The 72,089-nt window shown below is 34.6% G+C and overlaps 1 protein-coding gene across 1 annotated transcript; it reads left to right on the forward strand.

Moving 5' to 3' along the window:
• Window positions 1-9,603: 9,603 nt before the first annotated feature.
• Window positions 9,604-56,132, forward strand: SFXN1 (sideroflexin 1). Its single transcript, XM_003756845.4, has 12 exons — window positions 9,604-9,698; window positions 27,366-27,442; window positions 28,113-28,280; window positions 28,867-29,037; window positions 30,002-30,100; window positions 38,511-38,586; window positions 39,951-40,036; window positions 41,036-41,163; window positions 44,951-45,000; window positions 52,087-52,136; window positions 52,486-52,533; window positions 53,846-56,132. Exons 3-12 carry the CDS (start codon window positions 28,117-28,119, stop codon window positions 53,940-53,942), a joined length of 969 nt encoding a protein of 322 aa, XP_003756893.1. The 5' UTR covers window positions 9,604-9,698; window positions 27,366-27,442; window positions 28,113-28,116; the 3' UTR covers window positions 53,943-56,132.
• The last annotated feature ends 15,957 nt before the right edge of the window (window positions 56,133-72,089 follow it).

Here is a 72,089-nt window from a genome sequence, read left to right on the forward strand (position 1 = left end):
TGTTTCAAAGCATCCAGCAGCCAATATGAGGTTCCCATGAAATATATATATATATATACATATGGCTAACAAGGTAGAGTCCCAGGCAGGGAGGTGGAGTCCAAACTCTGGTGATCAGGAATCTCAAATAAGGGATCATCAATCCCGTTCTGATAATAAATTCTTGATAATTTAGGAGGAGTTAGGAGCCAGGAAATCTGAACTCCCTCTTATCTTGAGTTTATACATTTACAATTTATAACCTTAGTGTAATCAGCCCTAAGTTATATCAGTCCTAATGATCAGGACAGGGCAGGGTTGCAACCAGGGGGATTGAAGGGATTGAGGCAGAACAATTCAAGGAACTGAGGCAGAACAATTTGAGGAAACTGAGGCAGAACAGTTCAGGGAAACTGAGGTAGGACAATAAAAGGGAACTGTAGCACAACATAAAAACATTTCTCCTATGACATCTCTCCTTCCCCCCCCCCCCAAAAAAAAATAAAGAAAAACCTTTCTCTCAGATCTAAAGCTCATATTTCATTTTAGGGGCTATAATACTTAAGGTCCTGCTTTCATAAAGGGCATGAAGGCCTGAGGCATCTTTTTTGTATACATCTCAGCAAGAACATTTCAGTACAGAAACTAGGCTAGTATCTTCTTATGAAAGGGCAAAACTAAGTCTAGAACCAGCTATCAGCCAATTTAAATGGAACTCCCACAAAGAATAGCTATTTTAAATTGCTTTGGTATCAGAACAATGGGTCAAGATGAAAGGGGAGAATCTGGAGAAAATTGAAAAGATTTCTACAAAGAGAAAGGAAATGTTGGAAAATAGAATTTATATAATCAATAACTGTGAGGACCCAGTATTTTAAAATCAGCCAAGGTCAGGAAGTCAGGATAAGGGAAAATCCTTGATCTTTTATTCTTTACAGAGGTAAAGGGGAATGGCCATACAAAGTGAGAGCAATCACAACATGAATCGGTCCAGCAGTGCCTCTGGCTCTCACACTCCACCCACCAAATCCTCTGCACAATCTCCTATACAACACATCAAATTTGCACAGAGAGTGGGCAGGACCATTCTTTCTCCAAGCATATATTAATAGAGTATTGTCCAATTGCTAATTAGCTTCAAGTGCTCAGGACCTCTGTGCAACTCAAGAGCTTCAGCCTATTGGAAATAACTTTATAGGAACTAGAATTTGTTAGCCTCCAAAAGATGTCTTCTCAGCTATCCTACTGCACTGGTTCTTGTTCTGTATCAGATAAATAATAATTAATATTAATGATTTTATTTATTATAATCATGTTCAACTCTCTGACTTGTTCTGACAAGTAGGATAAAATATAACAAATATATACATCAGCAGAAAAGCAGGCAGTCAGAATTAGGGTTCACAGGTAGACAGTCTATTGTCTTGGCAATCCCCCAAAATAAATAAACATTTAAAAAATATGACAAAGGGTTCCAGTAAAATATGTATATCCACTATGGAAAAAGTCACTAAAACACAAATACAAATCACAGAACATTTTAAAGTATCTTATATCTATTTTGAAGATCAGAAAACTAAAGCTCAGAGAGAAGAAATAAGTTGTAATCACTATTAGTGTTTGAGTTAGAACAGGCAACCAGGTTAATTAGCTTATATTTCTGTGGGGCTGTAAAGACTATTCGATCCATAAGTGTTTATCAAGCACTTACTTTATGCCAGACACTATGCAAAGCATTGGGGGTAAGAAGAAAGGCAAAAATAGTCCTTGCCCTCAAAGAGCATATATTCTGATATGGGAGACAACCTGTAAATAACTAGATACATACAAGCTATATACAGGAGATAGAAATCTCAATGAAAATATCAGAAGGGAAAGATTAGCAGCTGACAAGTTTGGAAAGGGCTATAGAATGGATAGTTGAGCTGAATTTTAGAGAAAGCCAAGGAAACCAAGATAAGAAGGTGAACGGGTAGATAGTTTCTCAGTCATGTAAAGTCATGTCTCGTCAGTGTAAAGATATGGAGAAAGGATATTGATAGGGGTGTGAAACTGTGTTCTGTTTTGATCTGTAAAATTAAAACACTGAAATTCTGTCCCCTTGGTACCTGGCCTCCCAGATGCCATAGAGTCTGAGAGAGAACATATCTCCCCCGACAAGTTAAACATTGTTATTCAATTGGAAATCTTGGTCAAAAGCACTTCATTGATCATTTAGGTACCACTTATTCAGGAAATTCCAGATACTTGAAAAAGATCTCGGTCTGATAGCTCAAACTGCCCCCAGCCCTCCCTCCCTCAAGATCTGCTCATAAAATAGGTTTCTGTTCACTCACTTCTTTGCAAAATGTCCAAAGTGGCATGCTGACTTCTCATCCAACAATAAAGTTCCATTTTTGCCACTTAATATTTTGGGTTCATGAATTCTTTCACAAAGGACCTGTGCCTCCAATCAAAAGGGGATTTCTACAATTCTCTGACTGCCACTAGAACCCCATCAAAATGAAGTGACATATTCAAGACACCATAAGTAAATTTAGGTATAGTCGGATCATAAGATGTATGGAGAGGAATTTGTCAAATATAAAAATCCCAAAAGACCCATGATGAAGCATACTATGTGCCTCCAGAGAAAAAACCGATACTGATAAGTTATTTTGGCCTATGCTCAGGAGACAGACTAAGGCTGCATAAATAGATATGGGAATCATCAATATGTATAAATAATAACTGAGTACACATGGTAGAGGTTGGGATCATACAATGGAACAATATAGAAAGAAAACTGGAGCTGGTAGGTGATAGGTAGATAGTGACCTGGAATCAGGAAGATATCTTCCTGAGTTCAAATCTGGTCTCAAATACATATTACTGTGAGCCTGAGCAAATCATCTCTGTTTGCTTAAGTTTCTTCATCTGTAAAATGAGCTAGAGAAGAAAATGGCAAATCAGCTCAGTATCTTTCCCACAAAAATCTCAATTGGGATCAGAAGAGTTGGACATAAATGAAAAAATGACTGAATAACCACAAAATGAAAGGAGAAGAGGGCCCAGGACTGGGCCCTCTTTGTCATTCACATGGATATAAGGCAGATAAAGAATCAGAAAAGCCTTAGGAATGACTGTACACCTCAAAGGAAAAACAAGGGTTTAAAGTACTTCCCTTCAAATAACCTTGCAAAGTAGGTTTTATGCATGAGGAAGCTAGTCCAAAGTACAAAGGTGACTTCCACATATTTGCACAGCTATAAGTTTCACAGCTAGCAAAGACCTGACCATAAGATCAATTCCCTTTCTACTACCCTGTAGCAAAGAACTACAGAACCCCTTATATCACTGTCTTCCTGTGCAAAATCAGAGTAGATTAATGCTCAATAACTGGGATGAGAAAGATACAATAGCAGATCTGCTATTGAAAGTTTAGCTTCTTCTTCCATAAAATGAAAAGGTTGTATCACATAATTTTTAAGGCCTTGTTTAATACTGAGATCCCACTGGCATCTCCCAATGTAATTCCACCCTGAATTATACTTCAATATTTATAGTGGAAACTTTTGAAAATTTTGTGTGACATAGTATGAAGTAAAAAGAAGTTTTCTAAAATGTACAAAAGCTAGCTGAATTTAATTATGACTGTTAAACTCAGAGCAGATAATATCTCATTATATAAGTCAACAAGATCTTTGACTTTTTATTGTATTCAGAAATGCACTTGATTCTAGCAGACCTAAGCTTTGGATTTTTTTTTTCAATCAAAAACTCTTTGAATTCTATGTGCCAACACAAGTACTTTGCCACATTTGTTAGAATGAGATTAGCAGGCAATTTGTTCTCTGGCTTGCCTGCTCCTGTTAAATGGAAAAGCAAAAAAATCAGATTAAAAAAATGACACTGGAAACTGAATTCCAGGATCATGTTTTTTCCCTTTATTTGAAATTGTTAAAAGAGCATAATGTCTATGTTTTTAAAGTCTTCTCTTCTTCCCTCTGCCTTCTTTTTTTCTATTTAAAAAATTACTATTTTTAGTCAGGAACATATATTTAAAAATATCAGTAAGCATCATATGCAATGGGGAAAAATTGGAACCTTTCCCAGTAAGATCTGGAGTGAAGCAAGGTTGCCCACTATCACCATTATTATTCAATATTGTATTAGAAACACTAGCCTCGGCAATAAGAGTCGAGAAAGAGATTAAAGGAATTAGAGTAGGCAATGAGGAAACCAAACTATCACTCTTTGCAGATGATATGATGGTATACTTAGAGAACCCCAGAGATTCTACTAAAAAGCTATTAGAAATAATTCATAACTTTAGCAAAGTTGCAGGATATAAAATAAATCCCCATAAATCCTCAGCATTTTTATACATCACCAACAAAATCCAACAGCAAGAGATACAAAGAGAAATTCCATTCAAAATAACTGTCGACAGCATAAAATATTTGGGAATCTATCTACCAAAGGAAAGTCAGGAATTATATGAGCAAAATTACAAAAAACTTTCCACACAAATAAAGTCAGACTTAAATAATTGGAAAAATATTAAGTGCTCTTGGATAGGCCGAGCAAATATAATAAAGATGACAATACTCCCTAAACTAATCTATTTATTTAGTGCTATACCAATCAGACTTCCAAGAAAATATTTTAATGATCTAGAAAAAATAACAACAAAATTCATATGGAATAATAAAAGGTCGAGAATCTCAAGGGAATTAATGAAAAAAAAAATCAAATGAAGGTGGCCTAGCTGTACCTGATCTAAAACTATATTATAAAGCAGCAGTCACCAAAACCATTTGGTATTGGCTAAGAAATAGATTAGTTGATCAGTGGAACAGGTTAGGTTCACAAGACAGAATAGTCAACTATAGCAATCTAGTGTTTGACAAACCCAAAGATCCTAACTTTTGGGATAAGAATTCATTATTTGACAAAAACTGCTGGGATAACTGGAAATTAGTATGGCAGAAATTAGGCATGGACCCACACTTAACACCGTATACCAAGATAAGATCAAAATGGGTCCATGATTTAGGCATAAAGAACGAGATTATAAATAAATTAGAGGAACATAGGATAGTTTATCTCTCAGACCTGTGGAGGAGGAAGAAATTTGTGACCAAAGATGAACTAGAGACCATTATTGATCACAAAATAGAAAATTTTGATTACATCAAATTAAAAAGCTTTTGTACAAACAAAACTAATGCAAACAAGATTAGAAGGGAAGCAACAAACTGGGAAAACATCTTCACAGTTAAAGGTTCTGATAAAGGCCTCATTTCCAAAATATATAGAGAATTGACTCTAATTTATAAGAAACCAAGCCATTCTCCAATTGATAAATGGTCAAAGGATATGAACAGACAATTTTCAGATGATGAAATTGAAACTATTACCACTCATATGAAAGAGTGTTCCAAATCACTATTAATCAGAGAAATGCAAATTAAGACAACTCTGAGATACCACTACACACCTGTCAGATTGGCTAAGATGACAGGAAAAAATAATGATGAATGTTGGAGGGGATGCGGGAAAACTGGGACACTGATGCATTGTTGGTGGAGTTGTGAACGAATCCAACCATTCTGGAGAGCAATCTGGAATTATGCCCAAAAAGTTATCAAACTGTGCATACCCTTTGACCCAGCAGTGCTACTACTGGGCTTATACCCCAAGGAGATACTAAAGAAGGGAAAGGGACCTGTATGTGCCAAAATGTTTGTGGCAGCCCTGTTTGTAGTGGCTAGAAACTGGAAAATGAATGGATGCCCATCAATTGGAGAATGGTTGGGTAAATTGTGGTATATGAATGTTATGGAATATTATTGTTCTGTAAGAAATGACCAGCAGGATGAATACAGAGAGGCTTGGAGAGACTTACATGAACTGATGCTAAGTGAAATGAGCAGAACCAGGAGATCATTATATACTTCAACAACGATACTGTATGAAGATGTATTCTGATGGAAGTGGATTTCTTTGACAAAGAGACCTAATTCAGTTTCAATTGATCAATGATGGACAGAAGCAGCTACACCCAAAGAAAGAACACTGGGAAATGAATGTAAACTGTTTGCATTTTTGTTTTTCTTCCCAGGTTATTTTTACCTTCTGAATCCAATTCTCCCTGTGCAACAAGAGAACTGTTTGGTTCTGCACACATATATTGTATCTAGGATATACTGTGACATATTCAACATATATAGGACTGCTTGCCATCTAGGGGAGGGGGTGGAGGGAGAGAGGGGAAAAATCGGAACAGAAGTGAGTGCAAGGGATAATGTTGTAAAAAATTATCCTGGCATGGGTTCTGTCAATAAAAAGTTATTATAATAAAAAAATGACTATTTTTAAAATTTCTTTTTTCTTCTCCTTTTCCTTTGTCAACTGGCCTTCCTCTTGCTTTTCTTTCCCTTTTTATTATATCTTTTTATTTACAAAACATATGCATAGATAATTTTTTTCAACATTGACCCTTGCAAAACCTTCTGTTCCAGATTTTCCCCTCCTTCCCCTCACCTCCTCATCTAGATTGGCCTTCCTCTTTCTTCCCAACCTCTGTTCCCTTTTGCTTTTTCTTTCTTTTCAGATTATACATTTATTGTCAGGTCTACAAGAATATGTGACACACAGTATGTAGGCATTTAATAAATACTTATGTATAAAATCGAACTGCTCATTTCCAATGAAATGAAAGAAAATGAAATGTGTGTTCTGTGGACGATGTGGATGATGAAAATACCAGATGATGGTAGAGACCAAAATGTTAGGGTTCAGTTATGTGAAGAATTTAATAATATTCATTCTCTTTGGTAAAAGATTTATTAAGGGGAATAGGTTACAGATAAAATGAAGTGATAAACAGCAGAAATGATAAATGTGAAATAGAGTTGGGAGTGATGAGGTTTAGATTTGGGGTACCCAAATGAAAATGAGGTCTAATGACAGGTTGGGGGTACAGGGAATCAGATGGAGCTCCCCTGCAACCCATTTGGATTGAGCGCAAGGATAGGGAGTTACATGAGGTTTAGTGGCTGCACAAGCAGTTCTCTGTAAAGGAATTTACACACCCAAAAACCTGGATTGATAAAAGAGGTTTATTATGGGGATTGGAAGTAAGGTTAGGTAAAGAGAAGAGGGCACCGGAAACAATATTCCAGTGGGCAGAGGCTCCTTGGAAATTGTTAGATATAATAAATGATTATATCTATCATATAGATCTATATTCTATTCTATATATATATATATATATATAGGATAGATTAATTATTATCATCTAATTATAATTAGGTGAATTATAGACTCCCAGTGGAAAGGGAGTACCCCATAAGGTTGTGACATGTCCTTAGTTGAAAGGCTAAATCCTGAAAGAAACTTAAAATAGTTCCTTAGCTATAAGTAAGAGAAGTGAAGTTAAGAAGCATAGTGGTGTTAGGGGAGATACTATGTGGCATGGTGGAGGGGTAAAGAGAAAGACACCATGCAGCAGAGTACCATTTTATAGGGAAAATTTAATCTCAGGGACATGCCTGGGATTTTTGACAGGACATGCAAAGTAAGACTGCTCAAGCCCCCTATTGTGGATGGGTCTCAGTGGTTTGACAGAACTTGGATTTCAGTCTCTATGACCTTTTCAGAGGGTGGAACCATGAAGCTAAACTGATATCTATCAGTGCCTTATCTCTGCCTCAGGAATCGGTCCTTTAGTTTCCCTCTGTCCAACACTACATTCAATACCTCAACAAGAAGGCTAACTCTGACATTTCCATATGCAACCTTCCCTTCATCCAGTCCTTAAACCCCTTACCCCCAAATTCTTGGAGTTTCCGCTGTGTTTTGTAGATAGGGCTGATTCAATTTAGAAAAAAAAAAAAATAGGCTTTATTCAAATGTGCTCCAGTTGAACTATAACTCTGCTTCGTCACCCAAGGAAGTACATTATTCTGTTATCTAGGGCAATATACAGTGATACCTCACACCTATGGTTTTAAGTTTTACCAAAAGGCTTCCTCACAACTCTTTGAATTTAGTAATAAAAATATTAATCAAACCTAGAGCTCTTAGTAGGGCAGAGTGATAGGGTCTCTCATAGAGAGGACAAATATACTCAAGTACAGAAAATTTGTCCCTTAGTAGGAAAATAGTTAATAAAATGGATAAAATGCTGGACCCTGGATCAGAAAGACCAGTTTTCCTGAATTCAAATCTGGCTTCAGAAACTACCTAAGTGTGATTCTGGGAAAGTCACTTAACCCTGTTTACCTCAGTTTCCTCATCTGTCAAATGAACTGGAGAATTACTTCAGTAACTTTGCCAAGAAAACCCCAAACCCCAAAGAGCCAAAACTCTAGTGTAGTAGAGACTTTAGTGAAAACTACTCAACAACAAAGGGAAATTGAACTGGCTAATGAGGAAGCTTGCAAGACTTTAAGGAAGATCATAGTTGAATTTGGTAGTAAGGAAAGAGTGGAGCTATGACTAGAGGAGGCTGATGGTGTGGGAAGGAGAAATATTCAGCTGTCTCACGAGATTTCTAGGACAGAGTCACATGCAGAAGTCATACGTCAGGGGACTGACTAGCTGAAAGATTGGACAAAGATTTGATACTAGCACAGACCTAGACACACTTTTTTTTTTTTTTAAACAGAATCTCTAGCAACATGTCTCACACAGAAATATGGCATTTGTGCTTCTGGGCTGCCTAATATTGGAAACTCACAATTAGCCCCGAGTGAATCGAAGGTTGGAGAGGAACTTTTGGGGAAGGAGGCAGAGGTGATTAAGCCTTGTGGAGGGAGAACCGACGGAGATACTTCTATTAGTGTAGTATGCTTCCTCTTCAAACTTTCCCTTAGAAATTGGATTTGAGGACCAAATAGAAAACGTGTGTGTCCAATTTCTCAGAAAAGGAGCTTTTTAGGGTTCCAGGACCTTCAGGAAACATGTCAATCGAGAAGTATTTATTAAGTCCCTACTATTCAGGCACTGTTCTAAGAGCCGGTTCAAATGCCCTGGGTAGAGAAGTGCTTTTCCAAGTCAACAAGATGGATATCTTAAAGATGTCTTCTAGATCATTATATACGATCTTCTAAGTCAAAGTTTCTTAAAACTGTGAATCCTTATACCGTAAGGGGTTATGATTAATTATCATGAAATGTTTGGTTTATTTATCTATTTTATATATCTATATATCAGGGTCAGGTAAAGATTCTCCAGAGAAAAGGGGTCACAAATTGAAAGAGTTTAAGCCTTGCTCCGTTAGGCTGCATACAATCACAAAAAGAAGGGGGACTCTTCCCTTTTACTGCATTCCTAATGGAGGGAAGGTAAATTTGAACTCCGGTTCTCCAGAAACCCTACTATTAAAGCACTGTTCTCCTGAGCCTAATTCTCAGTTCTTTACTTATCACCTAAGAGCCCAGGGAAATTTTTCTTAACTTTTTTCGGCCCCGAATTCTACCTCACCGAAAACCGGGTTGAGTTGGACTGGAAAACCTCTCTAACCAACAGCGGTGGTTCCTTGCTAGGACTCGGGCGTGGGCTCAGGAGCTGGGCTGCGCAGGCGCAAGCGGGCGGGAGGAGACCGGGGGCGGGAGATGGGGGTGGGGGTGGAGGGGTGGGACTGACTGGCGGGCTTGAAGCCGTGGGGCTGGCAGGAACTTCTCTTCCGGGAGCAGCGGAATCGCTTGTAGAGGCTGCAGGAGCTAGCGGTGAGTTGGGCCGAGGCGGGCAGAGCCAGCGAGAGGAGGGTGGAGGGAGGCACCAGCGGCCTGGAGCATTCTATGGCTAGTCCAAGATCCGGGAGCGGGGTCGGCCACCCGCTTGCCATTCCACCCCCAAATACCTTGGACAGACCCCACGGATGACTCGTAGACCTGGCGTGGGGCTGGAGGGCACAGCTCCTGTAGAGGAGCTCCTCCTTCCATCGGCATACCTAGGTCATCCACCCCATCCCCCTTTCTGGCTCCGACAAGTCCTTTGCTGGACTCTTGGGACTCAGGGAATAGCAGAACGGAGTCTGTCTCCAAATGGACATCCAAGATGGCGGCCGCCCAGGGGACCCCGTGCGACCGCCCGAAGGGGATAGCGGGAGTCGTTGCTAGGTGATGGACCTTGGGGAGGAAAGTCCTCTGAGATCCTGATCGCCTTTGCTTAGAAATCGTGTTCCAACCCATCAATTTACATTTGAAATTGAAGTCTGAAGAAGTCTTGTGATTTCAATTTGACCAACTTTTATTAAGTGTCTACTATGTGACATGCAAATGTGACTTTGCTAGGTCACCCTGTTATAAAAGGGCAGAATTCAGATTGGAACCCAGGTACTCCACCCTCTCCGCCAGGCTGAGGTTCTAACGCTTGAGGGATGAGATCCAGTATTAGCTAAGACCTTTAAACACAGTCTTTTTTTTTGTTTGTTTGTTTGTTTTTTTTTAGTAAAGTGAGGATACTGTTATTTGTAGTACTGATCTGCCACAGTTGTTGTGGAAAAGTACTTTTTTAACCTTATTTATTATTATATATGTATATATATATATATATCGTTTAGCAGAAATTTATGTATTGCCTATTTATTATGTTTGGGGCAGAGTGCAAAAGGAGAATAAAGGATAAATAAGGAACATCTTTTGCCCAAAAGATGGGAATTTTGTGTTTTAATATTTTGATGTGTTTTTCGATATAATTGTCTTCCTTTGTAATTCTATGTATTTTATATATTTACAAATATTCTAACAAGGGGGACAAAAGAAAAAAAGGGAACATGAGATAATTTTTAAAGATGAAAAATCTGCCCTAAAGGAATTTAAAACTCAGAAATCTTAAAATGTTAGATCTGGAAGATGCAACCAAGATGCAACCACCTTATTTTAAAGAAACTGAAGCCCAGAGAAACTTGGTCAGTTACACAGCAAATTTATTGTAGAGCCTAGAATAGAAACTCAGGTATCCTGATACAGGACTGAGAGCTCTTCTACTGTACCTCCTTGCTCCTAAGTAGCTAGCTGGATGCACAGGAATAAATTATTCAATATCTCTGGGCCTCAGTTTCTCCAGATATAAAATGAGGACTCTGGTCTCCTTCAGGTTCTGACATTCAATAATTATATTGTGCATTTGTGAGTTCTCTAAAAATTCAAAGGCATAATGATCCCTGGGCTGGTATAGCTGGAGAAGGCCTTATAAAGCCTATGTAGATCAATAAAAGGATAGGAAATTTTAGGACATCCTTTATTTGTGTTACCCTTTATAGGTATTGTGAAATACCTATATATATATATTATAGTACAGGTTTTGTGAAATGCAGGTTTTGAAATGTGTCAGCTGGGACCTCTTACCTTAATCTTTACAAGAACTAAGTGATCTCAATGGTCCCTTCTAGCCCTAAAATCCCTTGATCCTACTTTAGTCTTGTGGAAGCTAGAAGACTGGCTAGGAGAATTTTTGTTTCTGAAAGGCCTAAAACTTAATTACCATTTGAAAGAATACACTTAACCTCACACTAAGTCTGATGCTTCAGGTTATAAGATAATATCTTTGTTCTTGTATTGAAACGTCAATAATAATGACCTAATTTTGAATAAAATCAGCTTAATCCCAACATTTTAAAGTAGTTGGAATGTTGAATCAGCTCCTGTCATAGTGTATGGGATAAATGAATGATTTTCGAGCTTTTTTTTTTTTTTACAGCTGTATATTTTTTATAATTTTTTTCAGTAGAACTATTGTTAAACAGCTACAGTAGGCAATATTAATATTGGTATTATAGTAGCAACATATTGAAACAAAAGTAACTTCAAAAAAATCTACAAAACTCCATTGATACTAGGGAACTATAAGATGCCCTTCCTGACTTGACACAAAGTAACAAAATGCATAGCAATAGAGTTTAAATACACTGAGGTTAAACAAATCCTTTTCTCCAACGTTTTAAATTGAGTTGATTTCTCCCTTCATACCATTTTATACCTTTTTATTGTAGTGTTAGGCCTTATGCTAGGTTCAGAGAACTTGAAATCTTGCAGATTGGTGGGAAGGTCTTATATATAAATAAGTATGATATGAGTGAAAATAAGGAAAAATCAAAGGAAAGATACAGATAAACTTGTAGGAGAAATTTGAGAGGATAGGAACATTCCCCTAGAGAGGGGAAGGTGATAGAAATTTTTGTGAAAAAAGAAAGGGGAAAGACTTCATCCAAAAAAAAAAAAAAAAGATGTTCCATAAGATTTTTGCAAGGGTAATTGTTGAAAACAATCTTGGTGTATATTTTGAAAATAAAAACTATTCTCAAAAAAAAAGAAAGAAAGAAAGAAAGAAAGAAAGAACTTATTTAATGGGGAGTGGTGATCCAGGCTGGGGAGGTGGAGTGAGTGAAGGAAGAGGTGAGGTGCAGTGAAGGGAGGGAGGCTGAATACCAGTTTTTATCAGATATTTAGAGTGCTAAATAGAATAATTCAGAAAGGAAATGTGGGATAATACATAGAGAGTTGCCACAGTATCAGGAAGAACTGGATTCAAATCTCCCCTTTTTATATACTGGTTATACAGTTCTAGTAAGTCACTTTCCATTGTAATGCCATAGATCATAATTTCTTAAATTGTAGGTTGCATCCCTATATGAGATCATGTGAATGTGGAGGTATTTTTATTCTCAGTACCTACCATTTAGTAAGCAGTTGAGTTTGCAGTAATATAAAGTTGGACGATTATTCAGTTCAGATAATGCAAAGATAAAGTAGAGAATGAATATACAAAATGGAGGAATATTAATTATAAGACCAATACTACTATTGTATAGAAGACTTGAACTTGGATGTACATAAGATCATAGATCTCAGACTAAAAGGAACTTTAAAATTCATCAAGCCGTTACCCCTTGTTTTATAGATGAGAAAGCTGAGGCCCAGGGAAATTATTGCCCTATGTGACACAGAAAGTGAACAAGCTAGTTTTTGAACCTTGTTCATCTGACTTCCAAGTCCAGAATATTCCCTGTACCAAAGTTTCAATGAAAAGGAATTGAAGAGTTGAGAGTCCTATCTTATCAAGTGACTAGAGGGCTCAGGAGAGTGTCAAAAGAGACTCTTTCATATTTTCATTCTTTGCTATCAATCAGCATGCTCTTTTCTGAGGCTCATTTTATCCTAGTATAACATTCAATACAGATAGGAATGTTAGTTCTTTAGCAATCTTCTGATCATTCTTCTTTTCTCAAATAATTCAGTAGTTGGATTCAGCACTGGCTTTATACTTGGGAATTCAATGTAAATGTAGGTGTTTTTCAAACACTAGTTCCTCAATTTATTTAGCTGTCACCCCCGATTTCTTGTCTCCATTTTAGGATGGTCATACATATATATGATCATGCCATCACCTCTTAAGTATTCCATTTTCTTTTCTCATTAAATTTCGAGTTTGAGATTCTCTCTTACCCATCCATCACCTACTGAAAAGGTAAATAATATGATAATAATGTTAATTATACAACTGAAATCATACAAAACATTTTCATGTTAGTCATGTTGTTTAAAAAAACCCAAAAAATAAAGTGAGAAAATTATGCATCAGTGGGCACTCACAGTTTATTATTTCTTTCTCTGGAAGCTGATAGCATTCTTTCAGCATGAGACCTTTGGTACTATCTTGGATCACTATATCAATCAGAGTAACCAATTCCTTCACAGTTGATCATCATTACAACATTGCCATTACTGTGCACAATGGTCTCCTGGGTTCTAATCACATTGTATCATTTATATAGTTCTTGATATGTTGGGGTTTTTTTCCTCTGAAAATTACCACCTCATCATTTCTCATAGCACAATAGTACTCCAAAATCATGTGCTACAACTTGTTCAGTCATTCCCCAATTGATGAATGTCCTTTGATTTCTAATTCTTTGCCACCAAAAAAAAAAAAAAAAGTTGCTATAAATATTTTATACATAAAAGTACTTTCCTTTTCCTTTGATCTCTTTGGGGTATAAACCTAATAGTGGGATTGATGGTTTAAGGATATGCACAGTTTGATATTACACAGTTGTTTCTAAAAGGGTTCAACAAGTTCATTCCTCCATCATCATTCATTAATGAACCTATTTTCCTTCATTCTCTCCATATTTCCAATAGGTATGAGGTATTATCTCAGAATTGTTTTCATTTGCCTTTTTTAATTAATAATGATTTAAAGCATGTACTACCATATGATTATAGTTTTGATTTCTTCTGAAAAGGCCTGTTTGTATCATTTGGCCATTTAATCATTGGCTCTTACATTTTATAAATTTGATTCAGTTCTATATATGTTTAAGAAATGAAGTCTTTATGAGAGAAACTTGCTGTGATTTTTTTTGACACTATTTCATTGTCTATTGTACTTTTTAAGATAAATGCAGTTTCCCTGTTTATCTTTTTCAGATAAGTTTAAATTTGCTTTTGCTTTGTCTGAGCTCAGTTGCTACCCTTGCCTATTTCACTTCAGCTGAAGCAAACTAAACTGATCCAGCTCTTCATTTCAACTTGTTCAGTTGAACAGAAAGTTCATTTTTCTGTCCCAGATGTGTTTCTTGTAAACAACATATTGTTGGATTCTGGTTTATAATTCAGTCTTCCATTTTATGAGCTAATTCACATTTACAATTATGATAATTATATTTCCCTCTATTTCATTTCCCTCTTTTTTACCCTTCTCTCTCTCTCTCTCTCTCTTAATCCTTTCCATCCTCAAAAATCTCTTTTGCTTCCTCAAATCTTCCCTTCCTGTTTTTACTTCTTCCCTCCTCCTCTCAATTCCATATTTTATTCCCTTTTCTTCCTATTGGGTAAGACAAATTTCTGTGCCCAATTGAATGTGTATATGTGTTCTTCCCTTTTTGAACCAATTCTGATGAGTTAGATTCAAATATTGCCCTCCACACTACCCTCCATTTTTTTCTTTATAAAAGCTCTTCCTTATATAACTAACTTTATGTGAGAAAAAGTTTCCACCTTCTACCTCTTCCTTCACCATTATCCCAGTGCATCCTTCTTTCTCGCCTCTACATTCTTTTTTTTTTTTTTGAGATCATCCCAACATAATTAACTCACACTCATGCCCTCTGTCTGTCTATATAGGCTCTTCCCAACTGCCTAATGATGATAAAGTTCTTAGGATCATTTTCCCATATAAGAATGTAAACAGTTTAACTTTACTGCATTCCTAATGATTGTTTTTTTCTTGTTTACCTTTCTGTGCTTTTCCTGAGATTTCTTTTTTTTTCTATTCTTTCAACTTTGTTTTATTAAAATTTATTAATCTCATTGAGATATTGTCCAATTTTAATTTTTAAGGAGTTATTTTCTTTAGTGAATTTTTGTGCCTCTCTTTTCATAGTTTTCTTGCAACATTCTCATATATTTTCCCAATTTTTCTTCTATTCTTTCTTTAACTTTTCCAGGAATTCTTGCTGTTTTTCAATCCAATTAGCATTTTTCTTTGAGGCTTTGCTTATAGCTTGTTTACACATTGTTTTCTACTTCTAAGCTCATGTCTTTCTTTTCTCTGTCACCATGATACCTTTTTATGATGTTCTTTTTTTTCATTGTTTGCTTAGTTTTCCAGCCTATTTCTTAAGTGAACTTTATGTTAAAGTTGGCCTCAGTTTACCTCTGAGTAATGCACTGTTCCAAGCAAGCTCCGGGGTTTTTTGTGCTGCTGTTTTCAGAACTGTTCTGAGGATCTGTTAAGTTTTCAGTGCTTCCAAGGTGATGTGATGTGATGTGGGGAGACATATGGTCACTGCTCTCTGGTAATGCTCATTACCAAGGAAGGACTCCTGCTATTCTGCAGATAACTAGTACTGATGCTCCTTTTGGCCTTGGAACTTTAACCAAGTCCCATACTCTTCTGCATCTGCAAGTGCTGGCATTCCTCTTGGCCCTAAAACTATGACTGGGACCCCTGCTTGCTTGTGCTACTGACCTCTATCCTGAAACTATGACTAAAAAATGCTTAAATGCTATTGAGTTGTTAATCAGCTCCAGCCTCAGGTCCCCTGTAATCTCTTTCCAGTTAGTTGCTGAACCTGCTCATCTGTTCTGGGCTGAGAGCACTCCTGGTGCCATGCTCTGGGCTTGTGTCTAACTTGGTAGGTAGGTAACAGACCTCTCCTCTGGACCTCCTAAGTTGTCTTAAGTTGCAAAAATGTCTTCCTTTCATCTTTTATTAACTCTGCCACTTCAAAAATTTACTTGAAATTATTTTACAGTTGTTTAGAGAGGAATGCTAGCAGAGTTCAACTGGGTCCCAGCCTTTACTCCACTATCTTGGCTCGCAGTGTTTCATTTTCATGAAAAATGGAACAAAGCAAGCAAACAGCAACCACAAACACAAACTCTGGAATTGCTTTGTCTGATTAAACCGTTTCTATCATTTTAATCCTCAAAACCTTCCACTCCTCAGTTCTTACTCAAGCTCTCTCTTGCTCTGCCTTATGTTTTCTCCTCCCATTCTGTCCTTTACTTGGCTATTTTAATATTTTGCTATCTTTTATTCTTGAACTTCAAGAGAATTATCTGTCCTATTTCTCTCCTGAATTTGCCAAACTGAGCTTTGGGTAAATCTTAGCATTTGCTTCTCCCATTCTGTGTTACTAAATAGAACTTATCTCATGTAAGCCCTCATTATATGGGGGTCCTTTTCTGTGTAAGTGGGTCTGAGTCCTATAATCCACAGTGGCTATTGTACTTTCCTTTGACTTTCTACCCTTCTATTCTCCCCAAATAAGAGCTACTCATTTTAACTTCTGTTCATCTTCTAAATAATTGACATACTTTCCCATTCTTTTTCTTTAATTCATTCTCTGAAGAGGGAATATTGTCAACCCTTGTACTTGTACACTTGATCCCTTTCCCTCTTATCTTCTCCGCAGATAGTCCTATCCCCATAACACTTTCGTTAATATTCAGTCTTTCCCAATCTATTAATTTCTTCCAGGCCACCTGCAAGGGGTCCCAAGTCTTCCCTCAGTAGATCCTATTGTTATGCCACAGTTCTCTTTTATTGTCTTGACTCAGTTTCCCTAATTTTCCTGATTCAGTCCTGCCTGCTTCTCAGTTCTGAAAAACCTCCCCTCTCTCTTTATCAGAATATTTGATAGAAGATCAGAATGTCTCTCCCCATTCCAAGGTATTAGAATGTCAGATACTGTCTTATCAAGATGCCTCTCCCCCACCTCCAGTGGCTCACTCTACAGGGTCAGTCCCCTTGCTCTCACCACCCTGACTCCACCCCTGCCTCAGTCTGAGGCAGGTATATATTTGTCATTGAGAACTCTGATTGTTTGCTGGATTCTTGGAGACAATAGTATTATCAGCCCTGGGATCAAACATGGATCCATTTGATCCTGGTATCCTCTCCATTTAATAAATTATTAAATACTCTCTAATCTCTGTCTTGCTCAGTTTCTCCAGCATTACACTATCATCTTTGAATGCACTTAGCTATTATGTCTCTCCTTATCATCTAAACTTCATGAAAAAAGCTTCTTTCATCATAGCCTTCACTTTCCTCTCACTTTCTCTCACTTTCTTCTAGACCTTCCACAGACTTTGGACCTCATTGCCCTACCATCACCAAAGATCTCTTAATTGCAAAAACTAATTATCTTTTCTTAAGTCTTATCTCTTCCTTATCTGTAGAATTTCATCCTTTCTGTATTTTCATGCCCCTGTATTCTCATTGGTTTTCCTGTTTGATAATCCTTTGCTGGATTATCATCTTGAATATATCCTCTAATAATGGTTGTTCACAAGGTTCTATACTGAACCTCATTATATTCTCCTTACTTTCTGTCTTGGGAATCTCATTCATTCATTCACATGGGCTCCTATCCTGATGGTTACCAGAGTTATCTATAAAATCCTTTAGCTCCTTATCACTAACTACCTTGGGGACATTTTGAAATGGATATTGTGAGCATCTAAAATTCAACATGTCCAAAGCTTTTTGCATTTTTTGTATTATATTTTCCCCTTGAACTGCCCCTCAAAAACCCTTAGGAATTTCCCTAATTTTTTTTATTACAAGGATAGCACGACCATGTTTTCAGTGCCCATGTTAAAACTGTGCTGTCATTTTCAACTCCTCACTTTTATTCATCCCACATATCCACTAGTTTACTATATTTTGGTATTTCAGCGTCTGTTTTTCCCTTTGGGTCCCCAGATACTTAATAAATAATTGTTGCTTGGTTTAACAATTAAAAGTTTTGAGTCAGAGTGACTAGAAAAATTAAGGGATTTAATTCAGAATATATTAACTTTAAGATGCCATCAGGATCTCAAAATACTGGAGATTGTAGGCAATTGAAAAATAAGGGACTGGAGTTCTAAGGAAAGCTTGAAGAAGGTAGGTTTGAAGGTATGTTGAGAGCTAGCAATCTGTTTTAAACTATTTTAAGATTTAAAAATGCATACCATTTTAATGTGGAAAAATTATAGTTAGTTATCTCAGATAAAATACATTTTACTTTTCAACTATTCAGTGCAGGATCCATTTAATGTTTTCACTAACATGTATATATTTAACCCTGTGTGATTATAAAATGCTCTTTAGTTAGTTATCTTTTCTATCAATATATTCTATCTAACCTATGGTAGATTTACTGAATCATAGGAATCTAGGATCTCGGTGTTGAAAGGGATTTAAGAGATCATTTAGCCCAATCTCTTTATTTTTCAGAAAAGGAGCCTGAATACTATGGAGAAAAAGCAAATTGTCCAAGATTACAGAACTTTTTTTTAATGATGGATTGTATATGTTATCTTAGTTATGATAGCAAAGATAAGTTTAAAATTGAACAAGTTTATGAACATGAGTTGGTAAACTTAAGAGAATGTTTTCCAATTTGTAATAAAATTATTGAGGCAGCATGTCATAGCAAATAAGGAACTGACCTTAGAACCTAAGTTTAAGGGACTATTAAATTAATTGACCATGGGGTTCTGGATAAATCACTTAAATCCTCCAGGAACCTCTCTAAGACTAAATTGCAGAGAAAATTCCAGTCTGCTAAGGGAGAGGAATTTCTTCATGGCGAGCTCCCTTACTGATGAAAGCATAGATATAGGTTTTTTTAAATTAGTTTGTATTTAAAAATATAATTTCTTAGCACTTAATACAAATACCACTTAAAACATTTTACAAAGGTATAATTGTCAGTGAAACTTTTAACAGGAAAATAGGTTAATTTTCACCATAATTACATTGTGTTTCCATTGAGGAAGTACTTTTCAGTTGGCATTACTGAAGAGTTCAAATGTCTGTTTACCTATTTCACAGAATCAAAGAATGTTAGAACTGGAATGGACCTTAAAGATCATCTGGTTCAACTCTGTCACTTTACAGATGAGGAAACTGAGATCTAAAGAGTTGTAGGGACTTGCTCAAGGTCACAGAGCTAGTAAGTGGCAGAATTCTAAGTCAGTTATTTCTTTTATTCCCTATTATGCCATTCCTCTACCAAAAAATGCCCTAAAGATAATGACAGTGATAATTCTCCACATAGGGAACTTCAAAATGAGTTGGTACCTTTACCTCTTTGAACTTTCTAAACCTTTGGAACAGTGGGCAGAAAAAGGACTAAGTTAAAAATTTTCTCAGGCTTTTCATACATAAGTCATTTATGAAAAGTACTAAACATTAACCTGATTCACAACATCTTAAACTAGAAGATAGTACTTAAACTATAGGATATTTTAGATGTAAAGGACTATAGAGCATAGAATATTAGAATTGGAAGAGATTTAAAGACCTAGAATTTAAAAGTTTGAAGATACTTAAGAAACAGTTTAAGTCCAGACCATTCATTTTATGGAAAAATTTTTCTCAGCGAGGGGAAAAGACTTTTTGGGTCAAATTCTAGTCTTTGTCATTGCTAAGAATTGAAAATCTAAGGTTCTTACTAAATGCAGTGTTCTTTCCATTATAGCAGTTAAAGTTAGATTTGTAGTTTTTAAAGGAGTTCTTTTTCTTTGAGTTGGAATGTTTTAAACACTCCAATAAAAATATTATAATTTAACACCATCCTTGAAGTTCATAAAATAGAAGCTTTTTGTATTTCAATGAACAAGCATTTATTAATTGTCCAGGATATGCTAAGTAGGGTATAAAATGATGGAGATACAAAAACAAAAGGAAAACAAGCTCTGGGTCTCAATAATGAAAATTACTTGAATAGTGTTTAGGATCATTTAAGATCACTCTTTAAGAGAGATGAGTGTCAAAGTTATATACTAGCTTTTACTTAAATTTTTATCGTCAGTCTGAAGTTCTGCATTTTATGTTAATTTAAGAGGCAGATGTTAAACCTAAGTTGAGGGGAAAAAATCAGTGATCTTGACATGAACATTGTCTTGCCTGAATGAGTACTGAATGAACCAGAGGTCATGCATGTGCTGTTGTTTTTGTTGCTAATATTAGAGCTGGAAAGAAATCTTAAAACATAGTGTCAGTACTAGAAGGAGACTTAGAAATCATCTAATACAAAATTTCTGTTTGCCAAATAGAATGATGCTGCTGCTAACATTGATGTGATTGGTATTGGCAGTGACAATTGATTTTCAGTGCTTAAAATACAGCCCGGCATCTTCTAGTTATCCCTACCTAACTTAAAGTATTTATATAGAAAGTGTTTTGCAAAATTTTAAGCTCTTTATAAATATGAGCTGTTATTCCTTTAGCATGTGTGTAAAACAGCTAGTAGAGAATAAGGGCATTGAATAAAACTAAGGGAATTAAGCTCATGACTTTGGCACCTGATAGATTTTGGTGGGGGTCATTATCTTAAGCCATTTTTGTGTCTCCCTCACAGTGCTGTGCAAAGGGTAGATTCACAGAGAAGGAACTTTACACAGAGAAGGAACTTTAATAGTTGGTAAATGAATGTAGGTAAAATTCTAATTTCTTCTAGTTCTATATTAAATATAAAACATCTCTTTCATTAGTCCACTTGTTTCAAAAAATTTAGTAAATAGAAATTTTGCATACCATATTTGAATTGTAAATTTCAAATGAATGAGGTCTGATATAGCAATTTTTTTATCCATTGAAATAATCAGTATAATGTTACAGAGCTCTTAACTTATCAAAACTTTCAAATATATGATGCTAATGTAGTTTAAAAGTATTTTCTTTGCCTTTTGTGTAGGATATTTTCCCAAATAGGAATAAGCCTGATTGTAATGGGCTGAGGCTTGAGTTGATGCACTGAGGTCCCAAGCACGTGAGGCTAAATAGTAATTGGACTATACTCTATTAATATATATGCTTGGATAAAGAATAGCCCCGCCCACTCTCTGTGCAAGTCCTGATGTGTTGTAAAGGAAATGACGATTTTGGTGGGTGGAGGCAGAGAGATAGGAAGAAAGGCTGGGAGAGATTGGGCCTGGGTTCTATTCTCTTAGCTGCTGGTCCTGTGGCTGCTGGTCTAGCTAGCTTCTTGACTCAGCTGCACACATTGCTGTTGCCCATTCTCTTCCACCTCTGATCTTTCTTCACTGAGAATAAAGATTGACGATTTTCCCCTAACCTGAATTCCTGACTCTGGCTGATTTTAAAATATGTGGTCTTCACACTTGATCATTTAAATTTGTTAAATTGTTCCCTTAGATGCCTATACCAATATTGTCTCATTTTGGCTTGAAATCTTATCAAAATTTGTTCATATTTTCATCTGTTTGATTATTTTGGGGAGAATCTACATTAAAAATATTGCCTGTTTCCAAATTTTTGTGACTTTTTTTTTTTTTTTTTTTTTTTTTTTGAAAAAGCCACTTAGCAAGTCTGTTAAGAGCTAACTTTCTCCTATTTGATAGTTGGAAATAATTGCACCTTTATGTCAGACTCCAATTCCAGTGAATACCAAGAATGTGACTCTGAACTGAATATCTGAGACCAGGCTGAAGATATGCTTTGCAATTTTCATTTATTAATCTGAGAGCCAGGGTTTATATCCTTTTTAAACTAGCATTTTATTAACACCAGCTAGATCCAGGTGATGCCATATACATTCCAGGTTTAATGCATAAATCATTCTTTGACTTTTCAATTTCCACCTTAACTAATAATACTAAAGTACTTATCAAAACCAAAGTAACTAGCATAATTGTGAAGCTAATCAGTACCAATGGTAGTAAATAATTGTGATGTTAATCAATACCAAAGTATTTATGGAAACAAGTTTTAAATAGCAGAAATTATCATACTTGTTTACATATTTACCCTTTTGGGGATGTTCTGAGTTTTGTAAGAATGGAATTTTACATGTTTTCATCTTTAGGGAAAAAATTTGCAAATACTTTTCTCCTTAATCCCTTCATAGTGTTCAGGGGTGAGAGATAAGATACCCTTTCAGCCATGGGGTTCCCTGTTTGTCCTGTCTACAAGTGAGTTTTTTTGACAAAAAGCGGGGAGGGGAGATCGTTATTTTCACTGAGGAATTATTTTCCTCAATGGGTTGCTTCCTGATTAGGAATTTGCAAAAGTTTGGATTTAGAATCTTAACTTTTTTCTAGCTTTCTATTGTTTGGGGCTAGGGAGCTATTAGATGCTAATTTTCAAATCAGTAAAGGGTAGTGATTGTTTTCCAAACCAAAGTGATTCCCAGATTATTTGGAGATGGGAGATTCCCTTGGGAACGTGGTTGGAGGGTGGGTTTCATTTTTAGGAATTTCCCCAGACTGTGGCCAGAGTGGCCCACACTCCACAAAGATCTGGGAACACAGTTCTATTACATCAATAGTATTTAAAATGTTTTAGACTTAATATTCTTTTAATTTGATTTTCTAAAAAGTATATCTATACATTCTTTAAGATGTAATAAAATTGTCTCTTAATCTTCCTTCTTTCCAAACTCAGAATCTTAGTTCTTTTTTATTCAAGTTCAAGTTTATTTAGTTCAAGTCATTAAACTTTTTCTATTCACAACTCCTTTTCACCTGAGAAATTTTATGTGACCCCAGGTATGTAGGTATATAAAATAAGCATATAAATTAACATTTACAGATAATAAATCATAACATTACAGTCCTCACATTCTGTTACATGACCCCATATAGGGCATGACCCACAGTTTAAGAAGCCTTAATTCAGTTTATGAAGCCTTAATTCAGTTTATGAAGTATCCAGGACCCTTGTATGCTTTATCAACTTTCTATTTTCTAACTTTGGTCACTTTATTGTTTAAATATATTCAATAGACAATGGAGATCTGAGAGAAATGAGGAGACAGGAATATACTGTGAGAGTTTTGCTGCTTATAAATGATTTGGTTAATGCAATCACTAAAGTTTGAAATTAAAGGCTAAAGTTATTTTGAACAATCTGTGTACTGTATTTCACTTATTTGTTCTCCTCTTCATAATTATAGAAAAGCATTTGCTTTTATTTTGATTAATTCACATTCTCCAGAACTTAGAGCCCAGTTTTCCCCTCAAATTAAGTACTCTTTGGAAATAAAAAGGAGAGCTTAACTTTTTCACTTAATTAATGCATCTTAATTCACAGTAATAATACTGTTCTTAACATACTAATAGGGAAATTTTTAAGTACCAGAAGCAATAACAGTGTTTACTAGATTGGAGGAATACTGTTTAAAATAAATTCCTTGGCTTTCGCCTGGACCTTGTTTTAATTTGTTTCATTCGGGATTGAAGTTAAGGGTTAAGAGTTGAGGTTAAAACATACTTGTAACTTGAAAAATAAAAAATAATACATTGTCAAAAATATGCTTCCTGGCTTGTCTTTGTATTTTTGTTACAAGACAGTCCCTAGCATATAGGAGGTGTTTGCTTGTTAAATTGAATCTTTTCTAGAGAGTGTGAATTAATCTTAATTAAAAGCAAATGATTTTCTATAATAATAGCTACTACAGTTTACTGAAGAGGGAGGGAGAAAGCAATATCCAACAGTTAGACCTGTACTTCAGGAAGCTTAATTTGACTACTGAATAGAAAAAAGATGGACTGGAGTGGGGAGAGACTTGTCAGGGATATCAATCAACAGTATTGCAATAGCCCAGGTGTAAGTTAGTGAGGGACTGCACTGGTGGGATGGCAGTGTCAAAAGAGAGAAGGAAAACTATGTGGTGTTGTAAAGGTAGATTTGACAGGACTTGGCAACAGATTAAATTTGGAAAGAGGGAGTGAAAAAGAAAGTGATAAGTTAAGGATAATATTTAGGATAGGAGCCTGGTAACCAGGGGAATGGTGCTATCCTTTATAGAAAACATAGGAAGAGGAAAGGATTTAGAAGGGAAGCTAATGAGTTACGTTTTAAACATGTGGCACTGAAAATATCTTTAGCACATTACATAAATAAGCCGTTGAAAATGGGAGGCTGCAAGTCAGGAAAGAGTTGAATAGGAAGTTTTTAGAATCATCATGTTGGAGGTGATATATGAGTCCAAAGGAGTTGAGGTGACCATTGCAAGTAGTAGAAAAGAAGAGAGCTTAGGACAGAATTTTGAATGACATCTATAATTAGCTTCCATGACCTGGATAAATATCCAGTTAAGGAGATAGAGAAGGAATGGTCAGACAGATAAGAGGAGAATCAAGTGTGAGAAAACTTATTGAGCAATGGGTATCAAGGAGAACAAGGATGATCAACAATGTCAGAGGCTACAAAGAGATCTAGAAGAATGAGGTTTGAGAAAAGGTTGTTAAATTTGGCAATTAAGATATCATTGGCAATTTTGTAGAAAGCAATTTCAATTGAATAATGAAGACAGACTAGTTAAGAGAATGAGAAAAAAAGAATTATAACAATATAGCTAGTGAGGATGGATGGATCAAATTGGGATGTTTTTTGAAGGTAGAGAAGACGTTCATTTTTGTCAATAGAGAGTCTGAAGAATAGTGAGAAAATAGAAATTATAAAGAGGGACAATCTGCTGGAGAAGTCAATATGGATGAGGTCACTTGTGCATATAGAGGTATTTGCCTGGGCAATTAAAAGGGCTACCTTTTTATGTAAAACAAGGATAAAGGAGAAATAATAGTGGACAGTTTCTGATTGGTGAAAGATGAGGAATATAGGATAAGCGAATAGATAAGCAAAGATGGGAGTGAAGGGGGTCTCTGAGTGAATGGCCACATATTTTTGAGTGAAATATACAAAGCTCGCAGCTGAAAGAATGGCTAGAAGGGAAACTGGGAGATTTGAGGAAGGATAGAAGGGCTTGGAAAAATCACCATGTTTAGTCAGATGGTGAATCAGTTAGAGAGTTGTAAAAGGCCTCACTCTAGCAAGGGTCCACTTTGAAACCATGTAATAAAAATTTTAGCTGACGTAGCCAGCATGAGTTTTGTGATTTCTTCCAGTTTTGTTTAGCACCATATGAATTGTAGCAAAGATTGCAGATAGTGAGTAATCCAAGACTAGGGATCGACAGGGCAAAATCAGTTATCCAGTGACAGAAAACTCAGTGTTTGCTAAACTGGCTCACTAAAGGGTCAGTATGAGGAAGGAAGAAAAGAGAGTAGTGCAAAGAATGAGGCCTGGGAATGAATTGAGAGACAAAAGGGTTAACAGTTATAGTATAGATGAAAAAAGGGTTGAGAGTGCAAGAGATAGAGTAGAGGTGGAATAACATTTTGCAGTAAAGAAATTTCAGAGATCTTGAATAGAAGTGGAATACTTAGAGTGATGGCAATATCAATGGCAAAATGATAGGATCATGGATATGACTATCTTAGTTTTGGTTGGGGAATAGGTCTTTGGAAATGAGGAAGTTAAGGAACTGGGAGGTAAGAAAGAGTATCATCATCCTTCCCTCTTTCCCTCTATATACTTGTGTGCATACATACAAACATACATGTATGCATTGAGATTTCCTTGTAGGTAGAGAAGGAGAGATTGAATCAAGCACTGAATTCATTGAGGAAATTGGAAGTGTGTCCTGGAGATCTGTAAATAAAAGCAACTAGCATTTTGATTGGGTGGAAGATATGTACTGAATGAATGTTAGTGAAGGAGAGTTTACTAAATGATGGTGGGAGAGGAAGAACATCATTGTAGCTGTAGGCACTAAAGAGTATTAAAAATGTGCCACCTTGACCAGGGAGTGAAAGTGAAGTCTGTACTCTAGAGGATACAGGGAAGCAAGTCTTAGTGAATAAAAGACGATGGAAGAAGTAAGAAAGAAAAAGGTTTAAGGTAAAGCAGATCTGTTACTACGAAGCAGATATTCTAAGGAACATTTTAGAAAAGGTGGGTAATCTTGCATTGAGATGTTATTGGAGGATATGAAATGGGATGAGAGTAAAGGAGATTGTTAATCTTTTGAAGTATGAATTTAGTTCATACTGAATAGTATAATAGTAACTTAGGGTATGTCTAGTGTTTAGGTTAGAAGTGTGTATAACTAAGGTAGAAAGGGTGGTTGTACTAAGGAATACAATGGAAAGGTTGGTGCAAGATGGCTATGTACTATAAAATAAAGGTCAAATTTATCATATATGTGTGTATATGTATACATATTATATTATGTACATATATATTTCCCAGTGCCTCGTTAGTAAAATACTTAAAGCTCATTTTTTTTTCAGTAGAAATAAAAGATTTTGGAATGGTAAGAGTTAGGATATAGGCAAAGGGATTTTTTTCCCCTTTATGTACATTCCTACTATGGCTACTCAAGAGTATCATTAGTCTCACCTTTACAATCCCCAAATGGAATATAATTGATAAGTATTGGCAGAGGTGAAGATACTAGTATAGAACATCTATAATAAGTGAAAAACAACACCTACTTTGGAATAGCTGTGCTTTTCTATTTTTCCTTTTTGTATCTCTTGCACTTAAACGAAACTGCTGGTTATTCCTCTTCCATTATATACCAGAATGAAGCAAAAGCTTATATTAAACCCAAATCTATACTTTGAGCTTAAATCCAAGATTTGTTGAATGATTTGTCAGTGGACAATTTTCTGTTGAATTAACTACCAGATGCCATTTAAAACTTTTTTGCTGCCTGTTTTACATTGTAAGCTTCTATGAGGCCATAACTTTGTCTTATTTGCTTTTAGAGAACCCAGCATTGTACATAACATCATGTATCAAGTTCATTAAAATACTAGAAGGAAAAGTGCTTTTGGAGGTCAAACATCAGTGACTTAGAAAAATCCTAGAGTTAACCACACTACATAGTGGTTTAAGTGGCTTGTCATGATTCCTACAAGCATGGTACTCTCTCCACTATGCCATATTATTTGCACACAAGGACATTTATTTGATGATGATTTATGACAGATTTGGAACACATGCATATATTTTATTCTGAAGTGAAACACTACTATATCTTTTCTGTTTGTTTTTTGTTTGTTTGTGTTTTGTAATAGAACGTGGGAAGACAAAGTAAAGCACTACACAGTGTTTTCAAGAATTTTGTGAATTCCTTGACTTAGCACATTGATCTGTAAGTCTTCAAGATCTTTTCTCCCTTTTAAATTCTTGAGTATAGGAACTCACCTTTTTTCTTTAGAACCCGTGCGTGCATGTGTGTGTGATTGATCAAGGAAGTTTTATCTCACCAGTACCCTTATAGATTTTGAACATATTTGAATCAAATTGATGATCTGTGTCCCACTCAAGGCTAATTTAACCTTAATTTGTAGATTATTGGAGAATCTGTTAATCTAATAGTACTAGACCATTAAATATTTTTTGAATAAAATATAATGTATGCTAATTTGACATTGTATTTTGTAATTTTAATTAATTTATGATGGCTATGCTTAAATTTTTTTTAGCTTAAAATTCTGTTCTTTTTGATATATAATTCATGCCTTTTTACTTAAAGTTTTACATGATTATATCCATATAAAATACTATGCTAATTTAAATAGTAGGTTGGAAGGTAGCTTGAAAGAGAATTTATTTGGACATCTCAGTTCCTATTGAAGATTTAGGCTATTTAACTTTCTATATATCTTTTAAGTGGAACATTAATAAAGTTTACTATTTCTGGCCATAATGATTTTCATAACTAGCAAGGATACATAATCCTTAATTTATCTTCTGTCTTTTTAAGTTTAGAAACAATGTTAAGTTTAAATACTGAAAGGACCTCTTTTAATTTTATATAGAACTATGTCAGCTGAAATACCGCTAAACATTAATATCAAGGAACCACGATGGGATCAAAGCACTTTTATTGGAAGAGCCAGTCATTTTTTTACTGTAACTGACCCACGAAATATTTTGTTAACTAATGAACAACTAGAAAACGCAAGACAAATTGTTCATGATTACAGGTAACATTTATAGTAAGTTTTTTATTTGATCATATTTATGTAAAAAAATTTACAGTTAAATCTTATCTCAAGAATTCATCTGTTGCCAAGTTCCCTGCCTCTAAATAGAATTACTTGTTAATCATCTCAGAATTATGGTTCAGCCACTCACTTTGAACATTTTTTAAATATTGTCTGTTGAAAGACAATACTGGGATAGGAGTTGACAAGAGTCAACCTACATCCCAAGGAGCTAGTCATCTTTTAGGGGTAAGACACCTATGCAGATAATTATTATTAATTTATAAAAAGCATCACAAAAATTATCATGCCTTATGTATCAACATGAATTGCAAAGGATTAACATACAAAATTTCCACAAGGATCTTTTTTTTTTTTTTTAAGATTAAATTAAATCAACCTAAACTTTGGTACTTAATGATTTTAATGCGAATGTGGGAATAGAGTACATGAGTACTTTTTATAGAAAGGAAAAAACTGTAATACACTGGGGTGACTGTCAAGTCATATTATAAAAAATGTGATTACCTGTGACCAATTTAAAATTAATAACATGTTGTCCTTGATTTTTTAAAATTTGTTTTAGAAAAGGAATTGTAGCTCCTGGGCTCACAGAAAATGAATTATGGAGAGCAAAGTATGTTTATGATTCAGCTTTTCATCCTGATACTGGTGAAAAGATGATTTTGATAGGAAGAATGTCAGCTCAGGTTCCCATGAACATGACAATCACAGGCTGTATGATGACTTTTTATAGGTAAGTTATATAGTGCTGTCATTTAAATAAGTTTGCAACAAATCATTGATAAAGTATAATTTAATGGAAACTGAAGTATTATTTTTAAAGATGTATTTAGTTTTGCTTATTGTATAACTGCTGTATTTTTTTTCTACCAAATTGCATTTAATGAAGAGATAAAATTCTATCTAATCTTATTTATAAAGAAAAAAATGGAGAAGAAAAAGAAAAGTCTACCAGAAAAATCATCATTTTCACAATTTTTTTTTCTTTTGTATACCTGTACTTTTTTTTTTTTTAATTTATTTATTTAATAGCCTTTTATTTACAGGTTATATGCGTGGGTAACTTTACAGCATTAACAATTGCCAAACCTCTTGTTCCAATTTTTCACCTCTTACTCTCCACCCCCTCCCCCAGATGGCAGAATGACCAGTAGATATTAAATATATTAAAATATAAATTAGATACACAATAAGTTGTACACCTGTACTTACATAAAGGCAAAATAAACTTGTTAAGATTTCTGGGCTTTCTGGATCCTCTGAATGGATCAATAAAACTCTAAAATTCTAAAAATATGAATTGTAGGGGATTAAAGCATTGGTTCCCTAATCAAATGTGAATACTTCTAGGTGGAATAAAATTTTGTGTTATATCTTATATCTTAGTGAGTGATTTTGCTAGGTGCTTAACTAAGAGCTGGTTTTGATTGCAAAGAAAATGGTCTTAAGTGGACATTGAAGTCTGAGGAGACAAAGAAACACAGGAAAATTGATATATCCAAAAATAAGCTTTATAATTGTGCATTAGGCCAACCCTACTAATTTATAAATCTACAATAAATATTTAAATCATCTTTTTAGCCTGCTTAAAAAGCAGTAATAACTATTGTTGAATTTTTTAAATAATCTCTCTTTCTTCCTCTTTTTTTGCTCCTTTCTCCATTCTCTTTCTTTCTTTTCTTCCCCTACATCCTCAGAACAACTCCTGCAGTACTTTTCTGGCAGTGGATTAATCAGTCTTTCAATGCTGTTGTGAATTATACAAACAGGAGTGGTGATGCCCCTATTACTGTTAGGTAAGAATCTATTGTAATAACTACGATTTTAAAAAATATTTAGTTACTTAATTTGTGTATCATTTTGCTATATGACTTATTTTTAAAGAACCCTTTTATAATAGATTTTTCAGATTATTGTTCTAGCATAATATTAAATGAAAGCATTCTATAAAACGAAATCCCTATTTTATGTCAAAATAATTTGTCAGTATACCTTCATATATTTGTTGTTGTTATTCATTCATTTCATTTATGTCTGAATCTGTGATCCCATTTGAGGCTTTTTGTCAAAAGTACTGGAGTGGTTTGTCATTTCCTTCTCTACTTCATTTTATAGATGAGTAATCTGAGGTTAAACAAGGTTAAGTGATTTGCTTAGGATCACACAGCTAGAGGAGTCTGAGATCAGACTTCAACTTGGTTTTCCTAACTCTAGGCCCAGCACTCTGTGCACTATGACATTCCCTAGCTGTCCCTTCATAGATTTAACTTTTATTAAATTTGTAATGGCATTAATGTCTTCTTGCTCATCTCTCCTTGGCCTGGTATAATATGGGTTATAGCCAGTGAGTTTTAGTGAAACATAGACACTCTCCCACCATAAGCCATGTAGAATGGTGATGCTAAGAACAAAGTTGGGTCAATATACAGCTTGTTATCTCTAGAAGGCTTAGTGAAACCATGATGATATAATTTTGTCATATTTATTTTTTAAAATAGGTCAGCTAAGACATAAAGTTAACAACCCCAAATCACCTGCCTTATTTTTCTAGATCAGCTGACATTGTTCTCTTTGAGGCTTTTTGTAGAAATACTATCACATAGTCTTAAGTCTGCAAAAGATCTCAGAGAGTCATAATATAATCCACTGTGTACTTCAGCAGTAATCACCTTTACAACATCACATCATCTAGCTTCTTGAAAATTTACAGAAATAGGAAATTCACTGAAGTTCTATTAGCTCTAAATCTGTGATTCTTTGATTTTTCATGGCAATCAGTTCTACTTTGGGACACCTCTAATTATGAGCCTCTCATCAATGGTTTAGATCACACTTTAACTATGCCTGCTATATTCTACTGTGACCCTTATCAAGGATCTGTTGTAAGATGGCCACAAGGAAGTCAACCCTGTCTGCTAGGAGTCTGCCTTTATTTTTTCCTGAAAACATGAGGATATACATGGAGTGCTAGTAACAAATCATTTCTTTTCTGGTAAAATATAATCTGTTTTGTTTCTTATATTATCTCATTTTATATTTGCCATTTCTAAAGTATTCTAGTTATTCAAGAAAATACTCAGTGTTAGTCAGCAGGTACTTATGAAGTACTTCCTATATATTTCTCTATATATAGTGTGCTGTTCACTAAGGGATTAAAAAAAAGAAAGGAAGAAAGCTCCCTACCTTCAAGGAATATACATTCTATAAAGGAGACAACCTATAAATAACTAAATATATCAAAGGTATGTAGAGAGTAAATGGAAGATAATTTAAAAGGAGATGGCATTAGCAACTGGAGGACCAGGAAAGGCCTACAGAAGGTGAGAATTGACCAAAATCTTGAAGGATATCAGGGAAACTAAAAGGTAGGTGTGAGAAAGCAAAACATTCAGGTCATGATGAATAGCTAGCATAAAGACATGGATATGGGAGATGCAGGGATATGGGAGATGCAGGGACTTGTTTGAGTAACTACAAATAGACTATTGTAGCAGATCAAGAATGCATGGAGAAACTTGATAAATGGTCAAAGGATATGAACAAGTAGTTTTCAGAGGAAGAAATCCAAGTTATCAAAAGCCATATGGAAAAAAAGTTCTAAGTCACTAATAATTAGGCAATGCAATTAAAACAATTCTGAGGTGAACCATCTCCCCAATCAGATTGTCTAAGATGACAACAAAGGAAAATGATAAATATTGGAAGGACTGTGGAAAACAGGTGTGCCAATATACTTTTAATGGACCTGTACAGAAGTCCAACTATACTGAGATCAGTTTGGAATTGTGCTCCCAAATCAGTTAAACTATGCATAACCTTTGACCAAGCAACCTCTCCACTAGATTTTGTAGCCCAAAGAAATCAAGGAGAAAAAAGACTGCTATGTACAATAATATTTACAACAATTCTTTTTGTAATGGTAGAAAGGGAAAAAAATTGGAAAACCGAGAGGGCATTTTTGAGTTGTATGATGAAGATTGCAGAAAGTTTGGAAGAGGGAATGGAGAAGAAATAGAAGCATAGGTTATAGATTATTTTCTCAAGAAGTTTAGACCTGGGAGGCAGCACCAAGATGGCAGAGTAAAGTCAGGAACTTGTCCAATCTCTCCCCCAAATTAATGACTCTAAACAAATTTTAGAGGTTGGAACACTTCAAAAGACAGACTAGAATATTTTCTACTGAAATGAATTTAGCGGTTAGCAGGGAAAGGATGGGAGCATTGCGTAATCCTAGCGCAGACTGTACCAACGTAACCCTGGCTCCAGCCTTGATCCTAGGCCAGCCCCAGCCTTGATTGAACCCCAACATCAATGAGGCAGAATAACTGAATTAACAGTAGTTCTAGAGGCTTCTAATATCTTGGCCTTGGGAACACCAGGGTGGACTCATAAAGTCAGCAGAGGAGAGTCTGTGGCAACAGGATGGGAAATCCCAGTGTAGTCCCAGTGCTGGTAGCACCAACACAGCCCCAGCCACAATTCCAGGGCCTGAGTGTCAGCAAAGCATAACTGTTTGATTTAGTACACTAGCTAAAGTGGAATGGGGACACTCCTAATAGCTCCAGGACAGAAAAGAGTGCTTGTGGTCAGGTTCCTGGAATGATCTTTGGGGGAAAAAAATGCACAAAACCCGGGAAGCTTGAGACAGTTCACCCTTTACCCTGGAAACAGAACTCTATTTTAACAAAGAGTTAAAAGCCAAGTAATAAGCTAGGAAAATGACCAGACAACAAAAATGTTTCTGACCATTGAAAGTTATAATGATGACAAGGAAGATCAAAACACACACTTAGAAGATGATAACAAAATCTAAGCTCCTACATCCAAAGCCTACAAGAAAAATAGAATTGGGCTCAGGAAAAGCTCACAAGGTTAATCAAGTAAGAGAGAGGAAAAAGTTAGGAAAAGAATTGATAGTAGTGCAAAAGGATATGCAAAGAATTTAATGAGGTGAAGATTGCCTTAAAAAGCAAAATTGGCCAATTGGGAAAGGAGGTACAAAAGTTTACTGCCGAATATAATTCATTAAAAAATAAAATTGAGCAAATGGATGCTAATGACTTTATGAAAAATCAAGATACAATAAAGTAAAATCAAAAAAGAAAAAACAGGAAAAAAAAGTGAAATATATCATTGGAAAAACAATTGACTTGGAAAAGAAGTCCAGAAGAAATAATTTAAAAATTATTGATCTATCTGAAAGTTATGATGAAAAAAAAAATTCCTGGACATCATCTTTCAAGAAATTATCAAGGAAAATTGTCATGATATTCTAGAACCAGAGGATAAATTAGAAATTGAAAAAAATCCATCTGTCACCTCCTGAAAGAGATCCCAAAATGAAAACTCCCAAGAATATTATATCCAAGTTCCAGTATTCCCAGGTCATAGAGAAAACATTGCAAGCATCCAAAAAGAAACAATTCAAGTATACAAGTATAGTGGAGCTACTGTCAGGATAACACAAGATTTAGCAGCTTCCAGAGAGCAATGAAGCTAGGATTACAACCAAGAATTACCTATCCAGCAAAACTGAGTATAATACTTCAATTTTATCTTCAATAAAATACAGATTTTCAAACATTTGTATGCAAAGAACAAAGCTCAATGGAAAGTTAGATTTTCAAATACAGGAGTCTGGAAAAGCATAAGGAGGTAATCAAGATGTTACTTATATGAGTTGAATATGAAGGGATATCTTTTTTTAAAATGATGAAATGATGGGATGATAGAAGAATGTACTGGGAGAAAGGGAGAAGTGCAAATTATCTACCATTTAAAAAAAAAAAAGGTAAGGAGGGGAAGAAAGTGAAAAGAGGGTGAGAAAATGAACCTTATTCTCATCAGAACTGACTCAAAGAGGAAATAACATAGATACTCAATAGGGGTATAGAAATCTATCTTACCTTGCAGAAAAATAGGAAGAGAATGATATATGGGAAGAGGGGAAGGGTGATAAAAGAAAGGATGTATTGGAGGAGGGAATGATCAGTACCAAAACACTTTTGAGGAGGGTTAAAGGGGAGAAAAAATGGTGGGTAATACAATTAGGAATAATTGTAAAAAGAATTCTGAAGCAAGTTTCTCTGATAATATCTCATTTCTCAAACAGAGGGAACTGAGTCAAATTTATAAAAAGTAAAAACCATGAGCTGAACCATGCCCATCAATTAGAGAATGGCTAAATAAATTATGGTGTATGAATATTATGGAATATTATTGTTCTGTAAGAAACGAGCAGCAGAATGACTTCAGAAATGCCTGAAGAGATTTACATGAACTGATGCTAAGTGAAATGAGCAGAACCTGATCATCATATGGGGCAACAACAAGATTATATGATGATCAGTCCTGATGGATGTGTCTCTCTTTAACAGGGAGATGATTCAGACCAATTCCAATGGTCTTGTGATGAAGAGAGCCATCTATACCCAGAGAGAGGATTGTAGGAATTAAGTGTGGTTCACAACATAGCATTTTCTCTCTTTGCTATTGTTTGCTTGCATTTATTTTCTTTCTCATTTTTCCCCCAGTTTGATTTGATTTTTCTTGTGCAGCAAGATAATTTTATAAATATGTATGCATATATTGGATTTAACATATAGTTCTACCATGTTTAACAAAAACTGGACTACTTGCCATCCAGGAGAGAGGGTGGGGGAAGAGGGGCAAATTGGAATACAAGATTTTGCAAGGATTAATGTCAAAGAATTGACCATACATATGTTTTGAAAAATAAAAAAACTTTAATAAAAAATGTTTTCTCCCCCCCAAAAAAAAAATTTAGAACCATGCCACAAATTGATAAATGATCAAAAGATATGATCTGTACCCAGACAGCTATAAATTCATACATAAGTTTAGACTTAACACATTTACTTGGCATGAATACCAAAGAGATTCAAGAAGAAAAATATTCATAGCAGCTCTCTTCTCAGGGCAAAAAATTTGAAAGTTGAGGGATGCCCATCAATTGGGGAATGGCTCAGTAAACTGGTATGTGTTTTATGATGGAATATTATCATTCTATGGAAAATGATGAGCAGGATGCTCTTAGGAAGAAAAAACAAACCTAGCAAGTCCTCCATGAATTCGAGCAAAGTGAAATGTACTGTATACAAAGTAATAGCAATGTTCTGTGAATGATTTTGCTATTGTCAGTATAATCATCTATGACTACTGTGAAGGACTTATGATGAAAAATCATATCTCTCTCTCTAACTTAATTTTTCTTGAGGGCTTTTATTTTAATCAGGGTAGGAGATCTGTGTTTTTTTTTCACATTTGCATAACTTCACAAGTGATTTCTTAATTGTGACTGGGGATAAGGGAGAACCTAGAACTCAAAAATTTTATAAAAAATTAAAAAAAAAGTTTAGGCACAAAAATGAGGAGAAGATATATGCTTTGGTTTTCATTCACAAGTCTTTGACTTCCTTCATTCCTGAATCTCAGATCCTACTTTATTATATAGTTTGCATATGTTTTGAATTCTCAACTATGCCTGTTTTTTTTTTTATCAAAGTATTAAGTATCACAATGTATATTGACCTTATTTAGAGATTCTTATCAAATTCTTCATAGAAATTAATTGCTGCTTCTGTTGATGGTACATAAGTTTCAGCTATCTTTATTATGGTGTTTTGTTGTTGTTGTTGTTGTTTTTGCAAAGTACTTGTAAATAACACAATTCAAGATGGCCATGTATCTGCTAAAAAGTTTCTTATAGCTTTAGACGCATTAAGATCAACTCCACAGATTCCTATATTTTGGTTTAATTTATATCATTATATGTAATATATATTTTGTCATATATATTATTATATATGCTAATATTAATGATTTACTTCCTCCATTAGTGTATATGCTCATTCATTGGTCAAGTGGACAAGGATTTCACTTTTAGAGAACCAATAATTAAGTTAATGTTTACATCTAACAATATTAATACCCTCTGTTCCCTTTTCTAGTACTCTGCTATTTACTGAAGCAGTAGAAGGAGGCTATGTCGTTTTTACTTAGTTATTTTTACTTATAGTTATTGTTGCTATGATCTATCACTAAGGAGCAAGCTTATTAGCAAAGAGTTTCTAAATTTTTAGCTAGGCTGGTTCTTGGAAGGCATGTGTAACCTGTACTTAAGATTATATTTGAAGCCCTTACAACATGACAGAACCTATCTGAGCTTCCTGACTTCCTAGGATCGAGGGTCATTTCTATGTCAAATCCTTTGGAGTACTATTTTTTCAGAAGGTTTTTTGTTTTTTCTTAAAATAAAGCTGAAATTTGCCTCTCCACTGTTCATTCCTTATAACTCTAATCTCCTGATCAGAACAGAATAAAACTAATTGCTCTTCTGTATAACAATCTGTCAAATATGTGAAGAAAACAATTATTTGCTCTCCAAGACTTCTTTTCTATGAACATAGCATTGACAGTTTTTTTCAACTAATATTCAGATTTTCATTTTCCTACTAAGTCCCTTTTTTATGTCAATATCCCTTCAAATATCCCTTTCATGTCAATATCCTTTATGTCTCAGAAATAAATATAATATGCTATATGTGGTCTGACCAGGGCAGAATTCAATAAAATTATTACCTCCCTTGTTTGGACATAAAATTCTCATTTAATACTTTTTAATTTAGGGCTCCATTTCCTCCATTAAGAGATATTTTTTAATAGTTCCCTGTAGTAATATGGAAGGGAGGATGCCAAGTTAGACCATTTTGAAATTTTTTAGGCAACCACTTTTGATTAATGTAAGGACAGCAAAACTTAACTTGACTGCTTTAATAATGTAATTGTTTTTTTTGTAATATACTATAAATTGTTCTGCCAAAAATCAAATATCTCTGTATTAATTAAAAAAAAATTTTAAGAGCTAACTATGCTCAGAACCTTGTAATAAGGAGTATAATAAAAGAGGACTAATACCTTTGAGCTTATTCTATTTATAACTTACTAACTTTTAACAGTTATGCTAATTTTTTGTTATCATTTCTCACACTCAGTCTTTCTTACTTGCTCACCCTCCATCTTGTTTTTTTGTTATCTCATTCTCCCTCCCCATTTTCTCTTGCACCTATTTCCCCTTTTCTTTTTATCTTCTCCTTTACATATACATACATATATATGTCTGTGAATATATGCATCAATACAGACTTTAAAAATGCACTAAGATTTTTGAAATAACCTGTATAATGCCTCCAGCCCTTCTTTCCCCTGAACTTAACTCTTATCACTAAATACCCAATAGATATTTAAAATCAGAGATTCTGAAGACATCTCACATTCAGTATGTCTGATATTGAACTAATTCTATTTCTCCTCAAATTCTCTAAGCTTTCCTGTTTTCTGTTCAAAGTACTACCCATCTTTTCAGTCTCCCAGAATGATAAATTTCATCATTTTCTTTCACTCCTTACTTTCCCTCACTTAGATATCAAATTAAATGCCAAATCTTGACATTCTATCCCTTTAATGTCTCTTTTGAACTCATATAGCTACCATCATAATCTAGTCCCTTACTGCCTCTTCAGCAGATTATTAGGAATAATAATTTGCAGTTATTTACAAATTTCCTGGGAAAACTCATTATACAGGTCATGATCCTGCTCCAGTCTTGCTTATAAACTCCTGCCAAAATAATTTTCCATAAGTACATATCTGAATATGTAACTCCTCCACTCAATAAACTCTGGTGGCTTCCTATTGATTCTAAGAAAAATTATAAACCCCTCTGTTTAGTTTTAAAACTCCTGGCCCCTGCCTGTCTTTTTTGTATCATCAAATATTGCTCCTCCTGTATTCTGTGCTTCAGCTCTACTGATATTCTCTCTTTGTTTCTCACACAGGACCATCCTGTGTTTAGTGCTACTCCTCTCAAATTGCCTTAAATGTATTACTTTTTATTCAATTGGATTCATTTACCATTTGTGTATATTTTTATATATGTACTGATTCCCCTCTTTAGAACATAAAGCCCTTGTACTACGAATTGTTTCATTCTTTGTTCATGCATCTGCCATGCCTGGCATATAAAAGGTGTGTAATAAATTTGGGTTAATTGGTATTTGAGAAGCATATACTGTGAAAAGAAACTTTGTTGACTTAGATTCTTTTTACTCTTTTGTCCATAATTATTGGATAAAGTATCACAATACACTTTATTACTTAATGTGATATGTATGTTGTTCTTTACAGCCAATTGGGGACAGCATATGTATCAGCCACCACAGGTGCTGTAGTAACTGCGTTGGGACTTAATGCACTAACCAAGGTATTTTTCATTTTTCCACAATTAAACCTTTTGGCATCTTTTTCTTTCCATTGGTCTCTGTAACTTTTTCCCAGATATTTCTTTCCTTCAAAAAGTTTTATAACTCCTCATCATAAATGCCTAATACCTAACACCTATCTCTTTTTATGATGCTCAATAAGTAAATGAGAATCATTTAAAGATATGAATTAAATGTGTGTGTACATACATCACATATACACACATATATGCCAAGTCTAAAAATAAAGCATAACATGAAACAACACTGAAAAGTGAAGCTTGACCTTTTGATGCTTTCCTGAAAGTATATATAATAGATTTATTTATATTTATATATTGTATTTATATTTAATTATGATTCCTTCTAATACATAATGTCACTATTCCTGAGATTCCTGTTTAAATTTATTTCGCAGATTATTCTTATGTCAGAATATACACTTCTACCATCTCTACTGCTTTTTAACAGCCTATATTCTTCACTGCCTAGCATTCAACCTCGTTTTCTACATGGAGATTTTCTTTAAGCAAAACCAAATCAAAAGTGATGTCATTCTCTGTCTACATGACTGCCATAGACAGAAATGAATATATCCTAGACAATAGACGAAATGTTCAAAAAGTGTGGCCAAGGACACATTAATTTTGTGATGCAGGATCATCATCAGCTAACTCAACAGTTTTGTTCCTGCCCCAAGTTCTTAGATGGGACAGTTTGAGATAAAGGATTTCACCAAGGATGAAGCATAGAAAAACATATGTACATAGAAAATCACACTTGAATACCAAACTAATTGAGTCACACTGCTCTTTCATAAAGTTTTTGACTGGTACTTCTTACCTTCCTTCCCAGACACTTTTGCAACCACTTTATTGTGCATCCAAGCATTAATCCATTAATTCTGCTTATTTTTATATATAGTTTCAAATTAAGAAAGATGATAATTTTTAAGTCTACTGGCAACAGGTTCTGCTTCCCTATCCCATACCTCATCCTTATTGCTTCCTTGATTGTGGAATAGTACTCTATTCTTCCTCAGACCTTTTTTTTTTTAAAGCATCTTATATACGCATGCACTTTATTATGTTTTTTTTTTAATTATATTCATTTTATCCACACTAGCTTTTAAGCTTCACTAGGACAGGAACAACAACAGCACAAACAGTACGGGAGCGATCTTGTTCTTTTGTCTGTAACTTCCTTAGTGCCTAGGATGGATCCTTATACATATTAGGAAATTAATAAATGCTTAATGAGCTAGATTGAATTGAATTTATGGTATTATATAAAGTTTTTAATGGAGAAATAGATCATTCCATATTGTAGAGGCATTAAAATAATTTTTAAATTTTCTTTTCTACAGCATGTCTCACCCCTCATAGGACGTATGGTTCCTTTTGCTGCTGTAGCTGCTGCCAATTGCATTAATATTCCATTAATGAGACAAAGGTAGGATTATCATACTTTTTTGGAATAGAAATGTCCCTTCCACAAGCTTGTGTTGGGTAGTAGGCACTATCTCTCTAATATTAACTTTTGGTATTTTCATCTAAAAAAAATGGTGCTTTTGAGACATAAATTTAGTTATGTGAGACATTAGATCTAGGTTAAAAAAAGTCTACTGCCCAAAACAAATTGAAAAAAGAATTTCCTAGAGCACCTGTTTTAGGCTAAAAGTAATATTAATTTATATCTTTGGAAGTATTTTTTTAGAACTGGCAAAAATTAAAAGGAGAAGAAAGAACAAGAAAAGGCATTTTGGATCGGATTGCAAGCACCAGGGTAAAAGTGGGATTTAGAACATTAGTGTTAGTAACTGTTAATGGAGCATGTTGTATTCACTAGTAGTATATATAAGCTTTTGTAGCAGTATGGAAAGGATTAATTCAATTAAATTATAATCCAATATACTATCTCTTTTGAGAAACTATGAATTAGTTCTTTTTTTATTTTATTTTATTGTACTTGTGATTTCATTGAAATAGGTAATTTTTTTAGTGAGGAATTCCCTTTAGTAAAGGAGATTAGAAACTCCTTTACAGTGGAGAGCCTTCAAGAATTTCCTGGGCACTGAGATGAAAGCCTTCCCCAAGTAGGACACAGTCAATATGTGACCAACAGATCATCTTTACTCCATCTTCTACCCCCTACCTGCTTCAGAGATGTTATATTAGATTTTTCTATAAGTTGCAATCTTAAAATGGCATGTTATTAGTGAAATTCTTTTTGGTTCTATGTAACACTTTAAAAACAATGTACTTATATGATTTTTTTTTCTATCACAGTTAAAATAATTTTTTTAGTATTTTGAAAAAATAATTATGACACTTTCCTAACAAATAATTCATATATGTGTATTTAGGTCTTAAAAAAGATTGTGTATTTACTGAATGTGTTTTGTCCACAAAATTCAAAAGCACATATACATTTTTTTTAATTTTTCTATAGGGAACTCAAAGTTGGCATTCCTGTTACAGATGAAAATGGAAACCGGTTAGGTGAATCAGTGAATGCTGCACAACAAGCTATTGCACAAGTGGTTATCTCAAGAATCCTTATGGCAGCTCCTGGCATGGGTTAGTGTGGTTCATTAGATAATTTAATTCTTTTTTTTTTTTTTTTTTTGAGATGAGGAGGAGATAGGATTAAAGAAAATAACCTTTAATAGGAATATCTAAATTTTAGGGAAAGGATTAAGTCCTACAAATGAATTATGATTCAAGTGGAATTCTAAGGACTATGGTTCAAACTGGGTCTCTTAAAATATTTTATTAAAGACTTCTAAAACTAGTCAGTTTAGGTCTTACAGTAGGAATTTATTTAATCTAGAATTGAACCTGTGCTTCAATTATAAATCATTTGAAGGTTTATCAGTTCATATTTAGAGTCACCCAAGCATAAAGTTAAAGGATAGCTCAAACACAATAGCATCAGAATGTGAAATTCATTGCACAGCTACTGTGTAGCTAATATCCCAGTCACTAATACAGGTAGCCAATGTGTCATTTATCGATCAGGAGAAATAGTGGCATCAGGTTTACTGATACAGACTCCTAATAGGCAATCTGGTGATAGTTGCCGAGATTTTGACTCCCAGCAGCAGAATCCAGGAATATTCTGGACTGCAGCTGTTACAGCAGACCATCTTATGCTCACTATCTATGTAAATGGCATACCATTGAAAGGGTTGGGAGACACAGGTACAGATTGTACAATCATTAGAGATTTCAGTTGGCCCAGTCATTAGCCAAAGATTAAGGCAGACACCCATATGTCTGGCATAGGACGATCAATAGCAGCTGAAGTTAAGTGCTATCCCTTTGAGATGGACATTTGAAGGTGAAACAGGAGTTTTTACTTCTTTGGTAGTTGAAAAAATCCCCATCAATCTATAGGGAAGAGACATTTTAAAGCAGTTAGGATTACAAATGAATACTTCCACTTTTTAGGCAGGGCTGCTGTTGAAGGCCTGCCTGCACTCTCACTTGTTCCCATTCAATGGAAAACTGATACACCAGTGTGGTTAGAACAGTGGCCTTTAGCAAGTGATAAAATTCAGGCCTTAATAGATATAGTAAGTATAAGAGCAACTTGACCAAGGACACTTAGAACCTTCTCTAAGTCCTTGGAATTTCCCTGTGTTTGTTGTAAAAAAGAAATTTGGAAAATGGCAGATGTTGACAGATTTAAGAAAAGTAAATGAACAAATGGAAACTATGGGAACTATTCAGCTTAGACTTGCATCTCCTACTCAATTGCCTAGAGAATGGCCTCTTTGGGTTGCAGACATTAAGGATTGTTTTTATTCTTTCCATCTAGATAAGGAGGATATGAAAAGATTTGCCTTTTCAGAACCTAGCATTAATATAGCTGAGCCTTATAAAAGATCTCTGTGAATGGACAGTTTTGCCACAGGGAATGAAAAATAGCCCTACTATGTGTCCAATGTATGTTGCTGCTGCTCTTACTCCAGTAAGAAAAGCATTTCCAAAAGTTATGTTATTACATTACAGGGATGATATCTTGGGGTGTGCACCTGAGGAGCAAATGTATGGTCTACAAAAGACCATAGAAACACTAAGGAACTCTAAATTGTACATAGCTCCAGAAAAAAAAAATTCAAAGACATGCTCCTTTTCAATATTTAGGATATGAAGTATACCCTAAGGTGCTTACAGTACAAAAGCTTTCTTTAAGAACAGAAAAGTTGAACACTTCAAAAATTAATAGATGTCCAATGGAGTGTCCAATGTTAGGTTTAACCTATCAATTACAACCATTACATGACATTTTAATGAGAGACAGTGCTTTAAACTCACCATGCCAGATTACAAAAGAAGCTCAGGTGGCTTTGAGAGAAGTTGAACTGGCTTTATCCAATGTGGTTGAAAGAGTTAGTTACTCAAAAACCCTTGGAAATAACAGTTTTTGCTACAAAACAGGCACCCACAGCAGTCCTTCATCAAGGAGACAGTGTGATAGAGTGGGTGAACCTCCCGGCACAATCAGAAGAAAGCCTTACTCCTTAACCAGTGCTTGTGGCTCTTATGTACTCTATTATATATCATCAGAGTTGTCAATCTTGTAGAACTATATTAAGTACTAAGTACATGTAAACTAAAGATCATCATCTTAATTCCACTGAGTTAATATTTTGTTGTTAGATTAAATCAATCATACTGAACTAGAAAACTATTAATCACCATGCTAAACTAGATAACCATTGTCTTGTCAATTCCACTGAGTTAACAACTTCTTTCAAGTATTCTTCTCCAGAGTTCTGCCCTTTACAGGATCCAGTGCTAGTCAGAAAAAAAATAGCTAGTTCAGTGACACTGGAAACTTTTCTCCTATCTTAGAGAAAATTTCTAATTGAATAATCACAAATACCATAGACATTGCTCATATCATAAGAGGTATTTAGAAAACTTCATTCTTAGATTTACAATGTATTGAGATGTAAGTCCTAACTGAAACTTTTCATGAATGCCACATTTAGAAAGTTTTCCCCATGTATTAAAAGCCTGCTCTTTTCATATTTATAATATTTATCTCGTATGTATTCTCTGATGACCATTGAGGTAGTTTTTGATTCAATTCTACCCCAACCATCAGATTGTTGGATTTCTCATTTATGGGCTGATGTCTTTGATATCTATTATAATGAAAGAAATGATTCAATAAGAGTCCAGTTCATGTTATGTAGGATTTCTTACCTATGTAGATTCTCTTGAGGACAGTTTGTTACCATACCATTCACATGGACCCTCTGATGTCTTTGTAAACAAAATTGTTAGTTCAATTTTTTGCATAAGGTCATTTGTAGTTTATACATTGTGAGATTTTTTTTTTTTAACTGTGAATTTCAAAAATATTATCAAGTTTTCCAAGCTGACTCTATACTCTCAAAGTACACCATAACACTCCAATGACTCTGGGATCTCAATTTGAATATTCCCTCTTGAGAGTGCAAATCATAAACACATTCATACTAATCTATTGATCCTTTGTGATGTTTATACGTGTTCAAATTTAAATTCAGATAGGGTGACCAAGAATCCTGGGAACCTTCTTTACTTTCTCCTCACTTGGCAGAAATACCAGTGGAAGCACCTAGGATGCATACTTTCTTCAATCCCAGAACCAGTTACATTATCTTTTCTAGTTGTACATTTCTGTAATATCTTATGCTCCAGTTCTTTTTTGAAGGTGTTTGTGTGTGCATGCATTTGATATATCATGGGTCAGCATGACAAATCAAAATAGGAATTTTGGGAAAGTTTTGCAGAAGCACAGACAATGTTCAAAGGCCAATAGACAACACAGAAAAACTTGGAAACCCAGAAATGTATAATAGACATGTATAGTACTGTTTAATATCAATCTAAAATTTATAATGTATTGTAAAAACCTTATAGAAAGAAAAAAAAATCATATCTCTTGTACAAATGGAGGGCCAAAACATTTGACATAGATTTTTCTAGATCCCCTGTGGTGTGGAAGGGATAATTGTATAACTTTTTTTGTGTGTGTGACGGAATGTCACACTTTAGATAGACATTCTTTGTCCATTTAATATTTTTCTTTGGATATTTAGGTCAAAAACTTGGAGTGGTTATAGAACTCTTCCAGGAGGTTCTGAATTGCAGGGTTCCAGGATCTGTAAACAACATAGTGTCATCAACAAACAGAAGCATTTCTAGGACTTTAATTTAGTGCATCTTTTTTTTAATACATAAGGGGATCCTTTTTCTATGTTTAAATAGCCAGAAAGTGACATGAATTTGCTACAAGATTGCAATAGAAAATGTTAACTATAATTAATGCGTTTTAAGTTTTAAGAATATTTTCCTTTCCATTCAGCCATCCCTCCATTTATAATGAACACTTTGGAGAAAAAAGCATTTTTAAAGGTAAGTCTATTTATGGCATCTTTTCAGTTTTTTTTAACACACACACACACACACACACACACATATATATATATCAGACTTCTTAGCTACCACCAAGCATTTCCCCTTTCAGTCATCTCCTGTTCCAATACAAACTGATGAATGAATAAAAAGCACTTGAATAAAGTGTTCTGTTCAAATAAAAAGATATTTCTTATTTCCAGAGCATTTTTTTTTTCAGAAATTTGAAAAACTTCCAGAGATGTAATAAGCCCACTACTTCTATTGAGTTATTAGACCTTATTCATCTTGAGCTTTAACAGAACGTTTATGTAAAAGTAAAAGAAGAGATACTGTATTTGGAATAGTAAATATAAAAATTACTCCAGAGAACATCCTGAATAGGCATTACTTTTCCTCTTTAAATACAGAATTAATGCCTCAATAGCTTAAATGAGGACGCCTCAAGAATTTAGAACACTATTTTGATGATAGTGATCCCAAAAGAATAAATAATCATGTAGCTCATTTGATTTATTTCATATTTGAAAACTGATGTCTAGGTTTTATTCTTTAATAAAATAGAATCCAGCTCAAAAAAAGCAAGGATTTTATGATGTCTCAGAATAAATTCTACTTCAGTTTTGAACGTGGTATTTTAATATAAGTAAGAACAACACTTTTAGGGTATTTATAGGTTTTTTTTTTAAATAAATTCAGTTTATTTAGTCATCAAGCGTTTGTTAAGAACCTACTTTAATAATAAACATATCTGCCAGATGTACAGGAAACACATTTAAAAGATGATAGTAATCCTTCTCAACGAGCTTGCATTCTAATAGGGGAAACAGAGGAAAGACATTAAAAACAAATAAATTCAAAGTAGTTAAGTACAAGATAGTTTAGGAGGGAGGCCTGTAGCATTTGAGTAATTGGGAAAAGCTTCACCTTTTATCTGCATTAATATGGTGTTTTGATCACTGTAAATACATTGATTAACTTAAAGATACTTAAAGAATGTATTAACTCTTCAAGTCTCTATAATATTGCACAATAATAATGGTTGGGAATGTCTAGAATATCGGCACTCCATTTCATCAAACATTAGCACAATTTTTTTTTTTTGTGAGTCCTATGCAAGATACTGCAAGAGACAGAGAGATAATAAGAACTACATGATCCCTGTCTCTAGCACCTCATGACCTAGTGTAAGAGAAAAGTTTAATCCAATGTAATCAATAAATATGGTGACAGAATAACTGAATGTTATCATGTTTTCTCAGGAAAATTTAGCCTTTGGGAAGAGAGAGAGAGAGAGAATGAGTGTGTGTTTGTGTGATACACATATACATACACACTGAACCAGGCTACCATTTATTTAAAATAATTATCAGACTTCTTATATTTCTAAAAGTACAACACCATGCACAACATCAGGGAGGTCCCAAACATATATGAGTCATGTATTCCTTTACTTTTGTAAAATAAATGTTTATAATATACATAAGAACTGTATTATTAGATCAACTTTTTTGAAGAAGAAATACCTAGTATAACCAATGTATGGTTTTTACAAATTTTGCAGATGAGTTTGAAAGTGATTTCTTCAAGGTAAAATGAATTAGCAATGAACTTTGATTTAACCAGTACCTTCTTCATGTCTGTCCATTCATGACTTCCAAAAATCCATCATTTCATAGCATCTTGGCTCCAATGCAGTGACAATACTTCAGTCTGCTTTACTAACAGACATGCTCCCATCAACATTGTATATGACTGATTTTACAAGAAATGTACATTAGTCTTTTCAAGCCTTTTTTGAAACAGGAAAATTTTTTTGGCTAGTTAAAGATGGGGGAACAAGAGGATAGCTGGGTCATATATTTGCAAGTATTATTTCATTATTCTCATGACATTTAGAGTTGTTTTGTTGTGTCTGAATTTCAATAATAATGGGATGATTGTATTTTTGTCCCAGTATTAAAACTGCAAAGGATCTAGAAGTTCATCTAGGTCAGATGTCTCATTCTGCAGAGGTAAAGACAGACCCAAAGAGAATGAGGCACTTGCTCAAAGTCACATTAAATTCTGAGTGGCAGAACTAGGACTTGATGCCAAAATTCTTTTTTAAATAGGACATAACTATGTCTATTGGATAATTTACTTCCATTGGCAAGTGGAAGCTATTTTGTTTCTCTGTATGAATAAACAGACTAGTGATGCAAATATGATCATGGTATAGTAGAAAGAATGCTGGCCCCTAAAACGAAGGAGGGAGCCTCAAATACCACTTCAAGCACTTACTTGGGGCTTAAATAAGTCACAAATTCCAAAGCATCTTGGGTTCTTAATCTGCAATATGGGTTTAGATTAGATAGCTGTTGTCTTCCAATTCTGGATTTCTCTAATGAATCCCTCTCAACTCATTTATATTATATTTCCTGATGATGCATGGAATAAAATGAGATTTGCCCATTATCTGTAAAGTACATTGTACATGCCTGAATCAGAATCATAAGGTTAGAGACCTTAAATTCCTTTTCCATCTCCTTCATTTGCTAGGTGAGGAAGCTGTCAAACATGTATTGCATCCAGCCCCTTCTCTCTGTACTCGGGTAGCCATTACCCAAATGCAAATTATAACCACACTTTGCTTGGATTAATATTTTAGCCTCAGTTTTTCATTTCCACTCTTCTTTTCTCAACCTTCAGTGCTTGCCTGAAAATCCTTTATACCACCTCATGTGCTTGGGAGGTATTGGAATAAGAATTCTCCAGCATAATGTGAGGAAGAGAAGAGGTAGTGGGATATAGCATAAAGAGCCTGAACTCAGTCAGAATATTTAGATGATAAATCTGGCTGTGCTATTTGTTAGTGGTGTGATCTTGGGCAAGTAATCTTTTCTGAGAAATTCAGTTTCCTATTCCTCTCAATTGGGAGGAAATAAAAAATGGGAACAGTAACAGGGCCAGAATTAGAGAGTTGTTTCCATACCAACTACTACTTTCTTATGGTGGTGTTGTTACATCAGCTTTTTTGGTTTTGTTTTGTTTTTTGTTTTGTAGAAGCTGTTGATTAATTCTGGATAGTGTCCTCTCCTATGCCCCTCCATACTTTTCTACATTGCTAGGTTTCAGTGGTAGGTTCAGTCTAGTTAACTGATGAATTTTGTCAATATTGAGAAATCCTCCAAATGTGAATTACTAGGAAAATTCTTAAAATCCTAGTCAATGAAAAATTCACATCACCTCAATGGCCACATTGGGCTTATAATTTTATAATCATACCATTGGAGCTGTTAAACATTGCAGTTAATGAAGAGAATTCCTCATGGTAGGAGCAATGTTTTTCTGGGTTTTCTTAACTTAAATCTTTTGAGGATCCATGGTTTTCTTCTCCCTGCATAACTGCAGATCACAGCACTATTCTGTATGTATTCTGATACATATCCTTATGAGTTTCTGGAGCCAAAAAAGTAATCATCTCGTTGCTTTCTTTGGAGAGTGTTTCTGTGCTTATCCTCTTTTTCACTAGGGAAGCAGAGTATGGATCTGGGGTCAGAAGATCCGGTTTTTGTGATATGGTTTTGGACATGTAATTTTAACTGTTTTGGTTATCAGTTTCCTTATTTTCAAAACAAGACAAATTGAGGTCTAAAGTCTTCTCAGATTAATTCTAGTCCTAAATTATTAGGACTAGATAACCCTAGTCAAAAGCTTTCTGACTTGATAAATACTGCCACAGTTATAACTTGTTGGTATGATCTCTCAGAACTAACAATCTTCATCTCATGAAAAAAAGGGAGGAATTTATTTGAGGTTTGCTTTTTTTTTTCCCCAATTATTTTAAACCAGGGAGAAATTATTAGTGAGTGGGTAGTAAACTCCCTAATTCTATAATTTTCTGATACATTGCTTCTTTCTGTATGATGCAGTTCAGTATGACTAATCATTGTCTAGAATTCAGTCACAGATTTTTCTAAGCTGGATTGATCCTTAGATCTTAAGTACAGTGCCCTTACTGGACAGATATGGAGGAAAGTTAGTCTTGAAGGGGAGAAATGACTTGTCCAAAATCAAACAGTGAAGTAGTAGCAAGACCTCTATGAGAATTCAAATCTCCTTTGATTTTGCCATGATATCATAGTGTTTTTAAATGTCAGGGAACATAGGTAGCATTTTTGTGCTCCACACTTTTATACTTTCATTAGGGGGTCAGATCCTCAATCTGATCTACACATTCTCTTTCTTATATTTTCCCATAGAATTAATTGGGGGAAAATATCAGTAGTAGTGGGAAGATGGCAAAATACATTGCACAAAATTTGATGTGTTTATGAATGTTTTTTCATTAAGAATGGTTTCCATCACCATTTTTGTAATCTTCTGATGAACTATCGTTAGTAATTAAACTGATATCTTGATTAAATAATAATGTTTCATTCCAAATTTTAATTTTAAAAATTGTTCCTACATAAAAAGGTATCTCAACTATCTACTCATAATACTGATTATCTCGGTTAGTATAATATACAAAAGATAGAAAGTTGCAAGTTTATCCTTTATAAAATATGTCAAAGAAATCTCATTCCATGGATTTAGATTGAACCCCCCCCTCCCCGCCTTCTAAGAGATTAATAGAGGAAATATGTTGAGTCATGTTGGAAATTAGTCACATTGTTTTATAGTTATAAAGATTTATAGTTACAAGGGACTTTTAGAGGTCATCTTTCTTGTTCAACCTCATCATTTTACAAATCAAGAAAACTGAAGGATAGATGAGATAAGGAAGCTGCTTGGGATCATACAGTGATGAAAGAACTAAAATTTGAACCGAAGTTCTCAAATTCTAAAATCAAAGAGATTTTCCATTTTTCCAAGAGCATTCTCAAAAAATGCCAAAGTTTATTGAGTAAATGATGTCCTTATCAAGATTAGAACTGAGATCTGAGTCCTAAGACATTTTCACTGTACTACAATGCTTTTAAGTTAAAATGACTAGAAACTACTCTTATCTACAAAATTTAAAATTTCTACTTTTTAAAATCAATAGACTAATCAATAGTTACTGTAGTTTTCATAAGGTATTCCAAACATATTTAAGAAAAAAATGGAAAGTTTATTGAAAAGGGTTTTAATCTTTCAATCCAAAAGATTGGGACCACTGTCTATTTACCAACATTTAACTTTTAAGTCACCTCTGTTTTGTTTCTTTGAATGTAATTGTATGTAAAAAGGATGCCGATTATATTAAAATGACAAATTGGATAAAGCAAAACAAAAAAAAAATTAACTTTTTAATGTGGTTTGAAACACTTCCAAATGCTCAAAAGTAACTTTTTAAAAAGTGTATATAATTCAAGTAAGAGTGAGATATAACTCTCATTAGGAATATTTAGCAATAAAAATGCAATTCAATGAAACTTTTATCAAGTGCCAATTCTGTGCAAGTCATAAAATAGCTCTGAAGAACATTCTAATAGCATTATTTAGTAATTAGCTAAAGAAGTACAAGGCGTTATGAGAAAAAAAAGAATTTTATAGTTAGAGGGACTAGTGGAGACTTCATGGAGGAAGATAAAAATATAGAGAAATGGGATTGACATGAAAGCTTGTATACTTCTGCAAATTTCTGAAAGTGGGAGATGAAAATAATTGGAATCCAATGGGCTTGAAAGTTGGAATCAATTTGGATTGTACCTTAGATACCAGATTGAGGAATTTATATTTTACCCCAATAAATATCCTGTGAAAATTTGTGATCACAAGTGATTTGTCAAACCTGTCCCTTAAAATATTACCGGCAGCTGTGTGGAGGATTCATTGAAGAAAGGAAAGATTGGAAGCAGAGACAGCAAATAGAAATCTGATACTGTTTCTAAGCAAGAGATGATAAGATTGTGAATGGGGTGATGATCATATGAATAGAAAGGAGTCAAATGTGTGATGAGTGTTTTTAACTTTCTCCAACACATACAATAATCACAATTAGCGTTTAATGCATGATGAATACCCTTAACCTTTTTTAAAACATTTATGATGCTTACTTTAAATAACATTATTGTCCTTAACTTTCCCAAATACACACAGCAAATGCAATTAGTGTTTTTTTTCCCCAGAATTCTCTGAGCTCAGTCCCAACTATTCTCTTTTGCACATTAAGATATTCATTTGGCAACTTGTATAAAACACAAACTAGTATCATACTGTCTTCTGACCAAGTCACTGTCTGGATTTGTGACAAGTAACAAATCATTGGGATCAACTCATCTTGAGAATTCATGTCATCATCCTGCCTCATGTGTCTGCAAGCTCTACCCCCTGGAGCCCTCAATCCTGAAGGCAGGAATAATATGTCTGGGAAATTTCAAATAGTAGTAACTTATTCCTTGTGTAATTAAAAAAAAAACCCTATGAATGTAAAGTCTTTTCCTCATAATGAGATAGCTAATTACAAATATTATTAATCACATTTTAAAGATGAGAAATCTCAGAGTCAGGGAGGTTAAATGACTTGACTGATCATGTAAGCAGTCAGTTTGAGAGACAAAATTTGAACCCTATTTTGATTCAAATAGACTGCTCTGTAAGGTTATCATTAAGCAAGAAAATATATCATTGGCAATGGCTAACTACAATCTGATTATTTCTCCAACTCTATTATTTTTTGTGGTTATGGTAACAATTTTCAAGTATTTTAACTAAGTCTATTTTTATTGCCTCCTTTATTAACTTAAAATTCCAACTTCTTTTTTTCCCCCTTAAGCAAAGATCAAAACTTACTCATTTACTTTTGTTCTCACTAACAAAACAAGAAAAAGATGTTCTGATGTGCTAGTAACACAATTAACCAAAGTTAGTTTGTGCTTGAGTTGTTGCACATAATTTATATATTCAAATATTGACATGTGCTGTTAAATGTCAATTGACCTTTGATTACTTACCCATATGTAGATTTTGGATAGGGTTGAGAAGCCTGAATTGGTAGTTGTTAGCATAATATAAAAATTATACCACTGCCCTAAATATGGTATTTCATCAGCCTAAGAAATTGTCCATAAATAGCTGGTGCAAAAGAATTTTGATTTTAATTTACTTATACTGCAGAGGTTCCCCTGGATGAGTGCTCCTATTCAAGTTGGATTAGTTGGCTTCTGGTGAGTAAAACTCTGGTTCTATTCTTTTTAAAGGATAAAGTATATCAGGGACGTATGGGAGCATAGGGAAGGAACAGAAAATGTGAAACCATTTGTTGGCCCTTTGTGGAGTAAACATTTTACAGGACCATGGAGGAGAAGCTTAGCATAACTTGGCCTCTGTTTTCATTAGATGATTTTGTACCATGTTTAATTTTAAACAAGTATTTGGAGAAAATACATAGTAGTGCAGAAGCTAGCTATCTAATCATAGTATTATTTTTTGGTAATGAAAATTGTATGTCATGATTGCATGATATAAAATGATATGTCTTCTATGATGACTAAAAATTTCTTTGTTCTTTTATAGTTTGGTGTTTGCTACGCCTCTGTGTTGTGCATTGTTTCCTCAGAAAAGGTAATGTATTTAGCACTACTGGCTATTTTATTTGGGAAAATATCAACTTAGGAAGATTAAAGTCTTACGTACTGGGATTTTAAGGAATCATGGAAGAATAAGACATGCATTAACTCAGGTAGAAAATTTAAGATTTGAATCTAATCAAATCAAACTTGGTATGTATCTTAAAAGAGCTGCATCATAACTTTACTGTGAGATTCTTTTGATGTCTCCATTTGATAAAAAAATAAACTGTGGATTCTTGAAGGAAGGCCTTACAGTCTTCCTAATCTAGAAATCTTTCCCATATGGTTTTGGTGACAAAGTGTCTTTCATCTGAGGCCTAGTCTTAATTGCAGAAAGACTTATTACCAGAATTGATCATTAAATAATGTTTTTTTTTTTTTAAACCACAGTAGCAAATGGAGATTGTTCACTAGAATTACAGAATCTAGACATTGTTAAAATTGTGGATCTGTGAAATAATTTTTGTAAGAAGATCCTGGACTTTGAATCAGGAGACCTAAGTTTAAGCTTCCAAATCAGATATTTGCTAGCTGTCTGACCGGGCAAATCAGTTAATTCGTGTTTCTAGAGTACTTCACCTATACAAAATACTTTCTCCATGACCAAATTGTGAGGGCAGTAGCCTACATATAATCCTCATTTTACAGCTGAAGAAACTGAAGTTCACAGAAGTACATTTTATCTTTGTTTTATAGTCACTGTTTTACTCTCAGAACAAAATGAATTGCTACAATGTGTCTTCAATTTACAGTTTATATTTTGGTAGAGTAAATGAAATCTTTCCTAGTGATGATTTTTCTTTATATGTAGAATAAAATTTAGAAATTACAAGAAGCAATGTTTTATTTTTATTTTAAGAACAAAATACTTTGTTTCTGACTTAGTTATGATTTTTTAAAAAACCATGTAAATACTATGTACAGAGTATTGTGTGAGGTTCTTTAAAAAATAAACTGTTGAAATGAGACATGGACCCTAATTTCATGCACTTTCATTTTAAAAAGGAGATAAGACAAGTGGAATTATACAGTATTTTGTAAGTGCAATTAGACAGAAAACAAAGTGCTATGTGAATTCTGAGGAAGGAGAAGATGAAATTTAAAAAAAAAATTTCATGGAGAAGATCACATTTGAGTTGGGCTTTAAAGAAGAATAGGAATAAAATGGAAGGGGAAAGAGGATAGTTTTTTAACCAAATATATCTTCTATCGACTCATTCCTGACTCTCCAATCTGCATGAATGTTTCATTTCACTTCTTGAATTCTGGTCAAGTTGTAACTTTCCCATTTCTTTCACATTCAGTTCGATGTCTGTTACACGCTTGGAGCCAGAATTGAAAGCCAAGATTCAAGAGACCAGTCCTGAATTAGAACGTGTGTATTTTAATAAGGGATTATAAATCGGAAGAAGACTTGAACATTTTAAAGATAATCATGCAAACCCAAATACATCATGCCAGTATCCGTAAAAATGCCTTTGTCTTTATAATTAGTTAACTTCCTTGGTATCCAAATTTACCTTATTGACTAAATATGTTATCTAAATGTGAGATTATACAAATTATACCTTAATACAAAGGATCTTGTTATCTTTGAGAAAACTGTCCTGTCCCTTTCAGAGTTGGTGTTTTAAGAGAGTTTTTAACAGCCCACATCCAGCATATGACTGGGCACAAAGTAGGCACTTAAGAAATATTTATTGATCAATTGATTGAAAAAATGTTTACATCAAATATCAAGCAATGGAAGGTGATTTAAAAAATAGATCCAACTTGTATCCCCATCTATGGTCAAGAAGACTTTCACATACAGGAGGGATTCAGAGCAGGCCAAAGACTAAGAGGATAGAAGACTGAAATCATTACTCTTGACATGCAGCTGGGGGCTGCCTCTGTTACATGGAGCATAGACCCAGATTTCTACTTCTTTCCTTAGGCTCAAATCAAAAGATACTTTTAGGCCTTTTTGTTTAATAAAATAAAGGCTATCCTAATGAGCTCTCCTTTCAGTAATTTTTTCATTTAACAATTTATGGGAAATGAATTTCTTTTTGTATATGCCTCTGTTTTTAAATTCCTAAGAAGGCATCTACCTTCCTTTGAAATAGATGGATATTATTTGGAATTACATTACACTATTACTTAGTATTTAAATAACTTTTAAATTGCCTAAAGCTATCAAACTACAGTTTATCGATACTGTATTTTAAAAGTATATTAAAAACATTGATATTTAATCAAGATTGTCTGATTTTTTAAAATTAGTCATCAGCAAGCATTTGCTTTATGTGTCCAGTTCCTTGTGTTGGCTTCTATTTCAAGCTCTTCTTGGCTTTGAGAAAGACCAAGAAAATGTATTTGATTAATCAATGACCTTACAAACTGTACTTGAATGTTCTCTATTACATTCCATCTTCTGTATGAATATATTCAGTATGCACATCACTTTGCTTATATTATTTGTAACAATTGGCAGTATAATATATTTGATATAAGATTAGAAATTAAACTTCAAGTTTGTAGTGTTAAAAGTAATAAAAGGAAGATCTAAGCATATCACTGAAAGTAGATTCTTGTTATGCAGAGGCTAAAAATAATATGTGGACATTTAGAAAATAATAGAATAGTAAGATATTTTTACTGTTTAATCAGAGTAAATTTCTCACAAACAAGATTTTTTTTAAACTTGTTTCTGTGTTTTTCATCTGAAAGGATTAACAGATCTGAAGCTTTAGTCTCCTTGGAATGATTCTTATCTATATCTCTTCCATCATTCTTTTACCTCATATGTTTTGTCTTTAAAACTGTCTAGATGAAGAAGAATGGCTTCCCCAACACATTCTGAACATTCAGAATATTTTATTTTATTGCAATAAACACGTCCACAGAAAAACCTAACATTCCACACTGACCTTTATAGTTTACTTGGTGCCTCAATAATTTGTTACCATGCATAATATATTCATGATGATATATTTCCCTTTAAATGAACTGATTTTTATATATTTCATTTGCCTCAATTGACCTTGAAAGGCTCCTGCCAATCATTTATAACATCATTTCAGCAACCTAATAATTGATTCATATTAAGTATATGTTTTTCACTAGTAAAAGACATACACTGATTTGAAGACTGATAAATTATTCACACTAAGAAAATGTGACCAAAGCACAGACATAAAGATGACAAATATCATGGATATATGTATATATGAAAACACAGACACATATATTTTAAATTTTGTTTATTGAAGCTTCAGACTATTAATGCTTTTCTACAGATCATTTATTTTACAGTTTCAAGGTATTAATAAGAAGAACAAATGAGCAAAGCTCAGGCAATTTTTGCTGGTGTTATAGAAAAAAATATTTTTTTTAAAATTTAAAGTGCAATAAGATCCTAAAGCTGGTAAAGATAAATAGTTATTAATATTTCTATTAATGCTCTATAAGAGGAATATAATTTTAAGTGATGGCAGTGACTGATATTATTAATTTCAGTATTAGCAATGTCTTGCCAGTGTTGATGGAGTCAATGTACTATTAAATTCAACTGGATGAAATATTAAATAAACTCAGATTGAAATGAAATTGTCTTTTTTTTAAAACTATAGTCCTGATAAGTGTAATTTCAAATTTTAGTTAATGGTGCATACATTTCAAGCATAATATTCTGATTTTACCACCAATAGCTTAAAATCCCTGATAAGAAACTAATCTTTGTATTATACATTCTTTAAAAGATATTTTTCTGCTTTTTGTAATATTTTTCCCATTTCTTTCTTAATGAAATTCTCTTAGACTAAAATAATCAATGAAAAGAACTAGTTTTTGTTTTGTTTTGTTTTTTAACATTTTAACTCCTGCAAAATTAGTATCCTTTTTATGATAGGTTTTAACAAAACAAATCCAAAAAACTTCTGAAAGAAATCTGAAGAAACTACAAAGAAAAAATAACATCATTTAACTTGATCAAACCATCTATTTTGTGATGGTTATATTTGTTTAAAAATGTGCTGGGGATGTTGGGTCTGGGGTCTGTTGTTTAGTCATTTCAGTTGTATCTGCTTTTACATAACCCAATTTGGGGTTTTCTTGACAAAGATACTGGAGTGGTTTACCATTTTCTTCTCCAACTCATTTTGCAGTTGAGGAAACTGAAGCAAACTTGCCCGGGGTCACATAGCTACTAAGTATCTGAGGCCAAATTTGAACTCAGACTCAGGAAAATGAATCATCCTTATTCCAGACCTGATATTCTATCCACTGTTTTCACTTGAGTGCTGGATACATAGGCCACATGCCAATGTAACATTTTTGTTGCTTTTAATTTTCAAAAATTACAGTAAAAGTTGAGGGGGAGTACATATATATATCATGTAAGTGTAAGACTCTGGTTTTGTCCCATTCCTATGAAAATTGCAATATAATGTCACAGAACAAAGGAGATCTTACAGGCCAATTCCATTATTTGATAGAAAACCTTTTTTAGATTCATAAGAAAACTTAGTGATAATGCTGTATAGAGTAATATATAGTGTGCTGGCCTTAGAAGTAGGATGACATAGGTTCATACATTGCCTCTGACATATCCTACCTGTGTGATTTGGAGTAAATCACTTAACCTTTCGATGCAGCAAGGAACTCTAGAGCTTAGAGAATACTTTCTCCGTTTCTCCATCTGCATTAGTGGATAGAAGTCACAATATAGTTATAAGGGGTTCTTAAAAAAAAAAAAAACCGCCAGCAAAAAAGGATTAGAATATGCCATGCTTAATATAAATATGTATTCTGTTTAAGAAAAGTCTCTGAAAATAAAGTTTATCCTTGCAATTATAGTTATAGTAAATAATAAATGGATCCAGTCATTCACATAGGCATGACTTAGCCATATTTCTATAAGAAGAAATTCATGCAATGTTTTCAGCTATTTCAGTCATGGCCAATTCTCCATGACCTCATTTGGGATTTTCTTGAAGATACTGGAGGGTTTTTGCCATTTCCTTCTCCAGTTCATTTTACAGATGAGGAACTGAGGCAAACAGACTTGCCCAGGATCACCCATTTAGTAAATGTCTTGAGACAATATGTGAACTCAAGTAAGACCTCCTAACTCCAGGCTTGGTGCTCGCTCTATTATAACATCTAGCTGCCAATTCATATAGTAATTGTGCGTCAAAACATGAGGTGGATCTCAGAACTCAAGTAAGGTACTAAAGATTTAACCTATAGTACCAGAAGATATTGGAAGTAGCTATACTGCAGTTATAAATATTGTAATGAAATAATAGTTGGCATTTCCCGGTTTAGAGTTTTGTATAACATTATCTACTTTGAGCCTCACAATAGCACTGAAATAACAATAAGTATCATTATCCCCATTCTGTAGATGAGAAAACTGAGCTTTCTGGAAATGTCCTTTGTTCCACAGCTAATATGTAATTTACATGCAAAATTTCACTTGGAGTTCTCTTCTAAGTCCGAGTTCAGTGCATTTTCCAATATTCTGATATAAAACAGTGATTTCAGTCAAGTAGAAATGGGCAATACATAATATCTGTGGACTGCATATTGACACCACAAGTTTATATATTTATTTTTTTTTAAAAAAATAAATTTATCACAGATTGAAATCAACTAGGAACTACATTTTATATTGGTTCAGGCCATAGTGTTATGTGTTATATATTGCCAATAGGTGCATAATTTAGTACTGCTATAGAATATCAAAACTAAAGCCAGAAGCTCTTAGTTCAAATCTCAGCTCTGCTGTTTATTTTAGCAAATCAGCCCTGCAGAGCCTCAGTTTCCTCATCTGTAAAATTGTAATAATACCTGCCCTACCTACAGAGAAGGTAGATTGTGAGGATGGAGGGGAAGGGAAACAAATAAATGCATGTATATGCACATATGTCTATATATACTTTTTACATGTGCATATACATATATATATATATATATATATATATATATATATATATAATATGTAGATGTCCGTATAAACACAGATGGATTGATTACGTGAAGAGCGATGGATGACAAGTAGACAACCATTCTCCCCACTGATATCTTTACAATGTCATGAAAAGGCAAGAGAGGCCTCCAGTACATTGGATAGACCCTCTGTAGCAAACATAAGAAAAAATGGACATAATTCACAGTCTGAGAAGGCATAAATGGATTGTAATCTACGTCATTGGAAGGAATCTCCAAAATGATTAAGATCACAGACACAAGTGGGTAAGCCTGTTAGAAATCATTTCAGAATGTCTTTGGCCTTCTTTGTATTGTTGGAAGTACCATGATTGTTCTAAGCTGGACCTGATCAAGGTTAGTCCCTAGTAGTCTAGATGAGTGGGTCAAAATGAGACATTTATAAATCATCTAATAGGTAATTAGTTTCTACAAAAGTCAACCTTAAGGACACCTCAAATTAATTCAGCTAAGTAAAGTTCCCTTGCCTGGAACATGATCTATTAGTTAACCCATTATAATCTGTCAACCAAGCTTTTAAATGCCTCTGAAATTGCTTGTGGCTACTTTGTGCTAAGGTAATAAGGAAGTGACATTACCAATTTGAGCTGTTAGACCTGGAGCAATACCTCAATACCATATAAGGAAAAACTAGAACTAGCCTAATTTGTGTAGGGAAGAGGGGATAATAGGATGTTTTTACTACAATTATAAAGGAAATGCTAGATTTGGAGCCTGAATACATGAATTTTGAGTCCCTGGTTTGATAATAACTTGTGTGACCAAAGATCAACCATTCCTTTCTTTGTACCTTACTTTCTATACATCTAAAATGAGGGGCTTTGACAATATGATCTTCAAGGTCTTTCCCATTTATAAATTTATGGTCTGAGAAAGTTGGATTGGAGAGACTAATAAGGTTTTCTTTAACCCTAAATTGCTGTTGCTTATTTGGTTTGCTTAAATCTGTAGCTCCTAGATTTTGAGACATCAGAGACTTTAGAGATCATCTAATCCAAACACCCCATTTTATAAGTCAAAACTGAAATTTCTTTTTAATGGAACAAGGAGTCTGGGGTTTTTTTTCCATCTTTTTCTCTAGCTAGAATAAAGTAACGATTTGCTCATACCAACCATTTTTGATCTACTTCCTAAATTACTGTTATTTAAATTCTGACCACCTAGTACCATAATAACAGGTGAATACCTGGGAAAACTCATTGATGCATTTTTTCTAATCCTGTCAGATAAGCAGACCCATTAGAACCATGAGAGATGTCTGAAACAAAAGTATAAATCCCCAAGTTGTTAATGTGAACCGTGATCTTAAAATATCAGTAGATGTAATGATTAATATGGGAACCAGAGAAAGCAAAGTATATCCACTGGGGTGGGTTTATTCCCATTATCAGAATATTTGTAATAACTATCAGCTCATTTGTGGCACACAAAAACTACAGGAAGTATCCACCATAACCTATTGCTACCAAGTTGGATAAGCCCAAGAATCCAGGTATGGCAGTACCCTCTGGTGTCAACATCCTAAATACTTGGGAAAGAGCTCACACTAAAATCCTTGGAACTATCAAATGATTTCATATTAGAAACTGAAATGATTTTAACTGTAGAAATGATATTAAAGAGACTACCATCTGATTTGTTGCAGCATGCTAAGACCCATGAAACATTTCCATCTGACATTCAACCAAAATCTGTTATATCCATCCAATTAGAAAGGGAGTTCCTTCAGAACAGAAACTGCCCTAATTTCCTTAGTATCTCCAGTATTTAACAGTGCTTTGCATGTAGTAAGTAATTTTTTTTTTCATTTGTTAGCATTGACAGATAAGGAGACTAAAGATTTTGAGAGGAAATGGAACTTAATATGACTTAATTGATAAATGAAGGTGCCAGAACTGAAAACGAGGACTTGCTATCTAAGTGGTTTGAACAGTGATACTCCCAAGGAAGTGTGAGCTTTTGGTGGCAAAGTTCTCCCTCTAACATTTGCCTATAGCTCCTGTTGCAATGCTATCCTACTGAGGATAATGCCTGTATGTGGTGTTCTTTTTCTTTAAAATAATAATGGTTCCCTCTGGAAGCAGGTTTCTCAGGGAGGTTTTCTGGAGGCAGCCTTAGTTTCAGTTAAAAGTAATAATCACCCCAAATGCAGCCAGGGATTAAAGTACAGTCTTTTATTGTTTCTTCCAAAATCTTACCTTCTTCACTTGGGGCTCGGCTAGTTTTCTGGAGGCCTTCTCTCTCCTTGGTTCCAAGAGTTCTCTCCAAATGTCTCCAAATCCAAAGGTTTGTCCTTCAGCCTCCAGCCAGCACAAAGGTGGGAAATGGAATGGATCTGACTCCTCTAGCTCAACTCCGAATGTCTCCAGCCAGCACCAAGGTGAAAGTTGGAATGAATCTGTCTTGTCTCCGAGAGAGGGCTTGTGGACTTTTGTATCTCCCAGAGTGCTCCTCTCCGACTCTTGTCAATGTTCCGAACTAACTTGAAGCTCTAAGAGCTATATATATGATCTCCCAAAGGTTGAGTCCTCCTGGAGGCAGGGATTAAGGGAGGTGTGAATTCACAGTTACAAAGTTAACTTTGTGAATCTCCCATACTTGTGAACTCCAATGAGGACTTAAATTCTTCTTGATTATATGAGCTCTCTAAAGGTGTGAACACGAGCATTGTTTCATTTCCATTGAGATAACACTAGGATTCTAACATCTCTCTTGAGTTATCACTTTGCTTCAAGTTGAGTTAACACTAGGGTTCCAACACCTGTATTTTCACTTCTGGTTTGAGAAAAACTTTGACATGCTTACCAAGAGAATTTTATTGATACTGAAATGGAATTTAGCTATAAACCTAAATAACACCATTTAACAATATGGCTGTAGTTTGTTTGGAAAGGGGGGAAGGATTGGGGGTGGGAAATATATATATATGCACATACATACATACACAGAGACGTCCTTATCTATGAAGAATTCCCCATATACTATATCTACACAATCACTTATATGTCATCTACATTTCCTATATTGATTTTTCTGACTATGTCTTGTTAAAAGCAGAAGTCCCTTAGGGATGAGAATGTTTTTAATCCCATGTATTTCTGAGGATTCTTAAAAATGAAAACTTTTTTACTCTCCTATATTTCACATCCTTGTAAAATTGTCATTGCAAAATACTTTTACTGTAGCCAATTAGAAGAGTAAGCATTTATTTTGATTTTGCTGTTTCTTATGTTTTAAAAAATGATTTTTTAAAAAGTTGAGTTTGCACTCTGAGTTACTGAGTCAGAGGTCTTGGGAATGATTCTAAGGACTACCACTCTTTGAACTTCAGTTTACTCATCTTTGAAATGAGATTAGGTTACACAATTTGTAAAGTCCTTTCAATGCTAAATCCTGCTGTGTTCTGAGGAAAGTAAAGATCCAAGAACTTTAGTGATTTGCTCAAGTTTTAGAAATAGAAGTAGGCTTCATTGAATCCAATCGCATCAATTTGCTGAGAAGGAAAATGGACTGGAAAGGATAAGTCTGCACAGAAAGCAACTAGGTAGAATTTGAGCCCAGGTTTCTGATGACAAATTAGGTATACTTTGAATTCATTTCAATTATATGTAACTATTGAGCAAAGCAATTCTATCAAATAGCTGACAGTCATTCTTCAATCAAAACACACCCATTTTGTTATCAGTTCTTTGCACAATTCTATCATTTCTATAGAATGCAAAAAAAAAAAAAAAAAAAAAAAAGGTTGTAAATACAGTCATGTCTTGGGGATCCCTTGGTGGTATTTCTTAAAGGACATGAAAAAAAAATTTTTTTGGAAACTTCAAGTAAAGGCTGGATGATCATGATCATTTCATAGAGGGTCAAGCTAGATGATCTCAGAGGGTCATTCCAACCCTGAGACTAAAACTCAAAATTGAAGAGACAAAGAACTTAAGGCAATGGGACGTAAGGTCAATGATATTGGCATGAGAATCAAATGACTTGGATTCAAATCTCACTTCTAGTGCTATCTGGTGTGACATTGGACAAGTCACTTCTCAGCCCTAGTGTTCTCATCAGTAAAGTAAGGAGGTTGGACTAGATGACCTCTAAGAGCTTAGCAGGGGTCCTCAAACTATGGCCTGTGGACTAGATGTGGCATCTGAGGACGTTTATCCCCCTCACCCAGAGCTATGAAGTTTCTTTATTTAAAGGCCCACAAAACAAAAGTTTTTGTTTTTACTATAGTCTGGCCCTCCAATAATCTGAGGAACAGTGAACTGGCCCCCTATTTAAAAAGTTTAAGGAAGGTCTTTCAACTTTTATCTTTTGTATACTTGCAATCCTACTACATTGATCACATAAACCCAATTCACACTCAAATCAAGATATCACCCTGTGATGTCATTGGTCCTTTTCAAAACAAAGGATTCAACAACAATCAATAGCAACTATACTACTAGTACTAGAAATTTTGCTGTATCTCTAACTGATCCCCTCCTTTTCCTCATTGTCCTTGGTAAGAATAAGGTCTTTAAACAATTTCCTGAGTTCCCTTAGTCATCTTTGAAAGCAACCAGCAGAGGACAGTATTGCTTGCAGAATTCACCTCCCCTCTCCTATCTGAAGTACAATTGTTTTCATTGCTTAGGTGGCAGATTTCTGAGTGCTCCAAATCAAATCTCAGGAGAGCTAGATAACAGCAGTTAGTGTGGGGCATGTGATGTTGTTTAGGGTCTACAATTAAATCTAAGTAGGAAACAATTAGAATGTTCCCAGTATTGTAGCATAAATCATTACCACAAAAATTAATGAGACAGTTGAATAATCCCAGACAATATTCAGTACCTGTGAGGTCACTGACCTCACGCTACAGAGTGATAGAGGGACATTTCTGCCTTTACTCATAAAAAAAAAGTTACTTAGGCTGTTTTAGCTTCCCAATATAATTGTTATTTGGTCTCCTTCTGAGACCTGTATAAAAACAGAAAGCAAATGATGAAGATCTTCATGGGAGATACTGGGACAAGGCAGAATTTGGAGTCTTTGTTGTTTAGTCATTTTCATATCTGACTCTTAAGTGACCCCATTTGGAGTTGTTGGGTTTTTTTTGACAAAGATATTAGAGTGATATTCTCCAATTTATTTTATAGATGAGGAAACTGAGAAAAACAGGTTTAATATGCCCAGGGGTCACATAGCTAATAAGTATCTGATGCCAGATTTGAAAAGCAGGAAAATGACTTTTTCTGACCTTAGGTCAAACCTGTAATATACTGCAATATAGTTGATTTCTACCATTACTATTTGTGAGTGGAAGTAGGATTACATTAGACCAAAAAATAATTACTCAGTTACTCCTAATCTTCAAATCAGAAAGGGAATTAAGAAGCTAGCTACAATCTCTCAGACAACCAAGTATTTCTGTGGATATTGTATAAGGTCAGCCCAGAGCTCCTATGTTCTTCACTCTGTATTTCTACAACATCCTTATGGCTACCTTGAATAAAATTAAATCTTTATTTCATTGGGTTGAATTGAGCTGAATTGAATTGAATTTCTCTCATCTCTATCTGCCAGTATCCTGAGCAATTTAAATATAATAAATAACCTACTGAAAAAAATGTCAGAAAAAGAAGTTTTTTTCTCTGAAGACAGAGAGATATACCCTTTTTAAAACTAATTCAATAAAGAAAAATTCCAATGTATAAACTGACATTACAGGATGATTGTTCATTTCACATAACTCATAGCATTCCTTGCTTAAATAAAGTTATTTAAAATACTCCTTAGGGCATTTAAAATGTATTGTGTTCAGGTCACATATTTTAAAACATTCGGTCAAATATTGTGGGTTGATGTACTCATTCTTGATGGTTATTGCATCTTCCAGTTTTTTTGAACTACCTATTTTGATATGGTTGACTTGCTAGTTTGCATTTGTGCAATCAGACTCAAAAAGGGCATTTCAAAATTCCAGTGTAAATATGCCCATCTCTTCAAAATCACTTGAAGCCAATGTCATTTCTGTCTATTATTTCTTTATTAGTCAGAATTTCTGGAGTTTGTGAAAAATTGAAGATGTTTTCATGAGCTCAGATTCTTCAGTTTTTTCCTTCATCAGCTTTTGGGCCAAATATAAACTCTCTTATTGGCACTTAAAAAGCCTGATCCCTTCCTACTTTTCCAGGCTTCTTTTGCATAACTACCCCACACTGTCTTTGGCTTATATATAACTCTACTACCATCTCCAGCCATAGTGGCCCTACTTGCTGTTTCTTCCACATGATGCTATATCTACCATTTCCAAGTTTATTTATTGGTGGTTCCTCGTGCCTGGAGTATTCATCCTCCAGACATCTGCTTCACAGAATTCTTGATTTTCAAGAATGGATTCAAGAGCCACCTTATAGGAAGCTTTTATTGTTCCCTCAGCTACTAAGGCCTTTCCCTCCAAGGTTACTTTTTATCTTGTATATTCTGTATGTATGACTGTTATCTCCTAGATTAGATTTTAAGTTCTTTGAATTCTAGGAAGTTCTTGATTTAGTGTTTTTATCTCTAGAACTAACCCAGAATAAGTGTTTCATAATTTCTTTTTCATTCATTTTTTTGGGGGAGTTTTTATATTTTATTTTTTTTCCAATTGTATAAACAATTTAAACATTTTCTTTAAATTTTTTTGAGTTTAAAATTCTCTCTCTTCTCCTCTTTGTCTTTTTGATGGTAAGCAATTTGATACACATTATATATTTCATTCTTTTTTCATTCATTCATGAATGATGAAATATATGAGTACCTCTGAGGGCTCTGTTGTCCTCAAGCTCAACATCAAAGAATCAAAGACTCCTAGAAGCTTTGCATAGGGATGGCCATTCAGTCACCTGAAACAATCAGTCATCCCTTCTACAGGATCCCTGAGAGGCCAGTCATCTGATCTCTGTTTAAATGTCATTCATAAAATGACTTTAAAAACTGAATTCTAAAATCATGATGAAAATGATTTTTTAAAATGAATAACAAAGCAAAAGTAGAAGAGATCCATTCCATGAGAAAGATTAAGCCACACTTAAGTGGGTAGAGCTCAGTAAAAAAGATGAAATCTGAAACCAGTAGGGAGAACCACAACCTAGAAAGTTTGACACACTTGCATTAATTAGAGGAGATACTTCCAGAATCCACTTCCCCCTCAACCTGGATTCATACCCAATAATAAACAAACTCCTATGTCTTACTCTGTCATTTCCAGTGATACTGAATTACCAATTGCACAAAAATAAATCACCTGTCTCACCACACTACTTCCTGTTTCCTCATTTTCATCGAACTCAATAGACCTCTAATGTCCCACTCCAGATACACCAGCCCTTTCTATCATGCCATCTGGAATTTGGGTTCTATAATTAATCTTAGACCTCTCCCACTCATGTTCCTTTTATCTTTTGGTATCCACAGAGAACTGGATCCACCCAAAACGGCCTCCTCCTGCCATCCTTTATAGTCTTGGATATACTTATTACCTTCCTATTTGGGCTAATATCTCACTAGTGCTGAGGAAAGTGTCAGAATAGTTTTTGTTTTCCACTGCTTCTAGAATTTCCTTTCTGTTTCCTATCACTCAAGAAGTTTTCCCCTTTAAGGTTTACTGTGCCCATGTTTTTCATTCCATCCAGATTGTGTTGACTTTCATCTACAGGCCCCCAGGACATACTCCATCCTTGCTCAATGAGCAAGTGCCTTGCTCATAGTTCTCTCTCTAATCCAACTCCTGGTTTTATATAAAGGGATTTCAATATACATGATAATGTTCCCTTTAGTGCACTAATCTCTCAGTTCTTTAGTCTACTCAATTCTCATGACCTGCTCTTTCATCCTATTACAAACTATATAATACAAACATGATAATGGTCACTCCGTTGATCTTGCCATTACTCAAAGATGTTCTGCTTCCTTGATCAATAAATATGAAATTCAATTATTCAGCAATAACATTCCAGTTCTCCAATGCTTTTCTTAAAATTATTCTTTATTCCCTTATGATCTTCTATTCTTTTATTTCACAGTTCATAGGCTATACATTCTTTATTCTGGCTATAAATCTTCTCCCTCCCTGATCTAGATCTCTTTTTTTAAACAGATCAACCTTACTCTTAAATCCCCAATCTCTTGTTCTATTTTTGTGCATATCTTGTCAACTCCCAAATCCAGAATGCTCCCACCAGTAACTAGCCTACTCATCTACTGTGGAGAAAATCTGATGGATGCTATATGTTATCCACAGCCCAGCCTATATGCAGGAAAGGAGTAGAGATCACCCTTAAAGAAGTTTTGGCTCTGGGTTTACTTGGAGAAGATTCAGTCTTGAATGGGTTTTGATCCCAAGAAGAGGGAGTTAAGCTCTTTATTCCCCAGTTCTCTCTTTGTCCTCCCACTCCAAAGTTACATGGAAAAAAAGCTCTTTAAAAAGCTTTGGTTTAGCATGTGTCTAGGCAGTTAGACTCAGAATCAAGAAGACCTCAGTTCAAATGCAACCAAGACACCTATTATCAGCATGATACTGGGCAAGTCACATAACCTATTTGTTTTCTCATCTGAAGTATAGGGATAATGGCATCTTCCTTTCAGGGCTATTGTGAGAATAAAATGAGATAATATTTATATGTTCTACAAATCTTGAAAAGCTATACTAATAATGAGAATGATGATGGAGATGGTAAAGTATAAAGTAGATATCTGATAGAAAACAACCTCTACCACAAAAGACTAATAAGCATGAATGAATTAAAAACCTATTTAAAATAATAGCTCTAAACATCTATAAAATGTGTCAATCCAAAACCTGACAAGAAATTCACAAGAATAAATGACACTGTCCAACCCAAGTCAGCATAAAGAGATGGACAGAAAGTTTGGCAGAGTTTTGGCATTCCCCAACTTGGGGAATGGATTAGAGCAGGAGCTAGTAGTACACAGAGTGTTCCAGTGCCCAGAGAGAGGCTGTGTACCAGCACAAAACAGAGTCTTAGGCCCATATCAGAGTACCCAAGACTCACACTAAGGCACTCACTTGGGATAGTGCCAATTGGCAACTTTTTCATCCACTGTCCAATAATGGACTGCAAATGCAAGAACAGAATGAGAAAGAAACTTATTCACTGTGATGCTATTGCCTTCCACAGACACAGAAGTCTTGAGTGGTATACTGAGAAAGGAAGCCAGTAGCCAGCATGGTGTAGTTCTGTCCCCAAACTCAGAGCAGGGTCTCACTTCTAGCTAGTCTTAAGAGACATAACCAAGGTGGGAGACCAAAGGAGATCTACAGAATCAAAGGAGAGCCTACAGTTCTGCCACTAAGAAACTGAGTGACTGGCAGAGTCTAGCAGTAGTCTATGACTGCATAGATCCAAAGCCAGATCAAGAAGCCTAGACCTCAGGATTGCAGGCTTCAGACAGGGTTGGGGTGGGGTTGAGGATTGAGTGGGGGAAATAACATAGTAATCAAACTTTTCCCTGGATAAGTTTCCTTTTAGGAGCATTAAAATTTGCAAGTAATCAGTCTATCTCTGAGACTCTGAAATAACATAAAACTCAATACCCCAAGAAAACAGCAATAGGATGAGTCTAGATTTTCATTTCATAAGTGCAGAAGAGTTCAGCCCTAACTTTAAATTGAAAGTCAAGAAGCAAATTAGAACAGAGGAAAACAAGAAGAATCACACCATAATGAGCTACTATAGTGTCAGGAGGACTAAAGATATAAACAAAGAAAAAGAGAATGACTCCAAAACAACTATAAGCAATTATCAGAAAAATTTAGTCTGGACACAAACTCAACTAAAATTTCTGAAAACGATAGAGAATTTTAAAAAAATGCTTTAAAATCTTTTTATAAATGCAATAAGAGTGCTTGAATTAAAAATAGAAGAGAAATGAGAGCTGTGAAAGAAAAAATTAGAAAGGGAGAAAGTTTGGCATGAGACACACAAAACTTTATTTAAGTGACAAACTTCCTGGAAATATGAATGGACCAACTAAAAGCTAATAATTTCATTTGGCAACAAGAAGTATTAAATCAAAGTCAAAAGTTTGGGGGGAAATGAAAGAAAGTATAAAGAATCTCTTAGCAAAAACAATAGATCAAGGAGAAAAAAATTAAATCATTGAACTATCTAAAAATTATGCCCCCAAAAAGAGCTAGATATACTATTTCAAGAATTCTTAAACAAAATGTGTAATAGAAGAGCCAAGAAGTAGATTAGAGGCATGAATTTTTTCAACACCCTTCTCCAAACAAATTTAAAATAAGACCTCAAATTAGAATGACAAAATCAACAAAAGGTCATTGTGAGACATTTTTCCAACTTCAGAAAACTTAAGGAGGTTAGCAGAAGAAGTTTGGGATCTCTGGGTAGAGTCCTATAAACAGGGTAGCTAAAATAATAGCCATCATAGCAGCGGCAGAAGCTTCAGGAGCTCTCAGCTCAGACATGGTAAAATATTTCAAGCAGCCAGGAATACATAGTCTTGCTTTATATAAATGGATTGTTCTTCAGACTTCTGCATAAAATGACTTACATAATGTGAATTTGCTTGGATGTAAAGGGCTGAAACTCTGAGTTGATGCACTGGGGTCTGACAACCAAGCATGTAAGGTTAATTACCAATTGGACAATACTCTATTAGCATATGCTTTGGAAAATGGCCCTTCCCACTATTCTGTGGCTGGTTCAATGTTTTAGTATATACAGAGAATTGTGGGAAGGATTAGGGAGTGGAGTAAAACAAGCCAGAGTCACTTTGGCAGTAGATGATGAGAAGGAAGGTTGTGGAGATCTTGCATCCATCCTGTTCACTTCTATCCCTAAAGACCAAAAATAAAGACCAAGGACTTTTGCTTATCCTGACTGGCTGATTCTAAGCATCTAAGGTGTTAACTCGGTCTTCACACTTGGGGACATAGGAAAGAAGGGGAGACAAGAAAGGATCCATACCTGTGGAAGGAGGGGATTAGGACTTGGTGGTTCAAAAACACATGGGGCCTGGGGGAAAAAAAAAAAAAAGCAAAATTATGAGAAGAAACTTTATAAGGTCTGGGGACAAAGAGAAATATTTTCTCTTTGAACTGGGAACTCTGGAATTTGACTTTAATATTCTTGGGAGTTTTGATTTTAGGATCTCTTTGAGGAGGTGATTGGTGAATTCTTTCAATATCGATGCCTTCTGGATGTAAGATAGAAAAATTTTTCCTTGATAATTTTTTGAAATGCGATGTCTAAGCTCTTTCTTTGATCATGACTTTTAGGTAATTCAACAGTTGTTTAATTATATCTCCTTGATTGAGAAGAGGAACACATGGTGGGAGGGCAGACATGGACAAGGAAAGGAAAGGACAGGCAACATGTTGGGAGCCAAGAACAGATATGCAGAACCCAGATATGAACAGAAGAGACATATGGTGGGGCAGACTTGTGGGTAGATGGAGAGAGAAAAAGGTCTCCTCTTTTAGTTGTGGAAGTATCAAACTAACCCTGAGCCAATGACACGTGCAGTGGTGGTGGTCTCTCTTCTGCTTTCACTTGGAGATTTTTTTTTTAGGTTTTTCTTCTGAGTAGGGGGTGGCAATGGGAGTCTGCAGAGCACCAAGCTGAGGGGTAAAAGTGGAGAGAGATCATAGTATTGTACAGTAAAGTTAACATAGATTTTTTTTAAAATATAGATTTCTTTCAGAATTCTTTACATAAAGTCAAATTTGCCTAATGTGAATTTACATAAAGTAAAAGCTCTCTGTATTGTGGAGTCAAAGTCAGGAACACACCAAAGTTAATGCCTTCTATATCAAAGAAACATAGCACTTAGATTGTGATATTTTAGAACGTAGAGGAGCTAAGATTACAATCAAGAATAATCTGCCTAGCAAAACTGAATATAATCCTTCAGGGAGGGATATTGATATTTAATGAAATAGGGGACTTCCAAGCATTCTTTTTTTTTAAATTAAAGCTTTTTATTTTTCAAAACATATGCATGGACAATTCTTCAACATTAACTCTTGCAAAACCCTGTGTTCCGATTTTCTCCCCTTTCCCCATGCCCTTCCCAGGATGGCAAGTAGTCCAATATATGTTAAACATGGTAGATATATTTGTTAAATCCAATATATGTATACATATTTATAAAATTATTGTTGCTGTGCAAGAAAAAAAAGAGAAGCAAAATAAAATGCAAGCAAACAACAACAATAAGAGTGAAAATGCTATGTTGTGAACCACACTCAGTTCCCACAGTCTTCTCTCTGAGTGTACATGGCTCTCTTCATCACTGAACAATTAGAACTGAATTGAATCATCTTATTGTTGAAGAGACACGTCCATCAGATCACGTACAGTCTTCTTGTCGCCATGTATAATCTCCTGGTTCTGTTCATTTCACTTAGTATCAGTTCATGTAAGTCTCTCCAGGCTTCTCTAAAATCATTCTGTTGGTCGCTTCTTACAGAACAATAGTATTCCAAAACAATTCCATTCTCGCACTGATGGGCATCCATTTGGTTTCCAGTTTCTTGCCATTACAAAAAAGACTGCCACAAAAATTTTTGCACATTGGGTCCCTTTCCCTCCTTTAAGATCTCTTTGGGATATAGGCCCAGTAGAAACACTGTTGGGTCAAAGGATATGCACAGTTTAATAACTTTATGAGCATATTTCCAAATTGCTCTACAGAATTGTTGGATCTGTTCACAGTTCCACCAACAATGCATTAGTGCCCCACTTTTCCCACATCGCTTCCAACATTCATCCTTATCTTTTCCTGTCATCTTAGCCAATCTGAGATGTGTGTAGTGGTATCTCAGAGTTGTCTTGATTTGCATTTCTCTCATCAGTAGTGATTTGGAGCAACTTTTCATATGACTAGAAATAGTTTCAATTTTTTTATCTAAAAATTGTTCATATCCTTTGACCATTTATCAATTGGAGAATGGCTTGATTTCTTATAAATGAGTCAATTCTCTATATAATTTGGAAATGAGGCCTTTATCAGAAGCTTTGAATGTAAAAAATGTTTTCCCATTTTATTGCTACTCTTCTAATCTTGTCTGCATTAGTTTTGTTTGTACAAAAACTTTTTAACTTAATATAATCAAAATTATCTAATTTATGATCACTAATGATCCCCACTTCTTTGGTTACAAATTCCTTCCTCCTCCACAGATCTGAGAGATAATCTATTTTATGTTCTTCTAATTTGTTTATAATATCATTCTTTATGTCTAAATCATAAACCCATTTCAACCTTATCTTGGTATACGGTGTTAGGTGTGGGTCATTGCCTAGTCTCTGTCATACTCGTTTCTAATTTTCCCAGAAGTTTTTTGTCAAACACTGAATTCTTATCCCAAAAACTAGGGTCTTTGGGTTTATCAAACACCAAATTGCTATAGTTATTGATTATTTTGTCCTGTGAACCTAACCTGTTCCACTGATTGATCACTCTATTTTCTAGCCAGTACCACATGGTTTTGATGGTCGCTGCTTTATAATATAGTTTTAGATCTGGTACAGCTAGGCCACCTTC

The sequence above is a fragment of the Sarcophilus harrisii genome, chromosome 2 (assembly GCF_902635505.1).
Source record: "Sarcophilus harrisii chromosome 2, mSarHar1.11, whole genome shotgun sequence".
Classification (NCBI taxonomy): Eukaryota; Metazoa; Chordata; class Mammalia; order Dasyuromorphia; family Dasyuridae; genus Sarcophilus; species Sarcophilus harrisii.

Coding starts and splice junctions, on each gene's coding strand:
- SFXN1 (XM_003756845.4), top strand. CDS start 28,117: ATGTCAGCTGAAATACCGCTAAACATTAATATCAAGGAACCACGATGG. Junction 28,281..28,866: donor CAAATTGTTCATGATTACAG/GTAACATTTATA, acceptor AATTTGTTTTAG/AAAAGGAATTGTAGCTCCTG. Junction 52,137..52,485: donor GTTGGATTAGTTGGCTTCTG/GTGAGTAAAACT, acceptor GTTCTTTTATAG/TTTGGTGTTTGCTACGCCTC.